This window comes from Glycine soja, chromosome 18, assembly GCF_004193775.1.
Source record: "Glycine soja cultivar W05 chromosome 18, ASM419377v2, whole genome shotgun sequence".
In the NCBI taxonomy this organism is placed as follows: domain Eukaryota; kingdom Viridiplantae; phylum Streptophyta; class Magnoliopsida; order Fabales; family Fabaceae; genus Glycine; species Glycine soja.
In genome coordinates this window covers 45015623-45087711 of record NC_041019.1, presented here as the reverse complement: position 1 = coordinate 45087711, position 72089 = coordinate 45015623, and the positions used below count along the sequence as shown (strand labels likewise).

The window sequence follows — 72089 nt, the reverse complement described above, 5'->3', positions numbered from 1 at the left end:
TCTTCCCAAATACAGTGTTCAGGTGTTGAACCCGCTGATATACCTGTTCACCAGTGAACGGTATCGGTGCAATATCATGCTCTTGACTTCCATTAAAAGCTTTTCTCAGTCGTCTATAAGGATGATTGGGTGTTAGAAAGCGGCGATGCCTACTGTAGACTATTTTTCTCCCATGTTTCAGTTGTGTGTAACTTGTATTTTCTTCACAGATGGGGCATGCATGATGACCCTTAACATTGTAACCGCTGAGATTCCCATATGCTGGGAAGTCATTAATGGTACAAAAAAGCATTGCACACATTTCAAACGTCTCCTTGCGAAACGCATCAAACACTACAACCCCCTCGTCCCACAACTTTCTCAGATCTTCAACCAACGGACTTAGATAAACATCAATGTCATTTCCTGGCTGTCTTGGGCCCGATATCATCATAGACAACATCATGTATTTTCGCTTCATGCACAACCAAGGAGGCAAATTGTAAATTACTAGCAGAACTGGCCATGAACTATGTTGAGTGCTTAAGGTGCCATATGGATTCATTCCATCACTGGCTAGTCCAAGTCTAAGATTTCTTGGCTCATTCCCAAAGTTCGGATACAAACCATCAATCTTCTTCCACTGGGAGCAATCAGTCGGATGACGGACCATTCCATCATAAATCCTTCCATTTGCATGCCATGTAAGGTCTTTTGCGTCGTCCTCATTAGCAAACAGACGCTTAAACCTTGGAATGATTGGAAGATACCACAAAACCTTCGCTGGGGGGCCCTTGTTGGAGTTTTCATCAGAATTGCTTTCCTCTTCATCCTTCACTTTGTACCATGAAGTCCCACAGACAGGGCATTTGGACATTTCTTGGAATTCATGCCTGTAGAGTATGCAATCATTGGGGCAAGCATGAATCTTCTGATACTTCATACCCATGAGACATAATATCTTCTTCGCCTTATAGTAACTTTTAGGCAGCGTGTTGTCCTCTGGAAGCAGATTGTGCACTACCTCAAGCAGTGAGGTGAAACTTTTGTCACTCCACCCATACCTGGCCTTCACATTAACCAGACTTAACACCGCAGACAACAGGGTTAAGGAATTCTTGCACCCTGTATACAAAGGCTTCTTTGAATCACTCTGCAATCCTTCATACACAGGGGCGTGTGCTTGTTGAAAACACTCTTGTCCAAGGTCACGAATCATGTCTTCCAAGCGATCTCCCATTTCTACATCAAACGGTTCAGATTGGGACCCAGTATGCATGTCAGTCACTTCACCATGCCATATCCACGGCGTGTAATTCTTCTTCATCCCATCACACAATAGATGGTCCCGTATGTCGTCAAGTAGTTGTCGTCTTCCATTCAAACAATTGATGCAAGGACAATAATATTTTCCTTCTTCATTCGGTCGACCTCTTTCTAAAGCAAATTGCAAAAACTGCTCGACGCCATCCTCATATTCTGGGCTCATGCGACTTTGATTGATCCAACTTCGATCCATCTAAGCAAATCCATGCATGCAAATCTCACTTTTTTATTTATAGGTGGGGCCCTATCCCATTTAGGAAGACTGTCTTTTATGTTAGCCTCAAACGTCATGGTTAGCATTATTTTGAACAATTTGAGTAAATTTCGGCAGCATTTCACATTGGTCTCCAAGTACACGACATGACATCGGTGAAACGAATTTCACGATAATCAAGTATGCACTCAGAGAACAACTTGAAATGCATTCAACCGAAATTTCATCAAATTAATCAAAATAATAATAACCTGACCGAATGAGTCTAACATAAAAATACAAGTCTCCCCAAACTGTTCAAACGGACAATTCAAGACTAAATACAATGACTAATGCAAACTATCCGCAAGAATCATTGCATTCAGTCTCAAACGGGAATCTACGGTTCACTCAGCATGAACAACAGTTATTTATATAGCAAATTACATTCAGCACGTATAACAACATTCATGGCATACAAGAACATTCATGACGTACAAGAACATACAAGGACATCAACAGTTGTGTGTGTGTGTGTGTGTGTGTTTTGTGTTTGTCTCTTTATGTGTGTGTGTGTGTGTGTGTCTGTCTATATGTGTGAGTGTGTTTGTGTATGTGTGTGTCTGTGACTCAGTGTGTGTGTCTTTGTGTGTGTGTCTGTGGCTCAGTGTGTTTGTGTGTTTGTCTGTCTCTTTATGTGTGTGTGACTGTGTGTGTGTGTGTGTGTTTGTCTCTTTATCTGTGTGTGTGTGGGTGGGTGTGTTTGTGGTTGTCTCTTTATCTCTGTGTGTGTGTGTTTGTCTCTTTATGTGTGTGTGTGTCTATCCATGTGTGTGAGTGTGTTTGTGTATGTGTGTGTTTATGACTCAGTGTGTGTGTCTTTGTGTGTGGGTCTCTGTGTGTGTCTGTGGCTCATTGTGTTTGTGTCTCTGTCTGTGTCTTTATGTGTGCGTGACTCTGTGTGTGTGTGTGTGTGTATCTTTACGTGTGTGTGTGTGTTTGTGTTTGTGTCTGCGTGTTTTTGTCTCTATGTGTGTGTGTTTGTGTATCTGTGTGTGTCTCATTGCAGGGTAGCAAAGGATCATTAAATTGTAAACATCATGAGCCACATGATGAGGGAAGCAGTATCAAATCAATGCTTTACAAGCTTTTGGTCAATCTAAGGAGTGGTGTCTTCATGCTGCAAATTGATGGTTTCTGAGTGGAAAATCCTAATTTGGTTAAGCCTGAAATTCTGCAGCATTTGCAAAGCAGATTCAAATTAATTGAAGTTATGTACGAGCACTGTAGCTTTTACAAAAATAAGCACTGCAGCTTATTTAAGGCACAAATTCTGCAGCATCTGCAGTATGTGGGTGTGTTTCAGTGTGTGTGTGTGTGTTTCAGTGTGTGTGCGTGTGTGTGTGTGTTTCTGTCAGTGTGTGTGTTTCTGTGTGTGTGTGTGTGTGTGTGTGTGTGTTTCTGTGTGTGTGTGTGTGTGTGTTTCTGTCAGTGTGTGTGTGTTTTTGTCAGTGTGTGTGTTTCTGTGTGTGTGTGTGTGTGTGTGTGTGTGTGTGTTTCTGTCTTTTATGTGTGTGTGTGTGTTTCTGTCTTTTATGTGTGTGTGTGTGTGTGTGTGTGTGTGTGTGTGTGTGTGTGTAGGTGTGTGGCTGTGCATGTGTGTGTGTGTGTTGAAGATGCACACAAAGCGATGCAGTGTTAAAAGGGTCCAGAAGTTAGAAGCAAAGCTGAACTATCGGGTCTGAAAATCAATTTTGCTAAGAGTAGATTCGGAGCTTTCGGGATTTCTGATCAATGGAAGCATGATACAGCAAAGTACTTGAACTGCAGCTGCTTAACTCTTCTTTTTGTGTATCTTGGCATACCTATAGGGGCTATTAATGCAACAAAATGGTGAGCTGTGGACCAGAGTTTTGAATTCCAAATATGGTGGATGGAGGAACCTTGAAGAAACAGGAAATTCAGCAAAACAATGTGTTTGGTGGAGGGATGTAAAACAAGCTTTCAATCAATCTCAACAGGGACTAGTTATTCAAAATAACATGAGGTGGAAGGTGGGGGATAGAGAGAAAGTTAGATTCTGGACAGATAAGTGGATTAATCAAGAGGAGTCGCTAGCAGAAAGGTACCCCAGGCTGTTTATTATATCCTCACAGCAGAATCACACCATTAGGCAGATGGGAACTCAAAATGACATGGGCTGGGAATGGAATTTTTCATGGAGAAGACTGCTTTTTGACAATGAAATTGATACTGCCATCAGTTTCCTTAGGGAGGTACAAGGAGAAAGCATATAGCAACAGCAAATTGACATTTGGGCTATATGGAAGCTCAGAAACATAATTTTGTTTGCAAATGCAGAATTTGATACTAATCGGCTTTTTGAAGATGCTATCTTTATAATTTGGACTTGGCTTAGACAATTTGAGAAGGACTTCACAGTCCACTATAATCAGTGGTCAAGTAATATTAGACAAGGCTTTTTGTTTTTGTAGAGGGAGTGCACATAGTTTCAAAAATACTTGAACACTACACAAGTAGACCTATTAGACTACTTATGTACTACATATAATAGTCCATACCTTTGTAATTAGTACCTCTGGTACTTTATTTCAATATAATATATTTATCTTTGCTGATAAAAAAAACATTTGCTTGCCAATTGATCAAAGATAGAATCCCAACTAAAGGGAATTTACGGAGAAGACAGCTGGAGAAAGGCTTTGCCCAGCCCTACAACTATTGGTCTAGTAATTTATCAACAACATTTTTTGATTAGGGTAGCAGTGCAGGGTTATTGTATTCTATTTAGATTGGCACCTGATTCGTAGGACCTATGGTTCTGCTAGTCTGCTGGTTTCTAACTTGTATATTTAGTACCTTTGGTACTCACAGTTATTAATACAAATTATAATTTTGCTGATAAAAAAAACCATAATAGAAGACAGAGAGAACGACAATGGCAGTCACAACATATATATACAGAAGGCATGAACATATCAGTCCAATGAAAGAAAGGTCATGTAGACAGGCATAGCATAAGTTACAAATATACCAGTAATGCATACAACAACAATTTCAAATTAGTTTTCGAATCAAACATATAAATACCTGAGTTCGAGGCTTCAAAGATATAATCAAAGCGCTTCCACAGCAACGCCAATTAGCAGTAGTAAATGATAACCCTAAAAAAACCATACAGAAATTAGCCACAGTGTATTTAAAGCCTTTTATCAACAATATGAGGGCTGTCCAGGATTCAAATAGAGAAGAACCATAATAATGATAATGGGTTTAGCTTTTTCTGTGAGTAATGGAGAAGGAAACTTGTCTACAATAGTACTAGTAGTTGTTTTGTTTGCACACTGCACAATTCATAAATGATAAGGGGATCCACAAAATTCAGAAGAAGCTCAATGAAGTGGAGGATTTAGCATCTAATAGAAGCCTATCTGATGATGAGATAAAGGCTAAGAGAGAATTACAACAAGAATTGTGGGAGGCCTCAATAGCTTATGAATCTTTATTAAGGCAGAAATCTAGAGGGAGACAAGTGGAGACATCAACTCAGATAAAAAACAGGAGACAAATGCAGGCTTTATTCAGACCCAGGAAGCTCTTAAAATGTGGAAAATGATCCAACAATTGGGAGTGACCACTGGAAACAATCAGGATGTCCACCACAGGGAAATTCTACAAAAATTAAGTAGTATGGAAACCAGAGATAGATTGGAAGCTGAGAGGTTGGGAGATAATGATAGGGACCCATGAATATAGCCTCTTACAATGTTAGAGGTTTGGGGAAGGGAGTAAAATGGGCTGCCATAAGGAGATTAATCAACAAAGAAAATATTCAAATGCTATGTCTGCAGGAGACTAAGAAAGATAGCATTGATAGAACATTATGCCAGGCTATATGGGGTAGTGATGAAGTTAAGTGGGAGATGCAACCTGCAATCAATTCAGCTGGTGGCATCTTATGCATTGTGACAATATACTCTCCCTGTGATATAAATAACAAGAGACTATTGTGGGATTCTGTGAAACAGCTGAAACAAGCCTCTCAAGTATGACTATGGTGTGTTTGCAACAGAGAAGACATGAAACAAACTCCTTGGAAGGAGTTTGCAACAGAGAAGACATGAAAATCTGCATTGTGACAGTATACTCTCCCTGTGATATAAATAACAAGAGACTATTGTGGGATTCTGTGAAACAGCTGAAACAAGCCTCTCAAGTATGACTATGGTGTGTTTTTTTTTTGAACGGCCAAAAATATCATATATTATATAAGAATAGTACCAGAGGTACTACAAAGATACAAAAGAAAGCCATAGGCTTAGGCTAAAAAATAAAGCCTACAAAATCCTCCCCAGCAAGAAACATTACAAGATCCAGCCACCCTTCCCTTACTAGGTGAAGGCAAAAGACATGGATGAGGACCATTGTTGAAACGGAACAGCAAAGCCCTTTTCCCATCCCCTCAACCAAGACCAAGTTCTAAAAATAGCATTATCCACCAGCTTTGAAATAGAAAACTGTTGATTATTAAAAATCATGTCGTTCCTATAATACCAAATAGAAACTATTGCTATTATCCACCAAATCTTCCACTTTTTGTTAGTAGCCTTAGAAGCAGCCATAGAGAAATGCTGAGTGAAGTTGTCCACAGGCCTACAGTGCAAGACTCTTGCTTCCTTGACCCAAGAGTTAAATTCCCACCATAGTGGCATAATTTTTATGCATGTGAAGAAGAGATGAGAAGCCGATTCCACTTGGTTTTGACAGAAGGTGCAGAGATCATTATCAAGAGGAACTTGCCTTCTAAGCAGATTTTCCTTAGTCGGTAACCTATCCCAAAGAAGTCTCCAGACCAAGGTCAAGGCCCTCGGAGGAGCTTTTACATCCCATGGCTGATTAAAGTCATGATTTGAGAATGGTGATGGTTGCTCACCTTTAATACAAAGATACGCAGTGGATGTGGTGAAGGTTCCTTTTGGGTCTGTACCCTACACCCAGTAGTCCTTCGTATCTGCAGTAGGGCTTAGAGCTAAAACCTGATCAATAAACTCTGATGCGCTTCCCAATTCATTGTCAAACAAGTTCCTCCTCCAAGAGAATTGACACTGCCAACCTTCTTCTCCAAAGAAGCCCATATTTCCCACTATCTGAGACTTGTTAGAAGTTATTTGGTAAAGGTTTGGATATTTGTCTCGAAGGGTTCTTCCATCACTTAACCAAGAATCTTCCCAAAATAGAATTTGGTCACCCCTGCCCAATCTCCACTGGAATTGGTTTAGGACCCCAGCCATGCTATTGTGAAGCATAACATATTTCAAATCAGACCACCAAAAGGAGTGGTGTTGTTTGTGAGAAGCCTCTTCCAGTCCTCTCCACCCTTTATACTTGGAAAGGAGAATCCTATTCCAGAATTGGTCTGTTTGCTGAAACAATTGCCACTTCCATTTGATGAGGAGTGCTCTGTTAAAGTCCTTGATAGCTTTAATGTCCAATCCTCCTTTATCTCTAGGAACACAAACTTGATCCCATGCCACCCAAGCGATTTTTTTCCCCTCTGCTCCTCTTCCCCACAGGAAGTTTCTTTGAATGGAAGTTAGTCTTTTTATCACTGCTGAAGGGGCCCTGAAAAATGACAAGTAAAACAGAGGCAAGACTGTCAAGACAGAATTTATTAAAGTGATTCTGCCTGCCATAGAGACTATCCTCTGATTCCAAATGTTCAGTTTGGCCTTAAACTTTCTAAAAATAGGCTCCCACATAGAGCTCCTTCTCGGGTTAGCACCTATGGGCATCCCCAAATAGGTGAAAGGAAGCTATAAATATCCACAATTCAGGAGAGTTGCTGCAGACCTGCACCAATTCCGAGATTGGCCAATAGCACCAAAAAGACTTTTAGCAAAGTTAATTCTAAGGCCAGATACCATCTCATAACTTCTGAGCATAGCCTTAATAAGAGTGACGTTGTCCATAGAAGGTTCCCCAAAGAAGATAGTGTCATCCGCAAATTGAAGCATGTTAACTGGAATCTTTTCCTTCCCCACCAAGAAGCTGTGATAGAGGTTTTTGGCTACAGCTTCTCTCATCATACTCGACAACCCTTCAGCTACTAGATTAAAGAGGAAAGGTGCCAAGGGGTCTCCTTGTCTCAAACCTCTTTGAGGTTTAAATTCATCAGTAGGACTTCCATTCACTAAGATGGAAATGGAAGCTGATGATAAACACTCCTTAATCCAACTTATCCACTTTTCTTGAAAACCCATTCTTTACAGCATATAAAAAAGGAAGCCCCAAGACACAGAGTCATATGCTTTTTCGAAATCAGCTTTAAACAACAAGCAAGGTCTCTTGCCTCTCCTAGCCTCCTCCACAACCTCATTGGCAATTAGAACTGAATGAAGTAGCTGTCTGCCCTTAACAAAGGCTGATTGCCTTTCATCTATAAGGTGATTCATAACCTTGCTAAGCCTATTAGCTAGGACTTTAGCAATGATTTTGTAGACACATCCTATTAAGGATATAGGTCTAAAATCTGTAATGAGTTGAGGGTCTTTGGTCTTAGGAATGAGGGCGATGAATGATGAATTGAGGCCCTTGGGAATAGCTGCGTTAACATAGAATTCTGAAAAAAAAAACCTGAGAAAGTCAGGTTTCAGATCCTTCCAGAAATGTTTGATAAAGCAGAAATTTAGCCCATCGAGCCCTGGGCTTTTATCGCTACCACAGGCCCACACTGCTTTAGTAATCTCCTCCTCCTTAAAAGGTTCCACCAGCCTCTCGCTTTGGAGAATAGTCAAAGCCTTGAAAGATACTCCATCTAAATTGGGGCCAGACAAACACGGATCTGCAAATCTGCTTTTAAAATGCTGAAGAATAGCTTCCTTAATAGCTAGAGGGTTGTCAACCCAACCCCCATTAATTTGCATCCCCCTTAAAGTATTCCTTCTTCTACTTGAGTTGATGATTTTATGGAAATAAGCAGAATTACTATCTCCCTCCTTAAGCCATTTACACCTGGATTTTTGACGCAGCATAGATTCTTGAAGAAAAGTTTGCTCCCATAGATCAGATTGGAGCTGCTTAAGTTCTTGGGCTTGCTGTACAGTAGGTTGAGTTGTGATAGAATTCTCCAATTCATTCAGCTTCTGCTGGGTGATCTTCACCTTGTTGGCATGAACCCCACACTTTTCTTTGCTCTAGGATTTTAGCCTTTTTTTAAGTTTCTGCAGCTTACACTTCAAGGCATATCCCCCCAACCCATAGGCTGGTTAGTAGTCCAACAGTCCTTCACCACCTTATATGGTGTGTGCTTGGGGATTTTAATTGCATAAGGAACCCGAATGAAAGAATTGGAAAATCAGACAGATTAGTGGGTGATAATAGTATGCAAGAATTCAATGAATGGATTGAAGATATGGAGTTATTGGAGGTTCCTAATGTGGGCAGACAATACACTTGGTTTAGGCCAAATGGTGAATCTAAAAGCAGATTAGACAGGGCATTAATATCCCCTGAATGGAGGGACACGTGGCCAGAAAGTGTGCAGTTCACTTTAGCAAGAAATTTTTCAGATCATTGCCCTATTCTTATTAAAGCTAATAATGTGGATTGGGGTCCTAAACCTTTTAGGATTCTAAATTGCTGGCTAACAGATAAGTCTTTCAAAGATGTAGTCAATCATTGCTGGAATTCTGTCCAAGTTGTAGGATGGGGAGCTTATGTATTAAAAGAAAAAATCAAAAGGCTGAAGGGCAGATTAAAGATATGGAACAAGGAAGAATATGGGGATACTTTTAAAAAATTTCAGCAACTGGAAGTAGAGCTTAATAAACTAGAGTAGGACACCTTGCATTGACAAATGACTGATCTGGAAATTTCAAGAAGGAAGAAGCTGCAGGAAGATTTGTGGGTGGCTGCCTAAGCCCATGAAACATTACTAAGGCAGAAATCAAGAACAAGATGGCTAAAGGAAGGAGACTGCAACACAAGATTTTTCCATGTCAGGGTGAATGCAAATAGAAATAGAAATAGCATCAAAGGACTTCTCATTGAAGGTGTTTGGACATATGAACCTAATAAGGTGAAGGAAGAAATCAGAACCTTTTTCTCCAATAGATTTCATGAAGCAGATTTTCAGAGACCTCGAATTGATGGCATCAGCTTCAAATCCTTAGACCATCAGCAGAATTCCATGCTTGTGGCACCATTTCAGGAATCTGAAATTCAGAATGCTGTCTGGGATTGTGGCAATGACAAGAGCCCAGGTTCTGATGGTATTAATTTCAGATTCATAAAGTAGTTTTGGGATACTTTGAAGCATGATATATTTCGATATATTCATGAGTTCCATGCTAATGGTGCTATTCCCCGAGGCTGTAATGCTTCTTTTATAGCTCTCATTCCCAAGATTTCAAACCCACAACATTTGGGAGAATATAGACCCATATCCTTAATTGGGTGCATGTACAAGATAGTGGCCAAGGTGCTTGCAAACAGAATTAGAAGAGTGCTGCCAGCAATAATTGAGGAAACTCAATTTGCTTTCATTGAAGGATCCCAAAAACAGTGGAGGAAAGGCTCAAAAGGATACAGCGCAAATTTTTGTGGGGTGGAGGACTAGAGCAAAAAAGAATAGCATGGATTAAATGGGACCAAGTTTGTATGCCAAAGGACAAAGGTGGGCTGGGGATTAAAGATATTGATAGCTTTAATCTTGCTTTGCTAGCCAAATGGAAATGGAATTATATGCAAGAGAAGGGAGAAATCTGGTCTAGGGTGTTGGAGTCAAAGTATGGGGGCTGGAGGAGCTTGTATGAAGAAGGAAGGGAAGGGCATCAATCTATATGGTGGAAAGATTTAAAACAAACTATTAATTCAGCACAGCATGGAGACATAGTTCACAACAACATGAGGTGGAAAATTATAGGAGGTGATAAGGTCAGGCTTTGGGAAGATAAATGGAATCAGCAGCAGCAACCTCTAGCTGAGAGGTATCCTAGATTGTACCAAATATCTACACAGCAAAACCAAATCATCAGACACATGGGACAGCACATGCAGTCAGGCTGGGAATGGCAATTTCTATGGAGAAGATCGCTGTTTGAAAATGAAATTGAGTCAGCAGTCAATTTTTTAAAGGATATTGAAGGTATACACATTCAACAGCAAGCATCGGATGAATGCGAATGGTTAGGTGATCAAACAAGGAAATATTCCACCCGTAGTGCATACAATCTGATTTTGGAAGCTTCTAAAGGGGGTCAGCATCAGGACTGGTGTAAGGAACTATGGAGGATTAAAATTCCTAGCAAAATTTCTGTTTTTGCTTGGAGGCTAATAGAAGACAGACTACCAACAAGGATGAATCTACATAGGAGACAAGTGCAATTGCAGGATCTGCGATGTCCTTTCTGCAGAGAAGCTGTAGAGGAGGCATCTCACTTGTTCTTCCACTGTGTCTTTATCCAACCAATTTGGTGGGAATCGATGTCGTGGCTGAACTTACAAACTGCCTTTCCTCTTGGGCCAAAACAGAATTTTCTACAGCATATATCTATCCAGGAAACAGGATTAAGGAGTAACAGATGGCGATATTGGTGGATGGCGGTAACTTGGGCTATTTGGAAAACCAGAAACAGAGTTCTATTTTCAAATGCAGAATTTGATGCTAACGGATTGTTTGATGAAGCTGTTTTTTGGACTTGGACTTGGCTAAGACATTTTGAGAAACATTTCTCAACTCATCTTAATCAATGGGCAAGCAATATTAGTCAGGGTTTTATCATGTAATGGGTGTTACATTTAGAACAAAAGATATGTTCTCCTAATATCTAGAATACCTTAGTCTTAGTATCTAGATATCAGGATGTATATCCCTATGTACTAGTACCACTGGTACTTTTGATCACTAATATATATATAATATAACACCTTACTAAAAATCATGCAACATTACTTATTACTACCCAGAAAAAATAAAATAGGTCAAATGAAGTATAGAAGTTAGTGTTACCTTGATGAAGAGAACCCAGCAACACACGCACGTTAGCGGAGCCTGTACAATCGCAAACAAAATGTTATCCGATGCACTCCCAATTCGGGTCAAACCACTCACAACGAAACTTAGCATACACGAATTTGACCTACGTACCTCGCGGAGAAAGCTTTGACCTTTGAGCACCGACGACTGTTTCAGCACCCTAGTAGCATCTCTGTATCTAGGGTTTTCTTCGACCCAGGACAATGTGGGTTCTGTGGGGTTCGAGCGACGACAATATGGGTTTTCCGGCAGCGTAGGGGGTTCTGTGGGTTCCAGCGACGACAATGTGGGTTTTCCGGCAGTGTAGGGGGTTCTGTGGGTTCGACCAATGACAATGTGGGTGTCGACGGAGCGGTTTCCGGCAGATTTCGGGCGGGAGGAGAAAGAGAACAGCAATTTCAGGCAGGAGGATGACAAAGAGAATAGGTAGGGCAAGGTTTTCGAACGCGCGTGGCTTCTGAAATCTCTATTTTTTTTTAACTTATAAACACAATAACATTGGTTTTTTATGGATAACCGATGTTAACTAAATATACTTAACATCGGTTTTGTAAAAACCGATGTTAACATCAAATACATTACATCAGTTTTTTAACAAACCGATGTTAAAATCAACTCCTTAACATCGGCTCCCTCAAAACCGATGTTAACTCTATGAAGTTAACATCGGTTTTGCCCAAACCGATGTTACCATATTCATCTTAACATCATGTTAACATCGGTTTTTTAAATAACCGATGTTAACATGAAGTAGTTAACATCGGTTTTGCTAAAACCGATGTTAAGTAATTCCATTTAATTACAAAAATGCCACCGCGCTTTCGTTAACATCGATTTTAGCTATAACCGATGTTAATTGGGCGATGTAGAAAGCTTTTTTTTAGTAGTGCAAGAAAGCAAAATTTCATGATGAGGGAAGCTTTGATGTGGACTATTAATGATTTTCCTACTTATGGGATGTTGTCTGGTTGGAGGACACATGGTAGACTAGCATGTCCGTATTGCATGGAGGACACAAAGGCCTTTCAGTTGGCAAATGGGGGAAAAATATCTTGGTTTGACTGTCATCATAGGTTCTTACCTACTGATCATGCATTTAGGAGGAACAAAAATGCCTTCAGAAAAGGAGAAGTAGAAAGGGATGAGCCACCACGTATGTTGACATCTACACAAGTATGGCGTAGGGTTAGGGATTTGCCAAATGTCACAGAAATTGGTCTGCCACCACCATATATACATGGATATGGGGAGTGGCACCATTGGACAAAAAAGTATCTTTTGGGATCTTTATTGGAAAGATAATTTATTGCGACACAATCTTGATGTTATGCACATAGAGAAAAATTTCTTTGACAACATATTCAACACTGTGATGAATGTCAACGGTAAGAAAAAAGACAACGACAAGGCTAGGATGGACTTAGCTATTTATTGTAGGCGTAAAGACTTGGAGTTGAAGTCGGAGGCTAACGGGAAGTAATTAAAGCCAAAAGCAAATTACACCCTAACTGCAGACCAAACAAAGTTAGTCTGTCAATGGATAAACGAACTACGAATGCCAGATGGTTATTCTTCTAACTTAGCCAAATGTGCCAATGTTGATAAGGGAACCATGCATGGGATGAAAAGACATGATTGTCATGTGTTCATGGAGTGTTTACTTCCTATTGCTTTTAGCTCATTGTCGCCACATGTCTTAAATCCACTTATTGAAATAAGTCATTTCTTTAAAGACTTGTGTTCTACAACTTTGATGGAGGATGACTTGAGTAGAATGGAAAAAAATATTCCATTAATTATGTGCAAGTTGGAGAGAATATTTCCCCCTGCATTTTTTGATTCAATGGAGCATCTACCTATTCACTTGGCATATGAAGCTAGACTTGGTGGACCAGTTCAATACAGATGGATGTATCCATTTGAAAGGTAGTAAAATGATAATTGTATTTTCTTTAAAATTCATTTTTTAATGCTCATGACAATGACTTTGTTTTCTTTAAAATTTGTAGATTCATGGGCGATTCTAAACGAGCAGTGAAAAATAAGGCTTGGGTGGAAGGATCCATTTGCGCGTCTTACATACATCGTGAGACAACTTATTTTTGTTCTCATGATTTCAAAAAATTTATGATGTCACCGTGTAATGTTAGGAATCAAATTCCAATTGAAGCTGAAAGGCGTCCACCGATGTTATCAGTGTTTGACCAGCAAGGTCGTCCTTCTGGGAAAGAGTTAAGCCACTGGTTAACTGATGATGAGAAAGACTCAGCCTATGTTCATGTGTTGATTAACTGTTATGAAGTTAAACCATACCTCAAGTAAGTTTCACAATGTATGCTGTTTGGGATTCAATAATTATGGTTTTATCTTCGCATTATCCCCCGCCCCCTAATTTACTCATACAACTTTATATTTGGACAGTTCATTCTTGCAATCCCAGTCAAATGCCTCTACTCATAATCTACATGCGGATTTTCCTACTTGGTTCCAGCAAAAAGTAAGTATGTTATTGTATATTTTATTTTTCTACTTTATGGTAAAAAAATATAATTGTTCATACTCTTTATATTCGTAGGTTACAAATGTGAGAAACCAACACTTAAAGGATTTATCGTATGGTCCCATGAGTTATGTTAAAGAATGACACACATACTTTGTCAATGGGTACAAATTCCATACTCAAGCATGGAGTGAAGGGAAAAAATGATAAATAGTGGGGTTCACGTAAAGGGCCTTACAGAAGGAGCTGCAGATGATTTTTATGGGGTCATTCAACACATATATGAGCTAAAGTATAATACTACAACCTATCCTAAGCGAGTAGTATTATTTTATTGTCACTGGTTTGATCCAACGAGTAGAGGAACAAGGGTAGATCCTAAATATGCACAGTGGAAATTCGAATGGATAAAAGATATAATTTGTTTGACCCATTCATTAGTGCACATAATGTAAGGCAAGTGTATTAAGTTCCATATCCAGCAACAAGAAGGGACAAACGTGGTTGGTGTGTAGCAATTAAAATGAAGCCAATGTTGGATCAAGTGGCCTCGGAATAATTAAGAAGGGAGGGTTGAATTAATTATTATTGAACCTTTACTAATTAACAATCTACCCTTCTAAGGCTTTTACTATGTTGTTAAGAAAATAAAGAATACAAATAAAAACTTAACCAAAAGTAAAAGCGATAATTAAAGTGCAAAGCGGAAAATAAAGAGTGTAGGGAAGAAAAAAAAAACATAAGAGTTTTATAATGGTTCGGCAACAACCAGTGCCTACATCCAGTCCCCAAGAGACCTGTGGTCCTTGAGATTTCTTTTCAACCTTGTAAAATCCTTTACAAGCAAAGATCCACAAGGGATGTACCCTCCCTTGTTCTCTTTGAACAACCTAGTGGATGTACCCTCCACTAGAACTGATCCACAAGAGATGTATCCTCTCTTGTTCTCAGTCACAACAACCCAAGTAGATGTACCCTCTACTTGTACCACAAAACATGTACCCTCCAATGTGTTAAGACAAAGTTCTTAGGCGGTTAGTCCTTCGAAACTTTGTGAAGGGGGAAACAAAAGAATTCTTAGGCAGTTAGTCCTTTGAAATATTTTGTTTATGGGAAAGGGAAGAATCAAAAGAATTCTCAGACTGTGTCGTTTAGAATTCTTTGACAAGGGAGAAGGGAGACATAAAAGAATTCAGGCGGTTAGTCCTTCGTTCTTTTGGAAAAGGGAGAAGAGAGACACAAAAAGAATTCAGGCGGTTAGTCCTTGGCCAATTCTTTTTGGCAAAGGGAGAAGAGAATGAAAAGATGAATAGCACAAGTTTTTGAACAAAGAACTTTTCTTGGAAGAGAAAGTTTTGAACAAAAACTTTTAGAAAGATGAAGAGAAGATGAAACCAGAAAGTTCTGAAAGAAATGAAATAAGATGTTGAAAGATAGATTGAAAGATAGAATGAATGAAAGAGACGATGGATATATATGCTTCATGCCAAGGTCACATATTTATAGTTTCTTGATGACTCAAGTCAAAACTTGTAACTCTTGGCAATTCCTTTAAAACTAATTACTTAAAAAGTTATGACTTTTGAAAGAATCTTCAGAAACAAGTCACTTGAAGAAATGTGACTTTTGGAAATGAATTTTTCGAAAACAGTCACTGTTAATCAATTACCATAAAGGTGTAATCGATTACACATCAACAGATGTGACTCTTCATTTTGAATTTTGAAAATCTTAACGTTTTAAAACACTGGTAATCGATTACTACAATCTGGTAGTCGATTACCAGAGAGTAAAACTCTTTGGTAATGATTTTGTAAAAAAGTTCTTGTGCTACTCAATGTTTTGAAAAACTTTTTAATACTTATCTTGATTAAGTCTTCTCTTGATTCTTGAATCTTTGAGTCTTGAATCTTGATCTTGATTATTCTTGAATCTTGAATCTTCTTGATGAAACTTTCTCTTGAATCTTGAATTGTTCACTCAATCTTGAAATAATTCTCTTGGGCTTTTTGTCATCATCTTTGTTATCATCAAAACACCTTCAATCAATCTTGATTCATCATCATGAAGCAATAAAGTTTGCTTCTACAATCTCCCCCTTTTTGATGATGACAACTCTGAAATCAAGAAACACATACACACACTTTTTCCTAGTCGATCACTCACTTAAATTTTCCCTCTTTGTTTTTGAGTTTATGCTTTACTTGAAATTAAGTTGATTACTTATGTGAGTTCTTGATTTAATTCCTATTTCTCTCCCCCTTTGGCATCAACAAAAACACAAAGTGCGTAACAAGTATAAGACAAGCATATACTATTAATCATTCACAAGACATACATTGAAGAATATAAACCAATCATGAAGCAGGAAACATGAATAGATCAAATATATAAAAACCACATAGTCATATATCATAATTCATAATTGTTCAATCAAACCATGCAAATAAAGAAATACTAAATTATCCAAATGTCATAATATAGCCAAATACACGGCTAGAAAACAAAGTACTAGTAATATTAAATAATAGAGAACTAAGATGATGGTGGCGGCGGCGGCGGTAGATCAAAGCTTGTACGAATATAAGAAACATCTTCTTTGACCTTGGTGATTCTTGACTCCATTTCATTAAAACGCATGTCTATTTGTAACTCCAAAGTATCAAACCTTTCACCAACAAAGGTTTGAAGACCATCGAACCTATCCAAAATCTTTTGAAGAAGAGAGGAATCTTCTCCACCATGTCCTTCTTCATCAACAGGTCGAGTACCCTTTTTCACCCAAGAGCCATCATGCTCTTTTTGATAACCAAAGGATGCAATGACAGCATCACCTATTAGAAAGGATCTCTTGATTGGAACATAAGGTTTAGAATCAAGAGGGACGTTAAAGTGTTGAAGGAACAGTGTGACTAGAGGTGGATATGGCAATGGAGCATTTAATCGCAATGCCTTATGCATGTGATATCAGACTAAGTGTGCCCAATCAATTTGTCAGCCTTTATGAAAAGCCCACATAACAATAAGATCTTCTTCAGAAACCTGTGCCAAGTTTGAAGATCTTGGAAGCAAGATACGAACAATAAGGTAATGAAGGATGCGAATTTCAAAAGCCAATGAACCAGCAAGAAGCCTTCCGGTCATATCCGCTTGGTTGGTGCAAACCAACCGGCGGGCATCATGTACAAAAAATTCATATTTCCAATCATCAATCAGTGTACCTTCAAATGGTACACCTTCACTGGATAATTGGGTTAACTCATAGAATAGGGATTGGTCAATGACCATTTTAATCCCATAAACTTCAGAAATTAAAGTGCCTTCTTGGATGTCTAGGTTTGAATAAAAGGCTTTAACTAAATCAGAGTAAACATGCAATTTTAAGGACATGAATGGAATAAGATTGGAGTTTTCAAATGCCTGAATGCATTCAAAACTCTCATTTGAAAAGAAATTCATATCAATGAATTTTGGATCAATAATGGAACGGGAAGAAAATATATTTGTGTACTGTATCCGCTGTTCTTTGGATGAAAACAATGAGGCAGAGGGAATAGAGGAAGGAATCGGTGTTTCCTGAGTCTCGGAATGTCATTGACTCCGACTTGAAGAACCCTTTCGCTTCTTTGATGGTTTCACCATTAGAAGAGATTTTTTGAAATTTCAATCTGTTCAAATGAAAGAGAATAAAAAAAGATGAAGTTTGGGCTTTGTGGGGGAGTGATTTGGACAAAGAATGAGTGAGATATGGCAGAAGAGAGAATTGGGAACGAGGGTTTTCAAAAATAAGAGAGGTTGCAGATTTCTGATTTTGAAATTTGTATATATAGGTGTAGGGACGCGTGGTAATCGATTACACTAATATGGTAATCGATTACCAGAGAGCATATTAGCCAAAAATAACTGCCTGTAATCGATTACACTAATATGGTAATCGATTACCAGAGAGCATTTTAGCCAAAAAATAAAAGCTGATTGATTTTTAAGAAAAAAATTGAGTGAGTATCAAAATACTTTCTTAAAGAAAATATATATATTTCAAAAAATACTTTATGAAAGAATCTTAATCAAGTAATACATATTCAAAATCATGCATAATTAAAAAATCATGTAGACATGAAATTATATCAAAAACACTTAACACAAGTATTGAAGAATAATAATCATAGACATTATCAAAATACTTAAAAGTAGACTTCATGCTTTTAAAAAAATAACTCAAACAAGAACATTTAACCATATACTCACAATTTCAATTAATCAAGTCAAACAAATAAAAATTTGTTAGTCATCATAATCAAATTAATTGAAAGAGAAATATCAACCTAAATAAAATTTCAAAAGAGAATGGTTTTGATGTTACCTTTTTCATGATTAAAGGTGTCTAGATCATTGAAGATGAAAGTCATACTTTTGCTTTTTGTTTAAACTTCTTGAGAGAAATTATCATCACTCTCATAATCCTTGGTTAGAAGATTGATCTCCTTTTATGAACCATCAGATGAATCATTGTCGTCCCATGCAATGTATGCTTTCTTGGTTCTTCTTTCATCATACCTTTTCTTATCACTTTTCTCAGGCCATTCTTCATTTGAAGGACAATTAGCTTTGATGTGACCTAGTTGTTTGCATTTGTAACATCTAAGAACTTGAGAGTCTTCTTGTGATCTTCTTCCATTGTTAAAGTTCTGACGCTTCTCTATTCTTCTTCTCTTGACAAATTTTTGGAACTTCTTCACAAAGAGTGAAAAGTCTTCTTCATCATCTGAATCTTCTTCTTCATTTTCTTCTTGTATTGATGATGAAGCTTTAAGTGCTATACTTCTCTTCTTTTTGTCGGTTTCTTCATTTTGATTAAGATGTTGGAGTTCAATTTCATGTTCCTGCAATTTTCCAAACAAAGTAGCAAGAGACATAGAAAAGAAATCTTTACTTTCAGAAATAGCAGTTACCTTGGGCTGCCATTCCCTACTTAAGCATCTTAAAACTTTATTAATTAAATCTTCATTAGGGAAGATTTTTCCTAAAGAGGCAAGATGGTTAACTATATGTGTAAATCTTTTCTGCATGCTATGGATGTTTTCATTAGGGTTCATCCTAAGCAATTCATACTCATGTGTCAAGTGTAGAAGGAGATTGTAGAAGATCTTTGATGTTTTGATGATGATCAAAAAGCTTAGAAATCAAGTGATAAAAGTTAGAGATCAAGTGATCATCAATTCCAAAACATAGGGGGAGTAAACGCAAATTTTATATATATACATTGTTTGCTTGAATCTTGATTTCAGGACTTATATTGTCATCATCAAAAAAGGGGAGATTGTAGAAGCAAATGACTTTGATGTTTTGATGATGATCATGATGATTTGATGCAAATGATGCAAATGCGCTTTTCAAGATTAAATTCAAGACAATGATTCAAGAATACAAGACACAAACATTAAGATGATCACTAGTACATTAGGAAGGAAATTCCTAATTGATATAGCAAAAGGTTTGGCCAAGTAATGCATGTTTAAAAGTGTTTTTCAAGAGATTTACTCTCTGGTAATCGATTACCAGAGGATGTAATCGATTACCAGTGGCCAAAAATGGTTTACAACAGCTACTAAATATTTGAATTCAAATTTTTAGACTGTGTAATCGATTACACCATATTGGTAATCGATTACCAGCAGTTAATAAACGTTTTAATTCAAATATTAAAGCCTGTAATCGATTACACAATTATTGTAATCGATTACCAGAGGAGATTTTCAGAAAATAACTTTCAAGAGTCACATCTATTCAAATGGTTTATGAATGGCCATCAAAGGTCTATTTATATGTGACTTGGAAACACGAATTAAAAACAAAGATTTTTTGATTGCCCAAAATGTTCTATCCTCTCAAAAGATTAAGAGAGTTTTTCTAAATTGAAATGTCTTATCCTCTCAAAGAATTCCTTGGTCAAACACTTGCATATTCAAATAAGGAATTGTGATTGATCTTCATTGTACAATCTGTCTCTTTCAAGAGAGATTTCTTCTTCTTTTCTTTTTACTTCTGAAAAAGAGTTAAGAGACTGAGGGTCTCTTGTTGTAAAGGATTCCTGAACACAAGGGAAGGGTTGTCCCTGTGTGATTCAGACTTTGTAAAAGGATTTTACAAAGAGAGTGGAAAATCTCAAGTGGGTTGCTTGAGGACTGGACGTAGGCACAGGAAGTGACCGAACCAGTATAAATCAAGTTTGCATTTCTCTCTTCCCTTAAACTTCTTTTATTTATTTCTATTTATCTTTTGCCTTTAAAGAAGTTTATTCTGAATTATCTTTTGAGTAATTCATGTTAAGGGTGCATTGTTAATCTAAAAAGAGAGAGCGGAATTTTAAATTGGGGAATAGTTCTTGTTATCTTAATTCAACCCCCCCCCCCTTCTTAAGATAAATGAGGCCATTTGTCTAACATCAGGATATTGACTCTAGATCTTTTTACATCAGTGGTTCCTTCATGTGTAAGTTGGAGAGTATCCCACATCTCCTTGGCATTTGTGCAATTTGACACTCTAAAATATTAATCTATTCCTAGGGCTGAAGTAATAATGTTTTTGGCTTTAAGATCATACTGGATTCTTCTTTTATCTTCTTCTGTCCACTTATCTCTAGGTTTTTGTGTTGTGCTGCTTGTGCTTACATCTACTACAGTAGGTATGTATGGTCCTATTTCTATTGCTTCCCAAATGTTTAAATCTATGGCTTCAATGAAAATCTGCATACGGGTTTTCCAATAATGGTAACCCTCACCATTGAAAATGGGTGGTCTATGAATGGAATTTCCTTCAGGAAACAAAGGATTTGAAGAGGCCATGAATCTTGAAGTGGTTAAACTTTCAACAAGATACCTACTCTGATACCACTTGTTGGATCAAGTGGCCTCGGAATAATTAAGAAGGGGGGGTTCAATTAATTATTAACGAACCTTTACTAATTAAAAATCTATCCTTCTTAATGTTACCAAAAGTAAAAGCAATAATTAAAGAGTGTAGGGAAGAAGAAGACAAACACAAGAGTTTTATACTGGTTCGACAACAACCTATGCCTACATCCAGTCCCCAAGCGACCTGCGGTCCTTAAGATTTCTTTTCAACCTTGTAAAATCCTTTACAAGCAAAGATCCACAAGGGATGTACCCTCCCTTGTTCTCTTTGAACAACCTAATGGATGTACCCTCCACTAGAACTGATCCACAAGAGATGTACCATCTCTTGTTCTCAATCACAACAACCCAAGTAGATGTACCCTCTACTTGTACCACAAAGGATGTACCCTCCAATGTGTTAAGACAAAGTTCTTAGGCGGTTAGTCCTTCGAAACTTTGTGAAGGGGGAAACAAAAGAATTCTCAGGCGGTTAGTCCTTTGAAATCTTTTGTTTATGGGAAAGGGAAGAATCAAAAGAATTCTCAGACTGTGTCATTTAGAATTCTTTGACAAGGGAGAAGGGAGACATAAAAGAATTCAGGCGGTTAGTCCTTCGTTCTTTTGGAAAAGGGAGAAGAGAGACACAAAAAGAATTCAGGCGGTTAGTCCTTGGCCAATTCTTTTTGGCAAAGGGAGAAGAGAATGAAAAGATGAATAGCACAAGTTTTTGAACAAAGAACTTTTCTTGGAAGACAAAGTTTTGAACAAAAACTTATAGAAAGATGAAGAGAAGATGAAACTAGAAAGTTCTGAAAGAAATGAAAGAAAATGTTGAAAGATAGAATGAATGAAAGAGATGATGGATATATATGTTTCATGCCAAGGTCACATATTTATAGTTTCTTGATGACTCAAGTCAAAACTTGTAACTCTTGGCAATTCCTTTAAAACTAATTACTTAAAAAGTTATGACTTTTGAAAGAATCTTCAGAAACAAGTCACTTGAAGAAATGTGACTTTCGGAAATGAATTTTTTGAAAACAGTCACTGGTAATCGATTACCATAAAGGTGTAATCGATTACACATCAACAGATGTGACTCTTCATTTTGAATTTTGAAAATCTTAACGTTTTAAAACACTGGTAATCGATTACTACAATCGGGTAATCGATCACCAGAGAGTAAAACTCTTTGGTAATGACTTTGTAAAAAACTTCTTGTGCTACTCAATGTTTTGAAAAACTTTTTAATACTTATCTTGATTAAGTCTTCTCTTGATTCTTGAATCTTTGAGTCTTGAATCTTGATCTTGATTATTCTTGAATCTTGAATCTTCTTGATGAAACTTTCTCTTGAATCTTGAATTGTTCACTCAATCTTGAAATCATTCTCTTAGGCTTTTTGTCATCATCTTTGTTATCATCAAAACACCTTGAATCAATCTTGATTCATCATCATGAATCATCTTGATTCATCATCATGAAGCAATGAAGTTTGCTTCTACAGCCAAGGGGTTACATAGAATCTGATAATGTACAAGATGATGTGCCTTACCAAGTTGAGGAAATGTCACATGTCAACGAAGTCATTGAAGTTGAAAGTATTTTTGGATTGCAAGATTTGAAAGGTGGTGTTGAAGAAGTAAACCTTGCTAATTTGTTGACAAATAATGAAGAATCAACTAGTTTGAATGGAGAATCAAACAATATTGAACAAGACAATGAAGGGGAATTATAAGATGACTTTGAATTTTACAATTCTGAAGAGGATTTGACGTTGATCTTTGTTAGTCAGTTATAATGTTTGTTATTAGTGACATGTTTGTTTTCTTCTAATACTTCAAAACTTTGTTAGTGTATTTTATTTTTGTTGTCATATGGAAGTTCGTTAGTTATCTAATTTCCATCCACCCCAATATTTTATTAGAGTATTTATGTTATAATATTATTTTTCTATATATAGATATGACATCAGGTGGCGTTGACCCTCCTCGACCCCTGTCACATGACTCAAGTGGGAAAGGGACAATTGCAAAGAAAAGATGATGCATGGTTAGACTATTACCACCTCGAGATAGTCTGACATCATCTATTCCATTCCCATCTTCTATGTCTGTCCCAGTTACGCCTCCCAATGTTGCACCTACACCATCTCCACCTCCTACTAAAGCTAGACCATCTTCATCTCATGTTAATGCACATGGACCATCTCTGGTACCTATATCCACACCATCTCCATCCTCTGGTGATGCACGTGGACCGTCCCCAATACCTACATCCACACCTTCCCCATCTCTTCCTGTGGGCAACATGCCTGTAGATGAAAATGCTGTAAATTTGGCAATGAAAGACCTCCCTCTTAATAATCATCCTATGGTTATGTTAATTAATGGAGCGTAAGTATATCAAAATTCATATAATTATCAGTATATATGATACATGACATGATATTTTACTATTTTGATTAATTATTTTTTATATTTAGGTTTCATCCATCTAAGGTTGCAGCAAAGACTGTCACTTTGTCCATTAGGCAACAATTTGGTCAGCCTAGGCCTACAAGGGGAGTGATTCCAAAAGAACATCAGGAACTTTTTTCCAGTGTTTTAAGGTAAATTATTCTTTTGTTAATGAATTAGTTCAAAGGTTGAAATGGATGGTAATGCTATTTTTTTAATTTTAACTGAAATTGTAAAATTCATATTTTTATAATTGTGTACAATTTCATTACTTTGTTATACTTTAGAGAAAATTGGTCTGGAGACCCGAGGAAGAGAATGAAATAAAAAAAGTTTTTAACTCGAAAGCTTCTCATAGATTTTCTGAGATGTTTAGGGATGCCAAAAATGAAAATAAAAGGCCATATTGGATTGAAGATCATGTTTGGAATGATTTATTATCACATTGGAATGCACCTGAGTATTATTCCAAGTGTGCACAGGCAAAAAACAATTAGGCATCTGAAAAGGGTGGGTGTATGCACACAGGTGGTTTTATCAGCTTGTAGGATCATACCATTCGCTTGGTATGTACATGAAAATTATACTAAATAATTGTTTATACTTGTTTAATTTACCACTTAATGTGTATTTTTAAATGTTTGTTAATAGTCAGAGGAGCTTGGTCGATTTGTATATGTAGATGAGGTCTTTCAACAAACTCATTTACAAAAGGATACCGATCAATTTGTTGATGATAGATCTAGACGGACACATGTGAGAGCATTATCTTGCATATTTTTTTTCTTTAAATTTTTTATTATATTTATGGAATAATAATTGTTTATGAATTATAGGAAGATTTTGAGGCTGGATTATCTCAAGCTAGGTCTGATGCTGCATCAAGTGTTGGTGAATTCTAACTCACTCCCTTAGACCCTGCTGAAGAACAAAGACTTAGGAGTCGGTGTTGGGTTGCAGCTGCAGGACCAAAGTGTAAGGGACACCTTTATAGTACTGGAGACCTTGCTTATACTTACAAATGCGGAAATGACAGTTTCATCCAGCATACTCAAGGATCTTCCCGTCGCACTGAAGATGCTGCAGAGATTAACCGCCTGAGGGAAGAGCTGCGTTAATCAAAAGAGGAGATGCGCATTTTTCAGTCAGTAGTCCTTCAGTTCCTACCTCCAGAGGTGTGGAACATTATTCATCAACAACAACAACCTCACCAACAGCATCAGGACCAACAGCAGGACCAGGCAGATGAGCAGCAGACAGATGACCAATAGAGGCACTCTTTTGATGACTATTTTGACTACTGACTTAGCAGCACAAAATTACTATTGACAGTCGGCATTGACATTTGACATTGTGTTTTTTTTCTTACATTTGTTTTTAATTTAACTTAATGACTTATTTTACTCAATGTTTTGGATGTATCAATTTCATTATTTCCTAATTTATAAGTATGCCTTAATTCAAATATTCATGGTAAATAATATAAAATGCATAAAATAATTGCTAAATTATTAATGATAAAAAAACTGCAAATAATAAATTATTTATAAAAAAAATTTTCCGACGGAAATTTGTGATGAAATAATCCGTTGGAAATGGTTCATGAGAAATTTGCGACCAACAAGTCCGTCGGAAATGATCCATGGGAGATTTTCGACGGAAATGCCATCGGAAATGATCCGCCAGAACTTTGCGATGCAAATATCCGTCTATAACAAGCCATTGGAAATTTCCAACAGAATTTCCAACGGAAAGGATCCTTGGGAAATTTCGGACGGAAAATATCAGTCTAAAATTTTCGACGGACGGTGGCCATCGGAAATTTTCCAAGGATCCTTTCTGACGGAAATTGTGTTGGAAATTTCCAATGGACTACAAAAATCCGTCAGTTAATATTTCTGATGACCATTTTTCCGACGGATTTGTGTCCATCGGAAACTTCCAATTAGCGACTGAATTTTAGTGTTACCGACGGATTATTGCAGTCGAAAAAATGCTTTTTTTTGTAGTGACTTATTTACTATATAAGTTTTATAGTTAAATAAAAAATATTAGCGTGTAAGTTTTCTAAAAAATTGAATATTAAAATTTTATTAATTTATATAATTAGAATAAAAGTAATCTACATATTAAAACAAATCAGTGTAATTTGTATATTTTACATATTAATTGATGAAATTATATCGATTTATATAATTAAATTAAAAATAATTTGTATATCAAAATCAATTTAAAAATAATTTATGGAATTATTTATATATTAATGTATGATATTTAATTATAATTTGATAAAATAAAAATAAAAATATGTAAACTATTAAAAATAAAAAGTATATAAAATAAAATTAAAAATATTTCTGTATTAAAAAGTTTTAATTTATAATTTTTTATAACAAGAAAAAAAATCAACAACCTTGTATTAATGATACTTACACTATAGTGTTTATAAAGTTAACCAAACAAAGCAAATGTCTTGGTGCTTTATTACCTTATCTTTGAATAAAAAGGTTTGAATTCAATTCATGTAAACACTATTTTTATTTTCACTTTATTTAACTCTTTACTATATAAATGTCATGTCAGTAGTCTACATAAACGTCACGTCAATACCAATATGTCACATCAACATCAATATGTTATATCAAAGTTAATATTTGACTTTGGATGGTTAACTGATGGTAGGATAAAAAATTTCTTATTTTGAAAAATAAGAGGACTTAATGTCTTGATTTAGAAATCAAAGAACCGAAATTGTAGATTTAAAATTATAGAGAAACCAAAATTCTAATTTAGCAAAAAAATAAAAGAATGAAGAAGAAAAATCAGTTAGGGGTGCCCCGATTTTAACATCAACAATATTTTAGGTAAATAATTTGAAGGATGAGTTTATTGGGTATTTGTTTTTTGTTTTTGTAATATTGAGGTAAAAGAAAGTCGAGTTTAATATTGTATGCTTTTGGTGTTTTGCTTATAGTTTGTATAGTGGGAGGATGTCATGTGGAGACGTGACAAGAATGCAAGAAGAACATCTCTAATAAGGGTTCCTTAGGGGTTTCTTGGCACGAGTTTTAATAAATTTTGTGGTCCTCCCAATATCATATCATTATTAATAAATTCATACACAATTTTGCTCTAATAGTAAGAAACTTCAAGAAATTTCAAGAAACTCATTTTATATTTTTTATTTTCACGTAATTATGGTTCAAATAAAATAATTAATTTATTTTTTTAATTCTTGCATATAAAAATATTAATTATTGATGAAAATTTGCTCTATTCAATTTTTATAATAAGTTAAAAATAACGAAATATAAACAATACAACATAATTTTCAATTAAAAAACAATGAGAATGACAACTTTGAAAAGAAATACTTAAGATAAAAATACATTATACATAATAGTAGATAAGTAAACACAATGACCTTAAAAAAATTATATATGTATATATATATATATATATATATATATATATATATATATATATATATATATATATATATACACACACACACACACACACACTACTAAAAAAAGGCTTTCTACATCGCTCCATTAACATTGATTATTGCAAAAACCGATGTTAACGAAAGCGCGGTGGCATTTTGTAATTAAATGAAGTTACTTAACATCGATTTTAGCAAAACTGATGTTAACTACTTCATGTTAACATCGGTTATTTAAAAAATTGATGTTAACATGATGTTAAGATGAATATGGTAACATCGGTTTTGGCAAAACCGATGTTAACTTGATAGAGTTAACATCGGTTATGAGAAAACCGATGTTAAAGAGTTGATCTTAACATCGGTTTTTTAAAAAACCGATGTAACCTATTTGATGTTAACATCGGTTTTTCCAAAACCGATGTTAACTATATTCAGTTAACATCGGTTATCCTTAAAAAACTGATGTTGTTATGTTTATAAGTTCAAACATTGACATTTCACAACCTGCGCGCTCGAAAACCTTGCACTCGCTCTTCTCTTTCTCCTCCCGCCTGAAATCTGTCGGAAACCGCTCCCTTGACACCCACATTGTCCCACATTGTTTTCAATACTGCTGGAAACCTGTCGCTCGAACCCACAAAACCCCCTACACTGCTCTTGGAACTGTGGCTCGAAGAAAACCCTACATACACTCCTCCGCTAGGTACTAGGGTGCTGAAACACTCGTGGGTGCTTAAAGCTTTCTCCGCGAGGTACGTAGGTTAACTTCGTGTATGCTAAGTTTGAGTGGGTGTTCATGTTTTATTGATGATTATAATAATAATACGTCTTCAGTTGCAGTATTGCTGATTGAGGTACGAGGAAAGCTTCAAGTTTCGTGCCATTTTGTTAGATCTCACTGCCATTGTCACTGTTTGGGTTCGAGGTAAGCTTGGTCTCTTTTTCATTTGTAGTTTAGTTAGGAAAGATGTTGAAGTTTGTCTGCGTTGCTTGATCTCACTGTATGATGTGACTGATTGGGTTAGTGAAAATTGATTGGGCAAGGTCTGAGCAGAAAGTTGGTACATATATTATCTGCGTTGCTTTTTCTAGTTTGTTGGGCAATTTTCAGGTATCCCATTTCTTCAATTTTTTAATCTTTGATACTAGTTTACGTGTGTGAACTGCAATACATTGATTGCTGGTGTTGCTGCAATGTTTGAATGTTTTGATGTAATTGCTAGGATAACAATAACTCCTGTAAGGCTACCTACTTTGCTGCTTTTGTTCCTCTGGTCAATTGCTCGAGTCTTTTGGTCAATTATGTATATTAGAGTTGTAGTCAATTGATGAATACTAAAGAAATGCAGAGAAAAAGCTTGACTCTTTCTCATCATGCTGACTAACTAGTTTGTAGGCTTGGTTGTTGTTGTTTTATCAGTCACTGAATAGAGTTGGTTTTACTAATTAGGGTCCTGAAGAAATTGATCTAAGAGGAAATGAATAAAAAATAATGAATACTAAGATTGATGGGTTAGTGAAAATCTTACACTAACACTTGTCATAACAAAGAGAAAAAATAATGAATAAAAAAATGGAATGTTTGTTTAATTACATGAAAGCATAAGGATTGTTGCTTTAATTTGCTCTTATAAAAAGAATGCATGGTTAAATGTTACTCACAGTCTCCAAATAATATTATTACTCAAATAGATGATGACAAGCTGCCAAAGAACTTTGACTTGAGAGTTGAGAGTGAATCGTAGATTCATATGAGGTACTTCATTCATTTTCTGCTTCTATAAATCATTAAAACTCGATTTAAGGAAGATGACAAACTGACAGAGGACTTCGATTCAAGCAGGGAATTGTATGTTGATGTCTAATTTACTTTACTCATTTTCTATTTTATAACTCACTAAAACTCAAGATTGAAAAGTGATTGACATCATTTGAATTCATGAACAAGATTTTCATGGTAGACAAACAAAATTAGATAATCCAATAATGGTACCCATTGTATATAGAAATCACACCTTAAAAGAAAAAAGGAGGGAACAATTAATGTTGTTTTAAGATGGGCAAGAATGAAAAACTCATGTGATAGGACTAGAGTGCAAACACAATGTCCGTCATGTACCCTATTATTTAGTAAGAAACTGGGTCTACATCTAATGCAATTTGTATATTGCTGGTAGTTTGTATAAGACAGGGCAGTTTATAAAAGATACCACAAACATTTCTAGACCCCCTTCGCCTGCTGGCAGATACTGTGGATTCTGTTGGCCATCACAAGCATTTGAGAGAATATATGCTTGCTATTCCTTGCCTGCCAAGTTTGGACAAAAAAAATTCAAGTTATCAGCGTCACATCACTTTGGCATGATTTGCTCTATGATGATATCTGCACCTTAATCTGTGTCCCTGTATTTGTCCGGGAAGATACATAAGTAATGGTTCATCTTACGACCACTAGCTAACAAAAGTGGAATGTGGTTTAGGGTTTAGTTTTCAATCAGTAATTTAGGGCTCAAAGTGTGGTTTCGATCAAAGCTTTAGAGTTCAATATGTAGTTTCAATCTGTAGTTTCAATTGGAATCCAACTTTCTTCCAAGATTTTATAGACTCAATTTGTTGAATAGTATGAAATTAACCCATGGGCTGTTTAATAATGTCTTAACCTTTAAAGAAACAACTTAAGCAAAACCACATAAAGCCATGCCAAATAATGAGGTGGCTAAGGTACAAATGTCAAATTACTATTGAACCACATAAGAAGGATATTGAAACCCTTAGGGTAAAGAGAATTTACTATATTGAAGTTAAAAAATATATATTTGATGATAGCTATGCTGCACCGGATAATTCAAGCAAAGAAAAAAAAAAGAAGCCATAGGAGTACACTTTGTGTTATTTGAAACCAAAAAGAAAATGATGTGAAGGGATGCTATAGAGCATTAGGCAACTAAGGGAAATCAATTCTTATGTTGCATCCTCCCACTCTCTGAACCAGCATAGGGATCGATCACAATATTTACTACAGCTGGTTTCCTAGCAGAGAAGGATTCTGAAAAGGCGAACTTGAGTTCATCACGCGTCCCAACAAGATAGCCCTTTCCACCAAAAGCTTGTATCAAAGCATGATACCCTGCATTTGGGACAAAATCTGTGGGGCCAGGATCATCTTTATGAAGTCCATCTATCTCCTCTGGGTGTCTACGGACACCACCATTGTTGAAAACAATGACGACCATAGGCAGCTGGTACCGAACTAATGTCTGGATAAAAGATGAAGTGTCACAAACATGCTTGAAACCAAAAAATTAATTGCAGCAGTAGCAACAAATGAAAGCAAAAACATATGGAACCATATGGTCATATTAATGGAGAGAGAATTTACATACACATATAGTAATAAAAGTATTTTATAAACTAAAAAAAATGGTTCTAACAAAATTGAATTTCTCAAAGTTATTTAAACAAGAAATCCATTTAGATCAACTAAAATCCACAAGCACTGCCATTTCAAACTCAAAGAAACATATTTTCCCAGTTCAAGCTAGAACAAGAGATATAAAAAAAATTTCAAGTCTTTGGGAAAAGATAAGACCGAAAACAGCAAAACTCAGCGGCTATGTGCCCCACAGTGCCTCTCACTGATGTTGTCACATGTGAATCCTTGTGGTCTAATAGCTTTGCCAACCCAAAATCTCCCACCACAGCCTCACAATAATCATCAAGCAAGATATTTGCTGCCCTCACATCCCTATGAATAATCTTTGGATCATACTGTTTGTGCAAATATAGCAAGCCTCTTGCAGCTCCTAAAGCTATTCTTTTCCTTGTTGGCCAGTCCAAAGCTAGCTTGGCTGTATCATCAAAAGATAAATGAATGCCACTTCTTCATAAACTAAAGGCTTTATTGGGAAACTCAAAACATTTCTTTTACTTAGGTTTTATGGAAATTCGAAGTGCATCCAAGTTTGGGATATGTATTAAAAAGTTTCATGTGTATGACAACAGACCCAAGATGGATACATATACAAGCTAACATGCAATTTGTGTAGAAGCAAAGCTTCATGGTGAATCAAGAATAATTCAAAGATGTTTTGATGATAACAATGATGATAACAAAAGATGATGAAAAAGGTGATGATGAAAAGCTCAAAGGTCAATCAAAGAATGAGTTCAAAATGTTCAAGATGGAATCAAGAACAATTCAAGACTCAAGAGGAAAAGTTGAAGAACACTTCAAGATTCAAGAGGAAAGTTGAATTCAAGAATCAAGAATCAAGATTCAAGAGATCAAGATTCAAGACTCAAGATTCAAGAATCAAGAGAAGGCTTAATCAAGATAAGTATGAAAAGGTTTCCTCAAAAATTGGGTAGCACATGGTTTTTCTCGAAACATGTTTACCAAAGATTTTTTACTCTCTGGTAATCGATTACCAGATTGTTGTAATTGATTACCAGTAGCAAAATGGATTTGAAAAAGTTTTCAAACTGAATTTACAACGTTCCAATTAATTTCAAAAAGCTATAATTGATTACAATGTTTTGGTAATCGATTACCAGTGCCTTTGAACGTTGAAATTCAAATTCAAATATGAAGAGTCACATCCTTTCACATAAAAGCCTTGTGTAATCGATTACACTGATTTGGTAATCGATTACCAGTGATTGTTTCTGAATAAATCAAAAGATGTAACTCTTCAAAAGGTTTTTGACTTTTTCAAATCGGTTTTAAGTTTTTCTAAAAGTTATAACTCTTCTAAATGGTCCTCTTGGCCAGACATGAAGAGTCTATAAAAGCAAGGCTTTGATTTGCTTTTTAATACACTTATTCAATCAATCTTTTACAAGCCCTGAATCTCTTTGAACTTCTTCTTCTTCTTTGTGCCAAAGGCTTTCCAAATTTTTCTGGTTTTCTAAGCCTTGAAAACTTGTGCTATTCATCTTTTCATTCTCTTCTCCCTTTGCCAAAAAGAATTCGCCAAGGACTAACCACCTGAATTCTTTTTGTGTCTCTCTTCTCCCTTTTCCAAAAGAACAAAGGACTAACTGCCTGAATTCTTTTGTGTCTCCCTTCTCCCTTGTCAAAGAATTCAAAATGACACACTCTAAGAATTCTTTTGATTCTTCCCTTTCCCATATACAAAAGTGTTCAAAGGACTAACCGCCTGAGAATTCTTTTGTATCCCCATTCACAAAGTATCAAAGATTTAACCGCCTGAGATCTTTGTCTTAACACATTGGAGGGTACATCCTTTGTGGTACAAGTAGAGGGTACATCTACTTGGGTTGTTGACTGAGAACAAGAGAGGGTACATCTCTTGTGGATCAGTTCTAGTGGAGGGTACATCCACTAGGTTCAAAGAGAACAAGGGAGGGTACATCCCTTGTGGATCTTTGCTTGTAAAAGGATTTTTACAAGGTTGAAAGAAATCTCAAGGACCGCAGGTCGCTTGGGGACTGGATGTAGGCACGGGTTGTTGCCGAACCAGTATAAAAACTCTTGTGTGTTTGTCTCCTTCTTCCCTACTCTTTTACTTTCCGCTGTGCATTTTAATTTCCGCTTTTACTTTCTGTTAAGTTTCTCTTCTACTCCTTATTCTCTTAACAACTTAGTAAAAGCCTTAGAAGAGTAAATTTTTAATTAGTAAAGGTTTAGGAATAATTAATTCAACCCCACCTTCTTAATTATTCTGAGGCCACTTGATCCAACAATTTGGTCCTAGAAAGTGACTGTTTTTGGTCCCTAAAAGATTTTGTTTAGATAAATTAGCCCTCTGAGAGATAAAATTGTTTTGTTCACACAGACACACACATACACACACACACACACACACACACACACACAATTTACTTTCAAGGTTTTTGTACAACTCTCCTTGTTTGAATTTTTAAAACAAAATTTTAGGTTGAAATATGTTGATAAGATGTTTACTTTTCTGAAACTTGGTCAGGTGTGACAGTATTTTGTTACTTGTCACAAGATCCAACAAGTTCTTCTGACAGTATTTTGTTAGTTTTCCTGTGAAGTTTCAGAAGATCCAGCAAGTTCTTGCCTCCCATTAAAATCTTCAATAGGTATGTCTCTTTGTTCAAAATTAACTTGCTTCATGTTATCCATATTTAGTCCACTGTTTATATCTTCAAGAGGAAGCTGGATTCATAGAACTTTGTTGCCTAGCTGCATGTTATGCATGCTCAAAAATTCATCATATACTTCAAATGGAAACAAGTTGCATGGAATGAGCACAACTAAACAATTCCCAAGCATGCTATAGTTGGTATCAAACAAAATAAACTACAATTATACTGATCCTCAAAGTACAGGCTCTTTAACAGGTCACAAGATTAACACCTTTGTGGATGTGCTGTATTTAAGCTGCTTGAACATCTCACAATAACATAAAACATATCCAAGAAGTAAAGCTTATTCTATGTTTTCCCATATCTAAGAAGCTTTAGGATATGTAATTTATATTTTAGGATATCTAAGTTATTTGTTTTTTTCTCTTTTATTGCCTTAGTACCATCCTTTTGCATTATCTCATATTGTTTTTTTTTTTGTTTCTTCATTCTGTATCAGATTTGACAGTGACTGGAAAAAGGTTGAAACATTTGTTGTATCAAAGACAGTCATCCAGGTAATTTCAAATGCAAGTTGTGACTGGATATTTACATTAGCTTTTGTTTCTGGGTTGTTATCCATATATGTTGTGGATTGAATTAGGCATGTTATAGTTTTTGAAGTGTGTATGATTATGTTACATTAAGTATTTTGGCACTTTCCAAATAAAGAATTGGTTATTGGCATGAAATGCCAAAAAAAAAGAACATTTCAGGACATGAAGTGCTTCCATTTGTCAATTCACCTATTTTGGTGTCCCTAGGTGGCTTGGTGAATTCAATTCTATAATATAGAGCAGTTTTCACCCCCTTTAATATATTTCTACAAAGAAAAATGAGCATGAGCAGAAAGACTGTCACCTAGAGCAACAATAAGCACATTTACTAGAACTATAGAAATAAATGATTGTAGATAAAAAGATTTACACTTCTAATCCAAAAGTTAATTTTAAAACTCAAAATTGTCCTATAGACTGTATATTAGAAACAAAATAATAGACTCAAGTAAAATAGCTAAAACAAGTTAAAAAAGTAGAGTTACTTTGAAATAGTTGAAACGTTCTAGGAATCAAGTTATTTAATAAACATTAGTAATATAAAGAATCAATATAAAGATAGAATGAAATAGAGCATAAGCTAACCTTATGGCACAAGGGCTCACGTATGATGGCAGCTAGAGGTATGAGTGAATCCAAAACCTTGCTTCCACTCCTGCAGGGACAGAATCTAAGCAAGTGATAAAAATTAGAAGGATCATAGCCATCATATATTCACATTTCAGGTTGCCTTTTTCTTTTCTGTTTACACTTGAGGAGGGGCAAAGTAGGGTGAATGAGTCAGAGGTTAGTAATTCGTACTTGTTTATGGCAGACATCTTTTCCTCTTGTTGCTCCAGCAAAGAAAGACCCTCTTCAAATTTTCCTAGGTGAATGTATGCTTTAAGCATCATTGAGCATCGCCATATTTTGAAGTAGAAACCTTTTGAGAGTTGTGAATTATCCAGATCCGTGACTTGCAACCAGCATCCAAAGGACAGGCATTCTTCTCAGTAGAATCAAGGGTCTTGCCACACAACTGAATCACCTCCTCATACCTACAAAGCTGATATGTGGAGCAAAAGTTATCCAACACAGACATAATTGGTATAAATTATTGCACAAATAGACTAATGCTTAATTTTGAGATAGCCATAATTCATAATTTAAGCTTTAGTAAAATTCCAACATATTATAAGAAAGAGGCACTAACCATTAGGAGAGCCTTTGTTTTCATTTCAAGCAATGTTTCAAAGTATGAACTTATTATTAACGCCTTATTAATATGTTGTAATGCTCTCTCTGCATTAGAGGTTGTTCTTCTTTGCAAAAGCTGAACAGAATGATTGACGAGATCTGATACTTTCTGTCATATCCATTAAAAAAACTAATCAATTCAGAAAGTGGGGCGGAAGACCTTCACATCAACCCACTTATAAAATTCAAAAAATTTTGAAAAAACTAATCAGTTCAGAAAGTGCGGGGGGGGGGGGGGGAGAGCTTTATTATTATGCTCAGCACTTAGGTTTCAACCAATTCTTCCCTTTAAGCAAACTTTGCTCCAAGCAATTTGCAAAACTCTTCCTTCCTTTTCCAAATTCTTCCCTTCAAAACTTAAACAAACTTCAATTACTCTCCTTTTGTTGTTGCCACAAGATCTGCACTAGAATTTATAGGACATGCACAGGATCTAACAATTCCCCTAGTGTTTATTAAATGCCTAAATAGAAACTCAAGCCTTTCTTCAAGATCTTGAGTAAGAGACTCCACTTTCTCCAATTGGTTTTGCAGCTTATTCATGCTTTCAAATTTACCTGTCTCCGCAAATACACACCCTCATGACACACCGTCATGACGAAAAAAAGCATACCTCTCTTCAATCCTAAGTATCTTTGTTTTCCAAATGTCCTTATATTTCACAACATTCTTATTAAGCTGAAGATACATAAACAATATAAGAATTCACAAAAACATTTCCACTCCTTATGATATAGTAATGAGACAATAGAGAAGCCTTTGGCATGGTTATAACTTATATGGCATATTGCTAAGAATTCTGCAGAAGAGAATTCCCATGAGTGGATTACAACTTACATCATCCAGAAATTTCTTGTCTTTCTTACATCTGTCAATCTAAGACTGAATCTTCTGGTGTTTAAGACTGATAGCCTTCTGAACAGCTTTATGCATATAATGTGTGAAAAATATAATATGTGAAAAATTAAAACTCCTCATAAACATAGATAAATCTAACAATTGAGCAAACTACTAAATTAATCTTGCAACATTACAACTTCAAGTTTACTATTAAGTATAGCCTCATTCATGGCATTATCTTCACTATTGCAACTTCCACATCCATTGTCTGCATGTGCACACTGAGTGTTCAGCTCAACCAACTTCCCATTAGTTTTGGACTGAATAAGTCTATGAACATAGTTGTCTCCCACATAATCCCAAACTCGTTTGGTTTCCACTTCTAGGGAATAGCAATGCTGCATTTCTTTCCAGTGTATTATAGCATGTCCTCCCTTGTATCTAAATCAAGATTTTCCATATGGTTGTAATCAAATACATAAAGGAAAGAAAGAAAGAGAAACAAAATAAAACATGAGAAAACAAGGGTTGGTGGACAAAAATGTGAGTCTCACCTTCCACAGCCAACATACCCACATATAACACATATCCACAGGTTGTCAGTGGTTTGACAAACAAAACAAAGAGATTTTTGAGTTTGCTGCTGGCAATAGCAAAATACTTCAAATAAAAGTAAACGTTAAGAAATCCAAGGTGAAATGAAGTATAAATTACAAAGCATAGAGTTGGGTTGATTCACAACTACAGGACAAGAAGAATCTGCCCATTTAGAAATATAGGACGTCTAATGTGAAAAGAACACGGACGAAAATCAACCTCGAGAGAAGACAAGCGACGGCCATTTAGAAATACAGGACTCCATATTCCTTCCGCCTAAATCAATATTTATCTTTCAAACCAAAAACTTAACATTAACACTTTTCAGTTTCTTCATACCAAAAACTTAACACACACACCCTCATGACACACACACACACACACCCTAATCTGACACACACACACACACATAAAGAGACAGACATACACACACACACACACAGAGACACACACACAGATAACTGTTGATGTCCTTGTATGTTCTTGTATGTCATGAATGTTATATGCTATACAAACAACTGTTGATGTCGATATTTGTCTGTAATTGAAATTTAGATTTTGTATATTCATGTACGTCATGCATGTAATTTGCTATATAAACAACTGTTGTTCATGCTGAGTGAACCTTAGATTCTCGTTTGAGACTGAATGCAATGATTCTTGCGGACAGTTTACATTAGTCATTGTATTTAGTCTTGAATTGTCCGTTTGGACAGTTTGGGGAGACTAGTATTTTTATGTTAGATTCATTTGTTAAGGTTATTATTATTTTGATTAATTTAATTAAATTTTGGTTCAATGCATTTCAAGTTGTTCTTTGAGTGCATACATGATTATCGGGAAATTCATTTCACCGATGTCATGTCGTGTACTTGGAGACCAATGCAAAATGTTGCTGAAATTTAGTCAAAATTTTCAAAATAATGCTAACCCTGACATTTGAAGTTAACATAAAAGAGAATCTTCCTAAATGGGATAGGGCCACACCTATAAATAAAAAGTGAGATTTTCATGCATGTAATTGCTTAGATGGATCGAAGTTGGATGAATGAAAGTTGCATGAGCCCAGAATATGAGGATGGCGTCGAGCAGTTCTTGCAATTTGCTTCAGAAAGAGGTTGACCGAATGAAGAAGGAAAATATTATTGTCTTTGCATCAACTATTTGAATGGAAGACGACAACTACAAGACGACATATGAGACCATCTATTGTGTGATGGGATTAAGAAGAATTACATGACGTGGATATGGCATGGTGAAGTGACAGACATGCAGAGTGGGTCCCAATCTAAACCGTTTGATGTAGAAATGGGAGATCGCTTGGAGGACATGATTCATAACCTTGGAAAAGAGTCTTTCCAGCAAGCACACGCCCCTGTGTATGAAGGATTGCAGAGCGATTCAAAGAAGCCTTTGTATACGGGGTGCAAGAATTCCTTAACCCTGTTGTCTGTGGTGTTAAGTTTGGTTAATGTGAAGGCCATGTATGGGTGGAGTGACAAAAGTTTCACCTCACTGCTTGAGGTAGTGCACAATTTGCTTCCAGAGGACAACACGTTGCCTAAAAGTTACTATGCAGCGAAAAAGATATTGTGTCTGATGGGTATGGAGTATCAAAAGATTCATGCTTGCCCCAATGATTGCATACTGTACAGGCATGAATTCCAAGAAATGTTGAAATGCCCTATCTGTGGGACTTCGCGGTATAAAGTGCAGGATGAAGGGGAAAGTAGTTATGATGAAAACTCAAAGAAGGGCCCTCCAGTGAAGGTTGTGTGGTATCTTCCAATCATTCCAAGGTTTAAGCGTCTTTTTGCTAACGAGGATGACGCAAAAGACCTTACATGACATGCAAATGGAAGGATTTATGATGGAATGGTCCGTCATCCGGCTGATTGCTCGCAGTGGAAGAAGATTGATGGTTTGTATCCAAATTTCAGGAAAGAGCCATGAAATCTTAGACTTGGACTAGCCAGTGATGGAATGAATCCATATGGCACCTTAAGCACTCTACACAGTTCATGGTCAGTTCTGCTAGTAATTTACAATTTGCCTCCTTGGTTGTGCATGAAGCGAAAATACATGATGTTGTCTATGATGATATTAGGCCCAAGACAGCCAGGAAATGAAATTGATGTTTATCTAAGTCCGTTGGTTGAAGACTTGAGAAAGTTGTGGGACGAGGGGGTTGTATTGTTTGATGCGTTTCGCAAGGAGACGTTTGAAATGCATGCAATGCTTTTTTGTACCATTAATGACTTTCCAGCATATGGGAATCTCAGCGGTTATAGTGTTAAGGGTCATCATGCATGCCACATCTGTGAAGAAAACACAAGCTACATACAACTAAAAAATGGAAGAAAAATAGTCTACAGTAGGCATCACCGTTTTCTAACACCCAATCATCCTTACAAACGACTGAAAAAAGCTTTTAATGGAAGTCAAGAGCACGATATTGCGCCGATACCGTTGACTGGTGAGCAGGTATATCAGCGGGTTCAACACCTGAATACTATATTTGGAAAGACCCAAAAGAAGGATAAAAGTAATAGTTGCATATGGAAGAAGAGTTCCATTTTCTTTGATCTTTTGTACTGGTCTGATCTAGACGTTAGACATTGTATTGATGTTATGAATGTGGAGAAATTTTTTTGTGACAGTGTGATTGGAACGCTCCTTAACATTCAAGGCAAGACGAAGGATGACTTGAATACCCATCAAGATCTAGCTGATATGGGGATATGATCATAGTTGCATCCAAGGTCTGATGGGAAGAAAATTTACTTGCCCCTGCTTGCCATACCTTGTCCAAAAAGAAGAAGATAAGTTTTTGTCAGTGTCTTCGTCGGGTGAATGTTCCACAAGGATACTTTTCAAATATTAAGATCCTTGTGCAGTTGAAGGAGCTTAAGCTTGTAGGGTTAAAGTCTCACGATTTTCACGTGCTCATGCAACAATTGTTAGTCGTGGCTATACAAGACATTATGCCAAACAAAGTCAGGTTAGCCATAACTCGCCTGTGCTTTTTCTTCCATGCTATGTGTAGCAAAGTCATTGATCCTGTCAAGTTTGATGAGTTGGAAAATGAGGCCGCAATTATACTGTGCCAGTTGGAGATGTTTTTCCCCCTGCTTTCTTTGACATCATGATTCACTTGATTGTGCATTTGGTCAGAGAAATCAAATGTTGTGATCCTGTTTATCTACGGTGGATGTACCCGGTTGAGCGATACATAAAGATCTTAAAAGGGTATACAAAGAATCTATATCGTCCAGAAGCATCTATTGTTGAGAGGTACATTACAGAAGAAGCCATTGATTTTTGTTCAGAATACATTGAGAAGGCTAAACCTGTTGGCCTTCCTGAGTCTCAGCATGATGACAGAGTGGGTGGTAAGGGTTCAAGAGGACTGCATGTGATCACTCCAAGTGTAGAAGATTTGTTACAAGCTCACTTGTATGTCTTGAACAACAATACTGAAGTTTTGCCATACATACTTAAGCATGAAGCTTTAGTCAAACAGAATAATCCAAAAATGTCAAAGAATTGGGTGTTGAAAAAGCATAACAGGACTTTCTGTGATTGGTTTAAAGATACAATCTTTGCAGATGAGAATGCTTTAGAAATATTAAGAAAGCTAGCAGATGGGCCTAAAAGAAATGTTATAACTTGGCAAGGATACGACATAAACAAGTATTCATTTTACACAAAAGCGCAAGATGACAAAAGTACAATGCAGAACAGCGGGGTGACCCTAAGGGCTGAATCTCAATACTTCACAAGTGTGAGTGATGCCAATCCTTGTGTAGCTTTCATCCATTACTTTGGGTTCATTGATGAAATTTGGGAGCTTAACTATCTGAAATTTACTGTATGTGTTTTCAAATGTAAATGGGTTGACAACAACACCGGTGTGCGCACCGATGATATAGGATTTACGTTGGTAAACCTAAAGAAACTTAGTTACCACAATGATCCTTTCATCATGGCAGAATAAGCTAGACAAGTATTTTATGTGCAAGATCCTTGTGATGAAAGGTGGTTCATGGTTGTACAGGGCAAAAAAATTAGTGTTAATGTAGAAGATGGTGATGCATACATGGACACCTATGTTAGTCCTTTGTCCACACAAATGACTCCTAACATTGTCGGAGAAGAAGAAGCTGACGACGTTCATGCTAACCGTAATGATCACAATGAAGGAGAATTAATTAACATCGTCTAATGTAATTTTCTATTTATATATTTGTTTTTGCTACATTCATTTACATAAGTCATACAATTGTTTTTTCTAATGTTTAATAAATTGAGTATACTCAAACCAATCATATATGATTAGTTATTATATGATTGGTTTACTAATTGCATTAATGAAAACATGCATATATTTGATGAAAGCTTTGAAAAAGGAACTTATGCCATTTCATGTTTTTGTATTCAATGGATCTCATCAATTGTTTTCTAGAGAGAGAGAGCTCACGAAAGCAAGTAAGTGACAACTACACTTTTTTCTGATTGTTTAAAATTATATCTTGACCTGTTGCAAAAGTTATTTATAACTTTTTCTTGTTATTTATGGGTGGTTTACTCAAGAGGGAGTGAAATTAGGCATAATTCATCAGTCTTATAATAAAATATGAAAATTTTAGTCATATCTGTATGTTGGAAGTTTCCCAATTTGCCTTTAATCTATATTCTAGTGGGCAGGGATAATCAAATTATTTAGTGTATTTAACATGCATTGGATTTGGTGTCTAGTAGAGTTTGAAAACAATGTTTATAATATCCCTTCAGCCCTCATTGGATTTCAATTATTGTATGTTAAGATTAAAGGATATTAACAAGGAAAACTTAATAAATTTGGCACCCATTCGCACCCAATGATGTAGGACACCTCTTGATTCATGATAAATTTGCCATACCTTAAAATTCATTTAGCAATTTGCTAACACAATTATAACAATTCTAACTTTTAATTATAAGAATTCTAACTTTGTAACTAATTATCAACTAATTAAAAAACACTCTAAATATATTTTTGACCTAATTATCATAAAAGTTAATTTTTAATTATAACAATTCTTGCTTTTTTGTTTTAGTACAATAGTTCAATTCGTTTCATTGATAATAAATTGTGCCGCCTTTGCTAAAGGATGAACAATATAATTAGGTTTCCTCCTAACGAAACTTATTTCAATGTTTGGACAAAAATATCACCTGTGTTTGCACGACCTGTTAATGGCCCCTAATTCAATGTTTGCTATACAATTTTCTAGGATTCCTTCTATCATATCTTGACAATCAGCCTCTAAAATAGCTTTGTCATACCCCATTTCAGTCAGCCAATTAATAGCTTCAAGAAAAGTCATTGCTTCTGCCTCTACTGGTTTTAGAGAACTTAGGAAAAGTGTTGACTTTGCACTAATAAAACAACTAGAATCAGAACCTCAAGTAAAGGCCTGCTACAAACTTACCTCAGCAAACGAAAGGCCACAAACACCATTCTATGTTATGACCGAGCCTGCAATTTACACTTTCTGCTCTATGTAGCATCCAAGCCCAACAATCTACACTAATGTTTGATAGAGCATCCTAACACATGATTACAATCAAGGATGCTTGGACCTGGACAAACTATTAAGAAGTGAAAAATTATTAGATAGCATATGGTGGTTATTCACATGAACAGTACCTGCATTAGTTGGACAGAAAATAGAAACTTGATTTCATCCATTAAATGTAATCAATATATTCTTTATTCCCACAAACATTTTTTTTTTAGAAAGAACTTCATGTGCAATGGCTTTATGCAAATATTTGCGAAGCACTATTTCACATGTCAAGGACCAAGAAATGAGAATTTTGATGATTTACTGCTCATAAGTTCCATGTCATTTCAAGGAACATTTTCAGATTAAGATACCATGCTTGTTAACAATCACCATGTGCAACTCCTTCAAAGACTTCCCAATCCTGCCTAAAATAGTGATACTGACTCTACAAAACTATAGCTTCTAGGAGTTCATCATAATTAAAGTCTTTTGTCGATGCATTGTTCGGACGCCTACTTTTGCATATAGAGCATGCATAGGACTTTGAATTCTCCAAAATGATTTCACCTTGACGCCCATCCAGTAAATCATTATGGCATCTTCGTTGTGTTTGTGTTTTATCCTGGACCAGCTGATCTTCTTTTGTTTGATCTATCATTCCACTAATAGGTTCTAGTATTAAGCCTATTTTCACATATCATGTGGTTGACACTAATTTTTTGTGTTGTGATGCCTTCACTATGGAAGGTGCTTGGCATCTATTCTTCAAACTCACTCAGCTGATTAACTACTATCTGATCCATCATGCAGTCATTGATTATCAACTTTCCTGAGCTCTTCTCCTCCCCTTGGGGCCTTCTCTGCATCTGTTCTTCAATCTGGCCAAGTTTCTCAAAGTAAAAGTGATTATTTTCAATTATTAGTCTTAACTTCTTTTCCTCCCCATGGAATCTGTTCTTGATTTTCTCCTCTTCCTGACTTTGCTCATCAGCTTTTGTTGTTGTTGGACCTACATTTGATTATTGTTAAACCCTCTTATCAAAAAGAAATATCATTATGTGAATTGAGTCAAACATAGTGTGGAATCAAAATTGTGTGGATATTAAATTATTTCCAGTAGTGGTTTTGATTATTATATATACAAGGGATTTGGTTTAGACTCTAGATTTAAGTCTCTGCATTCGTAGGTCCTCAAGTATAAGGCGAGTCTCACTACGTGACTCACTAGAACATTGCCTATAAGCAGCTACCATTTGCTTGGTCTCTACACTGCAGAAACCTTGATCTCTGCTACAGAACCATCAAATCCAAGTTCTATCAGGAATCAAATTGCATCAAGATTCAAACTTTTATGTGTAAATTAAAACCAAAACGTACAATCCAAGATGTTAATTTTAATGTTAAAATAAAGCTAATCAAGAAAATAAAAAATGACCCCAGATGCCCGTTTTCTTTAATTAGACCATAAGTGATCCAAGATATGTTAAATTTTAGCATAAGATAATGATATTAATGTTTAATTAAGAAATGATGTGTAGGTAGAGAGTCTTGGGAGTTTGGTTATACCTGTACAAGTAAATATCTTTGTCTGGACATAGTTGCTTATTGCATAGATTGTAAGTTTTAAGGAAGCATAAGTCTTGAGGGATGGATTGTTGGTTTGCCTTTCTCACTGCAGATTTCAAGAGGACATTTGATGTGCTATTTGAGCTTGTAATTTGAGGGAGAAGTCTCAAACCAACATCCATGTTGGTACTCTTAAATGATCTCACATGCTTTCTTCTCTTGTTCACATGCTTCCCTTCTTGGGATTCCACCCTGAAGGGGCTAATGATGAACTTTGGAAGCATGGTGATGAGAGGGGAAACACAGAGAGAAATTGAAATTGAATAGAGTAGAAAAAAAATAGAATTAGGAATGGGATGAATTCTGTGAAAGGAAGAAATGGTAGATATTTAAAGGAAGCATGCCCCCACAAAAAAGGGCATCACATCATCACTCATGTTTTACTCTTTGTAATTGTTATGCACCTAATAGCACATGTTAGATTACAAATATTTTTTTTATCTGGATTGTTGTAGCCTTTTAGAGCATTTGCATCATGCTTTTCCATGGGTCAAAAAAATAAGAGGGAGAAAAAAAAATAACAGAGTAGGTGGTGAAATTATGACTTTGTGTGTCTACTTGTGATGTTTGAATTATTATTGCTTTATTTGGCCCACTCAGACACGGTGGAGTAACGCGGACAGAGATTTATTTTTATAATAGTTTTCAAAATACACACATGAAAGCTGTGGTACCGAAGGAGACATGACATAAAGTATAATTAAGCAAAGATTCCACACGTGGCACTTTGGTTCTTCTAGTGAACATCCTACATCAGCTTTAACGAATCCAAAAAGAAATATCAAAATCTAAAACAAAATTTTTAGAAGGGGTATGTTCACTATGTTGCAAAACAAAAATATATAACTGTTAAGAGCCTTTATTCACCACAAGCTTTGAAGATACAAACTCCCTCCATACACCCAAGATGGTTAGAGTTAAGCCATTTTTAGCAGGGAGTTAGAATTTCTAATCCAACTAATTACTAAGTGCTTGTTTAGCGTGTGTTTGTTTTTCCGATAAACTTGCAGCAACATGAAGTCCGAGACTACTTCAGTATAGAAAGATAGGTGTTGTTGCTTCTCCAACTTTCCCAAGGGAGAATTAGGAATTTTTTAAAAGGGAATCAAAATGATATTCAGATAGTTTTACCGGTGATCCAAACACACTTAGTTAGCATTCAAAATTAAGTTTAGAGCATCTGGAACTAATTTTACAACAACATTTATCTTAACAGGAGACTTGTGACTAAAGTTAATTTAATATCCACACAATTTAATATCCACACAAAATTGTGTGGATATCATTATGTGAATTGAGTCAAACAATATAATTATGTGGCACTTGGACCTACATTTGATTGTTGTTGCAACATAGTGAACATCCTTGAATCTTTTCAATATTAGTTGTTTGGATATTAAATTGTGCATCTTTTCAAAAAATGGAGTTATTCTATCAACCTAATTGGCTAAAATAACATCATGTGAATTGAGTCAAACATACTGGATTTTGGGAAAATTCAATGTGAAAAATGATAGAGGAAGTACTTGTGTATATGTGTGTGTGTGTGTGTGTGTAGTTTTTGGTTAGTTGAAGCCCATATTTGGAAATAAAAGCACATAGAGAATCATTTTCAGAATCCATGAAAAACAATTAAACCTTGAGCTTGAGTACATAACACAACATCAAACCATCTTCTTAAAATGAGTGGAAATTGAACCTATGATTTATTATATATGAGATTTTATTTGTGTATCTAGAATAGTCATACAAAATTAGTTTATGAAATTATAAACATTGATCACATTTTATTTAAAGAACTGTTGATGTCGATATTTGTCTGTAATCGAAATTTACATTTTCATGATGTATACAGGATCATGGCTTCTCTACCTGCCTTGCCTTCTCCTCCTCCTCCTCCTCCTGCCCGACGCATCGGCTTCGCTGTCTGCCATGAAGCGGACACGCAAAGCCTCACGTCTATGATCGTTGTCTACTAGACCACCTGGTGTTGAGATACCAGTGGTCCATGTTGATCCTGCTACCGATAAGGTCGACGGTCCTCACTGGAAGAAATTAAGAACATATTTGGGGATTGTGGCACGTGATAAGGTGGACGTCACCTACGAGAACTGGAAGGAGGTCCCTACTGCTCAGAAGGACTTGATTTGGGAGGATATTCAGGTATTTTTCTTTTCTTATTTGATGTTGTTTAATTGATAGCCAAAAAATACATTATTGTAACAAATAAATCTTATTTGATGTTGTCAGGCAAAATTTGAAATCCCAGAGGCTTCTGACAGTAGGATGAAAAGGAAGTTACTTCAGACTGTGGGCGAGAGATAGAGGCAGTTTAAATCAAACCTCACGAGGAAATGGGCCCTTCCAGCCGATCAGGATGGTGTGGGCAACATTGTCTATGAGAAATACGGCATAAGCAAGGAAAAATGGGCCCAGTTTTGCCAGACTCGCAAAGACCCTTCTTGGGAGGTATGTTCCTTGCCATTTAAGTTGTTTTTCAAAAAACATTAACTTGTTATACTTCATTCTAGCAATTTGAAAGATTATTGTTTTATTTTTGCGGGATGTGCGCAAAAAGGCACAGGCCATCCAGAAACAGAACACTAGCCCCCACGTTTTGTCTCGTGCGGGTTATGAATATTTAGAGCAGAAGCTCCTGGCTGAGAAGACGAAGAAGAAGCTGGAGGAAACTGCACAGTCCGGAAGCAGCGTTGATGGCATCATCGACCCTCCATCCCTGGTCAGACGCCACGTAAAGTGGAAGATAGCTTGCACGAAGAAAACAGGGGAGATGACGACTAAGGCCGCAAAGGAAATCATTGAGAAGATCGTAATCATTTTCAACTAACCATTAGAATTATATTTCAATATTTTGTGAATGCCATGTACAACTGTGTGTTTTCTGTGCAGGATTCCTTTGAGGAGCAGGCGACACAGGGATCCTTCGTCTTCCATGGACGTCAGGATGTTCTCACCGCTACTATTGGATGTCCAGAGCACCCTGAACGTGTCACCATCAAGCAATACTTTGGATCGGTTCCACGGACGTCTCGCAGCTCTTCCTCCCTGCCTCCTGAAGAATTGCAACAGCTGACCCAACAAATTAGGGACCAGCTAGAGGAGTCCATCTCAAAAAAAGTGACGCGACAGCTCATGGCATCGTTCAGCCAGATGCAGTCCCAGATGCAATCTCAGGGACTTGCACTTCCTCCCAAGCCCCTGGTTGGTTCCTCAGGTCCTCGAGTAAGCACAAAAGGGAGTTGTGTTGATCCCTCAGGAAACGATCCTGAGACGGGTGACTCAAATAGGTTCGGCCTGTACATCGAAGCAGATCCTACCCGCCTGGTTGCCCTGGGGAGAGTTTATGAGGGATCCACTATTGTTCATAACACTCCTTTGTTGCTTGGCCAAGTAAAGGTGGGTGTGGAGGAGGTTACAGATGCAGATGCTCCAGTTCCTGTACCCACTGATGAGGTTTCCTTAGTGCGGCAAACAATTCACACCTTCCTTGCTTGGCCGACACATCTAGTCAAGTCTTTATCATATCAGGTACTTTACTCTTACTATATGTTTCTTCTTTTTGAATTAATTCATTTAGTGTGCCTCAATTTAGACCATTTAACTTTGTTTCATGAATAGACAGCTGTGTCTCCGGCAAAACCACCTCCAAAGCTCGATCTAGAGGTCGATGATCCGCTTTATTGATGACATTGGCCATCCCAGAGCTTTTCTTGAGGCCTTATCAGGTTACATGGGATGCCACCGTGTTCGGGGTCTTTAATCCAGATTTCCCGCTCTACATAAAGCACGAAGACCTCTCCAAAATCGCACATGATGGTCAATGTCTCAGCATATGAGTGTTACAGTTGTGGATTCTATAAGTCATTTTAGATTACTTTTAATTACCTAAGTTATTGCTTTCAATTCATAAATATTTAACTTTGACTTAACATAAACAGGCATCACACTGAAACAAGTATGCGAGCGGGGAATTCTGATATCTATGGATTCCTCGAGCCACGATCCATTCAGAGGTCTGGGCAATCGCAGTTTGCGTCTGAAAGTTACATAAAGACTTGGATGCAGAGTTCAAAACGCGATGTGTATCTTGGAGCCTACCTTAATGGGTAAGTCACACAAAATAACTAAATTTAATTAATGTTTACTAATATACTAACCCATATTCGCCTCCATTGCAGCGGACACTGGCAGATAGTGGTCATCCTGCCCAAGGAACACCTAGTTGTCTGGTTTTGTTCATTGCATAACAGGCCAGACAACTACCTTAAGGGGATTATTAACATGTTAGTATTCTTTTCAATACATTTGCATTGAAATACCTCAACAACACCAATTTTTAATTGTTACTCATCTGGAACAGTGCTTTAAAAGGTCTTGATGATGCTCCACAGCCTAAATCAAAGGCTCCTGCTAGGTGGATTGTCGTCAAGGTACGTCATTTACATAAAACTTCCACTTATATATATTTCTTATGTGTCTGTACACTAATTGTTTAATTAATAGCCAAATTTCATTATGTATTTAGTGTAATAGACAAAAAGGAAGTACTAAGTGCGGCTACTATGTCATGCACTCGATGTCCACCATCATTTTAGGAAGTTTTAGGAATAACTGGGAAGCGATACGTTTATTTCAAACAAATTCTATTTTTTTATAATTTGTATTACATTATTAACTTATTATCATTTATTTCATCATGCAGTATTTTAACGATCCTAAACCATTGGAGCCAAAGAGATTAAAGGCGTTGCGGATCCAGTGGGCACAGTATTATCTTCGAGTTAGAGATCAGACCTAGGATTTAGGGACATTAAGTTTAGCTTAGTTTACTTTGGTTTAACATTTTTGACATTTCCTATGTAATTTGAACATTGAATTCATTTGTTGATCGTTGTTTATGATAAATCAATTATTCAATGTTTATTATGATTAAAATTACTTCAAAGCAGAATAAAATATTTATTTGCTGTGAATTGGGTCTGAAATTGCATTTTACAGGTACAATTATGGGTTTATTCTAAAAACAGAAAGTTTATATAAAAAAAACTTCAAAACAACATCAGTTATTAACAAAAACTGATGTTAATATAGTAAACAACATTGGTTATTTACAAAAACTGATGTCAACATGAACCTTAACATCAGTTATGTAAATAACCGATGTTAATATACGAACGTTAACATCGGTTATTTACAAATAACAGATGTTAACGTTTGTATATTAACATCGATTATTTACAAATAACCAATGTTAAAGTACAAAGTTTAACATCGGATTTTTATAAATAACCGATGTTATATACAAAGAACTACAACAAAATAAGTGTATGCATATGAACGTTGACATCGGTTTTCTAGTGAAACCGATGTTAATGTAATATATTAACATCAGTTTTGCTAGAAAACCGATGTCAAGGTTCATCATGCATACACTTATTTTGTTGTAGTTCTGTGTGTATAACATCGGTTATTTAGAAAACCGATGTTATCGTTTTTATGTTAACATCGGCTTTGGATAACCGATGTTAACAATAATTCATTCAACATCGGTACTTTCAACATCGGTTTTAAAACCGATGTAGAATGTCGTAAATAACCGATGTTGAAAGTGTATTTTCTAATAGTGATATATATATATATATATATATATATATATATATATATATATATATATATATATATAACAATGGAAAATATGTAACATTATATAAAATTATTTTTCATTATTTTGTTTTCAGAAACGATGCCTTTACATTTGAAAACTTCTTTAGAACTGAGTCTTTGTGTATACAGGATTTTTAGAGAAATAGTCATTCAACTATTGATCATGTCTTTCCTGGTGATTCCGCATACCACCTTTCTTCTCATTTTGTGCTTACGAGTGTTACCGACTTGTTGTTGGCTCTCAAGTATCAACCTAATGACTTCTTGTTCGGTGTTGTCTTCAAGTTCCTCATCTACCATTTGATCCAAAAGTGCATCTAAATCAATTTTTGGATCCATTATGTGGATGATTGAAGTGTTGGAAATTAGAGAAGAATAGTGCATGATTTTTTTTTGAAAAGATGTGAGAATGAGAAAAGATTGCATAATTTATATAGCATGATTCATAACAGTTAGTTTTGCAACAACTAGTTTTGTAATGACTTGTATTTCAACGACTAGTTTTGCAACATGTAGTTTTTCTTAATGAGACTAATAAGGTCAATGAAAAATGCTACATGATAGTTAAATTTAAAATAAAAATACAACAATGGCCTACACAACTAAAATTAAATAACATACACAACATTATCCTAGACAACTAAATTAAATGACAAACATGACATTGACCTATTCATTTAAAATCCTCATTTCTACCTAATATAGCCACTTTCGTGGTCTTGGAGTTGTTTCTCAAACATGTCAAATGTGTCCTTCATGAAAATTTCATACTCCAAATGCTTCTCCTATTCTTGCAAACCCCTTTCCTACAACTCCTTTAACTTAATAAGTTTTGCGATGTTGGGATTTTTATCCTTCACTACACTTTTTGTGCCTGACAAATCGAGACTATTAGAAGCACTTACATGTCCTTTTCCTTTGCTCTTCCTTTTCTTCGCTTTTTGTCTTATTGGGCAAGACATTGGTGATGTCGTGTCATATTCTTCAACTTCAATAGGTGTCCCTGGGTTAGAAGACAATGAGTAACCAACTAAAGCATAAACTTTAGTTCTTTTAGGAAGATTTTTCCATAAATTCTACATTGAATTTTTGTTCATCTTTCAACAACAACTAGGCAAGCTTAACTTCAGATTTTTTACCTGTATCCTGTGAGTAAATCATATGTGCATCAGCCGTGACGCCTTTCTCTGAACTCGCACTTCTCTTATGAGTAACTTCGTATTTGTAGCAATTGTTAAAATTTTGAACTGGAGGGTGAATTTGGTTCCATCGATATTTCAATTGAGTGACTTCCCTTCCTGTAAACTCCCCACACTCTTTATCATTGTTGTATGCTTCCTTGATTCTTTCCCAGTATTGAATTAATGATTGATCGACTCCTATAATTGAATCCTTTGACACATTGAGCCACAACTAGATGAGAATCACGTCTTCTTTCAATGAGAATGCTTTATGGTTTTTTTTCTTACTAGAAATTTCTTCTCCTTCAAAATAATTCTCCACTCCCAACACATATCCCTCCTTATATGCCTATATTCTCTCTGAGCACATGCACCCCCTCTAACTTTCTGCCAGCTTGGCATTTAGTTTCACTTTTTCCCCCACTAATTTGACTTAGGTTACATGCATCACACCTCATTTTGTTTCCTTACACCTGTACTCTGCTTTCCAATTTCATAATCTTTGGTGGTCTTCGGCCTTGGGTTTGTATCAAATTTTTAATCAATGGTTGTTGTGTGGACTTTTGGAGTCCATCAATTGTTTGCTCATGACTGACCTTATTTTGTTCTACTTGCTAATTACAACTTCCCCCCATGCAATGTTTGTTAACTTTACTACTCAAGCTGTAGTCTTCCTAGAATTCACCCCCTTTTCCTTGATAATGTTTCATCCCTCTTCCAAACTTCTTGACATAATGATTTTAAGATCATCTCCGACAGCCCATCCAATTGCATTTGCAGGCATGTTTTTTGTTTTCAACATATTAGTTTAGAGGATATCTCCCACCTTGGCCCTTGATATGTCCTTGATTGTTTGATCTGAACCAAATTTGTCTCTACCTCCACCTCGCTTTCATCTTCCTTTTGAATCTCTTCCTCCCTACTATTGTTGTTGCCATTGCAGTTGTATCCCCTATCGTTCTCAATTTCCATTGCTTATGTGTCCACTGCCTCAATTTTTTTGATTTCTAGTTTCCGCACTATTGGGTCAATGTTTGACTATGCTTTGAATCTTTTCCGTCTCCATTGTTTCAGTTTCTGTACCTTTGTCTTGGCTTCTATTTTATAGCCACCTAGGTTTTAGTTCCTCATCCTGGACTAAAATTGGTTGATTCAGATCACCCTCTGGCTGGAATAATTTGATTACTTCCTTAAGAGTGTTCACAAAGTAGTATTTGGATTGTTGAGCAAATCACTATTGATATACTTGATCATTAGAGCTACTTTTTCCCATACTAATTTCCTTAGCCAACAACTTTTGTTGAACAAAGTGGTAGTCAAATTCTATGTGTTTGGTTCTATCATGGAATATTGGATTAAGAGCAATATGAAGTTCTGCCTGATTATCACAATGTAGTTGCATATGCTGAATTTCATAAAATTTAAGTTCTTTGAGGAGTTTTTTGACCCACATCAGTTCCCAAGTGGCTAAAGCCATGACCCTATATTGAGCTTCTGCACTACATTTTGTTTCTCTTCAAAGAGATCAGATTTCCTCCTATGAATACATAGTATCTAGTAGTAGAGCGCCAGTTTGTAGGATAGCTTACCTAGTCAGCATCACAATAAATATGTCTTTCATTTCTTGCTTCTATGATTTCAATTGAAACATTGTCCTCAAGTTGAATGGTTACTAAAACTGTAGCATATAATGAACAAGATATATGTAGGGCAATTTGCACTGAGCTGAAATCTATTGTACCCTCTTGAGGTGCCTCTTGACAGTAATGGGATAATAGGTCCCTCCCTTAACCTGTTTATATATAGCAGTGGCTCATAAGTTGATGATAGCATGGGTCATTGACAACAACATAAGCCTTGGCAATTAGGCAAATTGCGCTTTCAGCATAAATTATACAGTCAAGGGCAAACTTAATTCAATAGCCAAGGGCAACATAAATTATACAATTATGCCCTGCCTAAGTAGTCATTTCTACACATAGACCATTGGTGCTTGAAAACATTGCAAAATCTGATGATAAGGGTATTCCTCATCGAACTTTTCCTGTGATGCATATGAAATACTCTTCCTTTGAGCCTCAGCTGCTGCTAGTTTTGCTCCAAAACACTAATTTTCTTTTGTTATTAATAACATATTTTATAGATCAGATAAATGATTAAAGATGTAATTTTGATATCAAGTTGGTTAAAAAATAAACTCGTAACTTAAGTCGCATAGCATCTCAAATTAAAGAAAAAGATAATGAAAATGGAAAACACACACATACACACACACACACACACACACACACACACACACACACACACACACACACACACACACACACACACACTGTTCTTCAACAAGCCTCAGTTCACCCTCAACTTCAACCTTTGTAGAATCTGCCATCTTTGCATTCCTTAGAGCCATATCAGTTATAGCTTTTATTTCCTCAATTGCTTTAAGGTTTGCCTCCACCTTTCTGTCCACTTCATTCCTTCTTTTGTTGATTGGTTGAACCTGAACCATTGTCGTTGTTTCTGTTCTGTCAATCATGTCTTCATCTTCATCTCCTTAATGGCTCTTTGTTCTGATGCTTTTGCACCATCATCTTGCTTTAGGTAAAGCTCTAGTTTCTTCTTTCTTCTCTAGTTCTTCTGCCACTGCTTTGGATTTTTCAGCTTCTTGCTTCAGCTCTTGTGTTTTGGATCTCATTTCTTCCTCTTCCCTTCTTGCAGTTTCTGTCTCAAATGAAAGTTGCTTGATCTTCAATTCTATATCAATAATTTTATCATATTCTTTTACTGAAGTGTTTTTGTGGCTTTTTTTATCTCCAAAGTTATTCGTCTCATTGAATCCATCTCAGAAGCATGTGCTTCTTTCATTTGCTCTTGGAGAACCTGAATATCTTCACTTGCTGCTTTCCCAAACTCAAGAGCTCTTAGGCCAGATATCAGTTCAAGAAGATGAATTCCAAACCCAAACACATCTATTTTCTTAGAAGATTGGCCCGTAGAGAGATACTCAGGGGCTATGTGCCCCACAATGTCTCTCACTGTTGTTGTCACATGTGAATCCCTATGGTCTAATAGCTTTGCCAACCCAAAATCTCCCACCACGGCCTCACAATAATCATCAAGCAAGATATTTGCTGCCTTCACATCCCTATGAATAATCTTTGGATCTCACTGTTCGTGCAAATATAGCAAGCCTCTTCCAGCTCCTAAAGCTATTCTTTTCCTTGTTGGCCAGTCCAAAGCTGGCTTGGCTGTATCATCAAAAGATAAATGAATACCCTTTCTTCATAAACTAAAGGCTTTATTGGGAAACTCAAAATATTTCTTTTACTTAGGTTTTATGGAAATTGGAAGTGCATCCAAGTTTGGAATGTGTATTAAAAAGTTTCATGTGTATGACAACAGACCCAAGATGGATACATATATAAGCTAACATGCAATTTGGTCCTAGAAAGTGACTGTTTTTGGTCCCTGAAAGATTTTTTCTAGATAAATTAGCCCTCTGAGAGATAAAATTGTTTAGTTCACAAACACACACACACACACACACACACACACACACACACACACACACACACGCACACACACACACACACACACACACACACACACACACACACAGAACTTTACTTTAAGTTTAACTTAGTTTACTTTGGTTTAACATTTTTGACATTTCCTATGTAATTTGAACATTGAATTCATTTGTTGATAGTTGTTAATAATAAATCAATTATTCAATGTTTATTGTGATTAAAATTGCTTGAAAGCATAATAAAATGTTTATTTGTTGTGAATTGGGTCTAAAATTGCATTTTACAGGTACAATTTTGGGTTTATTGTAAAAACAGAAAGTTTATATAAAAAAAACTTGAAAATAACATCGGTTATTAACAAAAATCAATGTTAATATAGTAAACAATATCAATTATTTAGAAAAACCGATGTCAACATGCACCTTAACATCGATTTTTCAAAAAACTGATGTTGGTTATTTCTAATAACATCGGTTATTTATACATAACCGATGTTAATAACATCGGTTATTTATACATGACCGATGTTAATAACATTGATTATTTATAAATAATCGATGTTAATATACAAACTTTAACATCGATTATTTTTAAATAACTGATGTTATATATAACTAACTACAACAAAATAAGTGTATAGATAATGGACCTTCACATCGGTTATACATGAAAAACCGATGTTAATATATTAGTTAACATTGGTTTTCTATAGAAAACCGATGTTAATATATTACATTAACATCGGTTTTTCTAGAAACCGATGTTAATATATTACATTAACATCGATTTTTATAGAAAACCGATGTCAACGTTCATCATGCATACACTTATTTTGTTGTAGTTCTTTTTATATAACATCGGTTTTTCAAAACCGATGTTAACAATAATACATTCAACATCAGTTTTAAAACCGATATAGAATACCGTAAATAACCGATGTTGAAAGTGTATTTTCTAATAGTGTAAGACTGAAAAAATATATATTTACAGGGACTAAAATAAATATATGTATATATAAATATATATATATATATATATATATATATATATATATATATATATATATATATATATGTCGCAACATGCCCTTTTGCGGGCGTGCGAGGCGAGGCTCACGGGTGAGTTTTCCAAAGGAGGAAAGATGCACGGAGTTGCCACCAACGTTTATTTGTGAAAAACGTCGGAAAAACTGAAGGAAACCGGTCAAAACCAAAATTCTAAGTTCGGGAGTTGTATTTACGTTTGAGGAAGGTATTAACACCTTTCACGTTTGTCTCAAAGGACAACAACCTATTTTTTAGAATTGTGAAATTGTGTTATTTTACCTTTTGATTTCTTTTTATTTTTGAGATCGACAAAAGCGGGGCTCTTGCCCCTACGTACCCTCCATCGAAGAGGAAATCAGACCTACGTAGTTCTTTTTTAAGAGTGAATTTTTTACTTGAAGAGTGATCATTTTAAGGCGTTGGACCTTAAAAATGATTCATTTACTTGATAAGGAAAACTGAGATGATAAACTTTCAAACCCTTTTTAGTGACTTTTTTGTGGACGAGCTTGACTAGGCTGGTTGATTTTAGCCTTAGTTTCACTTTAGTTTTTAGTCAATTCAATTAAGAATGAGAAATCCCAAAGAGAAAACGTCCGATTGATTTTTCGCTTCATTTTACTAAAAGGTATTTTTTGATTATTATATTATTTATTTTACCTCTTTTTTGATTTCCAACGTGGTTACGGCACGATCGAATAGTCGGAATTCATTTTAACAGAAATTAACGGATATTACAAATCAAATGATCGGTGGAAATTTATTTTATTTTTTGATTAGGCGAGAAATGACTTAAATAAATGACTGAAGCACGTCAAAAGGGGGTACGGAAAGTAAATAAAAACGAGAATAAAAGTACATGAAACAAATGGGGACCACCACGGGTACATAGAATGAATTGAAAAGCTCAGTTTGGGGTACTTACCAGTTGAAGATCGAAGAAAACGAAGAACGAACGATGAATGTTGAAGAACGGTTGAAAATCTTCGCATAATTACCCACAGAAACATTACGGAAGCGCCTCGGCTTGGATTTTCTTCACGGAAATAATTTTCCTCAGCAACTTTAAGAGAATACGAAGTGCCAAGAAGGCTGAACCCCTTTCCTCCTCACTCCTCCCCCTATTTATAGCAAAATAGGGGAGGAGCTTACCACCCAGCTCGCCTAGGCGACCAAGGTTGCTTCCTTCAGAAGCAACCGCCTTCTGGAGGAAGAATCTGGAAGGCCCAAGTGGGCCTGATTGCTATTTGTACCCTTTTTTTTACTAAATGCACCCCCATTTATTTTTTTGGTGATTCTTTTTCCGTAACGTTACAAAACTTTACGAATTTCGTAACGATACTTATTTTCTTTCTGTAAGGTTACGAATCCTTACGGATCATGTATTTACTCTTTTTTAGCTTTCAAAGAAGTTACGGAAACTCACGGATTGCGCAAAAACACCTCCTTTTGGTTTTCACCACATTACGAAATTTCACAGATCGCGTAACCCTGCTTCCTTTTGATTTCCGGCGCGTCTCGGGACTTACATATTGTGCAACAAAGGGTGCCAAGTATCTTGAAGCGGCCAATCAAAGGTTGCATGTTATCATGTAATAATCCCCGGACGAAATTAGGGTATGACAGTTGCCCCTCTTTACTTACCTTTTATTGGAGATAAGAGGAAAGCAAAGATAAGACACTGATTTCGTCCGTCTTGCCCTTTCCGTGATTAATCTATGACGACTCTCGTCTCTACTCCTTCTTTTTTCTGCACAACACAAAACAAAATACAAACAACAACAAAAACAACAATGATATAATATACATATATACATGTTTGGTGAAGGAATCAATCGGGAAAATAACAAAGACCACATTTCCCAGTCAAGAGGATCCGCACTTGACAGTGGAGGACACATGAACAGCGCTAGGCAATCAATTCATGGGGCTCCGAATAAAAGGCGAGAATGGAGAATTGCACTAGGCAATCACTACGCATGGCTCCAAACTCGTTGGTGGAGGAATCAATCGGGAAAATAACAAAGACAACATTTCCCAGTCAAGAGGGTCCGCACTTGACGGTAAAAACCACATTGGAGAATGGAGGATTGCACTAGGCAATCACTACGCATGGCTCCAAACTCGTTGGTGGAGGATGCATGAACGACAAATCAATTCATGGGGCTTCGAATAAAAGGAGAGGATGGAGAATTGCACTAGGCAATCACTACGCATGGCTCCAAACTCGTTGGTGGAGGAATCAAACGGGAAAATAACAAAGACCACATATCCCAGTCAAGAGGATCCGCACTTGACGGTGGAGGACACATGAACAGTGCTAGGGAATCAATTCATTGGGCTCCAAATAAAAGGCGAGAATGGAGAATTGCACTAGGCAATCACTATGCATGGCTCCAAACTCGTTGGTGGAGGAATAAAATGGGAAAATAACAAAGACCACATTTCCCAGTCAAGAGGGTCCGCACTTGACGGTGGAGGACACATTAACAGCACTAGGCAATCAATTCATGGGGCTCCGAAAAAGGTAGTTGGCAGGACCGAATGGTCCACCGATTTTTTTCCACCTAAAAAGGCAAACATGCTTTTTGCAAAGAAAAATAAATCATTCGCGAGAGCACCATATCTTAGAGAAACAACATACTCATGCCAAGGATAATCTTCCTTGTACCCGAAAATGAAGGGCAGGATGTCAACATTTAGCTTTTAAATGAACATTCAGGGGAAACATCGGGTTAAGCTGGAACTAGGAATGACTCACTCATAGTGTATAAGAACTCACACAGGCAAGTGTTTCACCTTATTCCCAAACCATAACTGCACCATGACTTTATTTTGCACACAATTTTCTATCGAGGGTAGTGTTTTTGGAGAGGAAGCTAAGTGTTTCGGTCTTTTCCTTTTATGTGGGGCGGGATATCGCCAATCGAGAATGACCTTGAATGGCAATTTGAAAGGAAGAGACACCAAAAAAAGGGTTTTCCTTCGCCGGTAGTCACTTACCTTGCCGAAAATTTATTTGGTCCGAAGATTTTCCGTTCCCTTTCTTTCATTGATCGAGAATTACTCTGTTTTCCTCTGATCTTTTTCCTTTTTACTTCCTTTCGATCTTCGATCGAGAATCCTTCTTTTTCTTTCTTTTTTATTGTTCTTTTCTTTGTTTTCATCTTTTTCTTTTTCTTTCTTCTCCATTCCTTTCTTTGGGAAATCGGGTTTTAGCATTCTATTCACTCTCCCTTGAGGGGATTCTGCTGTCCTTTGCTTCGAGGGAGAGGATGAGGGTTCTTTTGATAGGCCAAGGTCCAAAATAGTCTAAGGTTGTGTCTCAATGGGGGCTTTTATCGTGGGAGCCCGATCTTGATATCCGGGGCAAAACAAATTTGGGTGTCAAGGTGTTGGTCTTGGGCCGAACTTCCATATTATTCCACAAGGCACGCGCGACAATGATGATTTGGAAACAACGTGCAAAATTAGTCACGGCCACAGCCAGGTGGGTACTCAAGCATCCCGTTTATGGCATTGTGATACTACGGTTGGGAATTTACACAAACAGACCCAATGTTTCCAAATTATGTTCTTTCATTAGTTCAATGGATTCACCCGCTCTTATCTCGGTTATTCAGGAAAATAAACTCTTAGCGTCAGTCCCTTGTTTCCAGAAGATATGTTTGCTCTCTACGAATGATTTATGCTTCCTAACTATAACATGTCGACCTTCGATGTCTTCCTTTCTTTTTTTTTTGTTTCATTTTTATATTCACAAAACTATACACCCATGGCCCTCTATGAGGAAAACTTTTCTTTGTACATCTACATTCTTATACATGACAAAACTTTTTCTGTACACGCATTGGAACTCTTTCTCTTTACGTCACACGGTCTATATACAAACCCTATTTACGTTCAAAGATTTTTTCGTTTTTCCCAACACACACTTATGGTTCATACAAAAGTTTCTTTATATACACTCGTTGCTCACAAACACAAGGATTTCTTTTCACACATTATTTACACACGCAAAAATCCTTCTATACATATTTTCCTTCTACATTCATATATGAGAAACATTTTTCTTTTTCTTTATATACGTAGGCATTTATTCACAACGCTTCTTTCTTTTTATCATGATTTTGGTTCATATTTTTTTATTTTGGACGACGTTCCTAAATGAAAAATTCTACGCGATTTCGGAACTTCAACAAACACTATTGACAACAACGAAGTAAATACTAACGTAACAGTTCAAACGACATGTATGCACAAAACAAAAGTCAATCAAAACGAAACAAACGTTAGTCCCTTAGTTAAACAAAAATAAAATGATACGTAATAGGAAAAAGAGGAAACATAAACATAACATAAAAAAGAAATACGGATCTAGGGATCTCCCAATCATGTGGCTCCGCTCCCTCCCAAGAAATCAAGCAAATCGGTCATCTCCTCGTCCTCGTGGGCCTCATCTGCCTCGCTGGGAGCCTCTCCGGGTGCCTCCCCTGCCTGGGCCTCAGGCCAATCTCCGGGCCATGCGACCTCTGCCCTGAACTGATCCGGAGTAGGGCATGGAAAAGAAGTAAAACCCTGGCTCTACAAGCTGAGGCTCAGCTGGTAAAGACAGTCATGGGTCTGCACGTGCGCCCGGTGGTTGGCCGCCTTCTGGCGAACCACATGCCATAAATATTGCTCCGAATCAAATGACCCAGCTGGACCAGCCTGATGAGGTGGCGGCGCGTCTGCGGCCTGTGGTGCATCACCCTGGGCCGGTCTCTGCGTGCAATACTTCTCAATAAAAGCCCAGGTGATGGGTGGCCGAATCACCTTGCTAGGTGCGATGGGGACTCCGAACGACTGCCAAAGTCCTGTGATCAATGCGGGAAATCCCAGGGCCCTGTTGGACTTATCCGGGTCCAAAGGGTGCATGGTCAGCACCATACCTGCAAATAGATAAATGGCATCAGCGATCAACTGAGCCACGTGAATGCTCATCCGTGTCAGGATGGCGTACACCAGCTGACACTTCGGCAGGGGGAGGTCGGAATTATGATCGCTTGGCTGGATGTTGCTGAGCAGCAATGTCATCCATATCTGGGTCAGGGTGGTCATGTTGGTGCACATGATCCGCACCCGTCTCCCAGCAGCAGTCCAGGCAAAATCCTGCCCCGGTATACACAGCAACTGAGCGATGGCCTCCTCATCAAACCCATCGGCCAGGTTCCTCCTCTGGCCATACTCGCACTCCTGGCCCTCCTCCAGCACTAAAGGGTATCCCAGGAACTGGCTGAAGGCATCCGCATCGAAAGGGATCCACTGACCCCTCACCCAAGATCGCATATCTCGCACACCCTCCTCTGTAGGCCAAGCATTGGCATAAAACTCGAGAACTATGTCTGGGTCGAACTTGGCCATGGGGGTAACCAGCGATGCCCACCGCCGGTGAGCTATCTCTTCCTGGAAGTCGGTATACTCGTCGTCCCTGAGCTGGACGTGTCTCTCCTGGAGGAATGACCATCCTTGGATGGCCTCGAAGCGCTGCTGGTGCTCAGCGCTCCTAAAACGATGGCTGTCATATTCGGGAGTGGAACTGGTTCCTTCAGCCACTTTGTCTTTCCTGGATCTCTTTGAGGCAAGCTTCCTTGGGGCCATTTCCTAAAAAGACAAACATTTTGGGAAGTTAGTTTCACAAGATAAGCTTATCTTAACACAAAAATGACATGCTAATCCCTCCGATTTAGAACAAACTCATGCACACGTTTAATGTAACACATTTATGCACAGGGGTATGTGTAAAATATCCTACTATTTATGTCAATGTACAAGGACATCCAACACATTCTAGTTACCATACATATATATGTATTTTTTTAAAAGAACACACATTCTCATGCTCAAGGCACTGCGTCAAAATTCACACCTAATCACATCCTAAATATTTTGCTTTCACAAACTACCTACACATATTTGAAGCACATATCATAAGACTTTCATTGTTTCACTCACATTTATTTATATGCATATTGGAAAGCTAATTACGTCATGCACATACTTGCATTTAAAAAGGGAATTCCATGCCATCATACATTCATTTAGGAAGCGACCTCAATATTCATTTAGGAAGATACTCATTCACACTTTGCAAGGAATTTCATGCCATATGTTCACATATATACACACCATTGAAAGGTGTTTTCCATGCCACCTATATTTACACACATATTTACATACCATTGAAAAGTATTTTCCACGCTACCTAGGTGCAAAGTACCCCTCATGGGGCAGCCCAAATTCGAGTAAAAACTCTCACAAGAAAGTCCTAATTTTCATGCCTTCCTACTTCCAAAACCAAAATTTAGGTTCTTAGCCATAAGCATGTTTCCTTGCATTGAAGCTAAGAGCTTGGGTTCCTAAGCTTGGAATTGCATTTGAGCACCCATTTCGAATCCTCTATGCTGTCCCTATATATATAAAACAGTCCCACAATCCCAATTTTCCAAAATCACATTCCTATGTCATTGGGGCATTTCACCGAGCACTTGGTGGGCGCATGTTTAGACATAAATTGCAAGAGAACGGGGGCAATGTGGCATGCCCCATTGCTTCAAAATGCAACATAGGCCTAGGGCCATCTCACACAAACCCTTAACTCAACAAAACAAGCATGGATTCAGATGTGAATTGCTTCATGAATTTTGCAAAAAATGAGCAACTAACGCACCAAAACACATCAATGGAGAGCCAAATAACCAAGGGAAATTGCACTTACTTGTGGGGAGTGAATTAAAGCGTAAAAGGGGAAGCAAAAACTCAACAATGGAAACTTGGGGGCTGCTGTTCTTGTAGTTCCCGTGAGCTTTGGGGTTTTTGAAGTGAGGGGGAAGAGTTTCGGGTGAAGAAAACGTTCCCCCTCCACCCCTTTATATTTTCGTATAGGGGTTGCTCTCCTAGGCGAGCTAACCTGTACTTTTGTTTTTTTAGGGGAAACACTAACCATGCCTCCCCCTCCCCTTATGGGTTAGCGTTTGCCTACTCGAACCTACTTAAGTTAGAATCAGGCGTCGATTACTTATTTAAAATAAACAATAGTAATAAATACTGTGAATTCAAAGGATACTGGGCTGCCATGCAGCGACGTTCTCTGCTTGTCTAGCGCTGGGAAGGGACAACGATTGGTCGGTTGTGACCCTATCCCTCATTTGCATCCATCCGTAAGTACCTGCAAGTAGGAACAAACAATGTGCGGCCAATCGCGATCGGGTCATCGTCTTACCTTGGTTGATATCCAGCCGTTAACTTGTCTCGACTTCTGATCGTGGCCTAAGACGATTCTGCCCCGGTTACCACAAGATATGCATGTGTATGTGCATGCATGAATGTTTCTAATGCGATGATTTTCTTAGTGAAGGCTGGTTAGAATCAATTTTAATTAAGCGTTTGGGGCACCCCATGAACCGAGCGAAGAGGGCTCAGGTTAATACAAACTAACACAAGGTTTAAAACTAAAGTGAGGACTGAAGCCTCACCCATCTTCTCTTTCTTTAAAGAAACGAGACAATTACAGTGAATGGGAATCCCTGGAGGAAACCAAGAAGAACAAAAAACTCTGAAATAAAAGAACATACAACGGTCCTCTCAATTGCCCCAGACTTCAAGCGTAATATCGCTTAATGACATCGAAGTTCACGGGCGAGGGTAGCTCCTCGCCATCCATGTTGGTGAGTATCAGAGCAACCCCAGAAAAAGCTCTTTTCACAACGAAAGGTCCTTCATAATTCAGGGCCCACTTGCCTCGATTATCCTTAACAACGTGGGACATCTTCTTCAGTACAAGGTCCCCCTCGTTGAACTTGCGTGGGCATACCTTTTTGTCGAACACGTTCTTTATCCTTTGTTGATACAGATGCCCATGGCTCATGGCCGTCAAACGCTTACCTTCAATAAGGTTGAGTTGGTCGTAGCGTGCTTGAGCCCATTCTGACTCTTCTAGGCCTGATTCTGCTATTATCCTCTAAGAAGGAACCTCTACCTCAAATGGGAGTACTGCTTCCATCCCATAAACTAAGGAATACGGAGTTGCCCCAGTAGAAGTTCGTACCGAGGTTCTATATCCGTGCAGGGCGAAAGGCAACATCTCATGCCAATCTTTGTATGACATCATCATCTTCTGAACAATCTTCTTAATATTCTTATTCGCGGCCTCTACAGCCCCATTCATCTTTGGCAGATAAGCGGTGAAATTATGATGCTGGATCTTGAAATCCTCACACATTTCTTGCATCATTTTGTTGTTCAGATTGGTGCCATTGTCAGTAATGATCTTCCTAGGGAGTCTGTATCGACAAATCAGCTCCCTCTTTATGAATTTGACCACCACACTTCTCGTGACATTAGTATAAGAAGCCGCTTAGACCCATTTGGTGAAGTAATCTATCGCCACAAGAATGAAGCGGTGACCATTTGACGCTTTGGGTTCGATGGCCCCAATGACATCTATTTCCCACATGGAAAAGGGCCAAGGGGCGGACATAACATTCAAAGGATGTGGCGGAACATTGACATTGTCCGCATATGCCTGACATTTATGACACTTCCTTACATGGGTGCAACAATCGCTCTCCATGGTGAGCCAGTAATAACCGGCCCTAAGGATCTTCCTGGCCATAGCATGCCCATTGGCATGTGTCCCAAATGAACCCTCGTGGATCTCCTCAATCATGAAGTTCGCCTCTTTGGCATCTACGCATCGTAGGAGGGTCATGTCGTGGTTGCGTTTGTACAAGACGGTACCACTTACAAAGAAACCAGTAGCCAATCTCCTCAACATTCTTTTGTCATTGTCAGAAATCCCTGGTTGATATTCTTTGTTCTCAACATATTGCTTGATATCGAAGTACCAATGTTTCCCATCCCGCTCTTCCACTATCGCACAACAATACGCTGGCCTACCCTGAGATCTAAATTCGATGTACGGCAGATCCCCATGTGGGGCAAGTTGAAACATGGATGCCAGGGTGGCTAATGCATCAGCCATTTGATTCTCTTCCCGAGGTATGTGGTGGAAAGAAATGTCGTCAAAGAACTCGGCTAACTTCAAGATGTGAGTTTGATAGGGTATCAGCTTCGGATCCCTAGTTTCCCATTCTCCTTTCAACTGGCATATCACCAAAGCCGAGTCTCCATACACTTTGAGCAGCTTTACATCAAAATCAATAGTCGCTTGAACCCCAAGAGCGCATGCTTCATATTTGGCCATATTGTTGGTACAATCGAAACCTAGCCTGGCTGTGAAAGGAATACACTGATCATCGGGGGATACAAGGACTGCCCCTACCCAATGACCCAAAGCATTAGATGCCCCATCAAAGCAAACAATCCATTTGTCTATGTCCTTGTGCGTCCGCTTCTCTTCGAACAGGGCCATGATATCTTCATCTGGAAACTCAGGGTGCATCGGCCGATAATCCTGGAGGGGTTGCTGGGCCAAATAATCTGCCAAGGCACTTCCCTTTACCGCCTTTTGGGTGACGTACACGATATCAAATTCAGATAGTAGTACCTGCCACCTAGCAATTCGTCCCATGAGGGTCGGTTTCTCAAAGATGTATTTCACGGGATCCATTTTGGAAATAAACCATATGGTATGGCTGAGCATGTACTGCCTAAGCCGATGTGATGCCCATACCAGAGCACAACACGTCCTTTCCTCGATTGAGTAATTCATCTCACATGCGGTAAACTTCTTGCTTAGATAGTAAATGGCTTATTCTTTTTTCCCAGAATCATCGTGCTGACCCAACACGCACCCGATAGACTCGTCCAACACGGTCATGTACAGGAAAAGAGGTCTTCCTGTTACAGGTGGCATCAGCACCGGGGGGTTTGCGAGACTCTGTTTGATCTTCTCGAAGGCCTCTTGGCAGTCGCTGTTCCACAGGACCGCCTGGTTCTTACGTAAAAGCTTGAAAATGGGATCACATGTAGGGGTGAGTTGCGAGATAAATCTCGCGATATAATTCAACCTGCCCAAGAAACCTCGAACCTGCTTCTCCGTGCATGGTTCCGGCATTTCAAGAATGGCCTTCACTTTCTCGGGATCTATCTCTATCCCTTTTTGACTTACGATAAACCCCAGCAACTTCCCCGACTTGACCCCGAAGGTGCATTTGGTTGGGTTTAGCTTTAGTTGGTATTTCCGCAACCTTCCAAACAGCTTATGCAGATTGACGAGGAGTTCGTCCTCAATCCGAGACTTGGCAATCATGTCATCTACGTAGACCTCTATCTCCTTATGCATCATGTCATGGAACAATGCCACCATGGCACGCTGATAGGTTGCCCCAACATTTTTGAGCCCAAAGGCCATCACTTTATAGCACAATGTTCCCCATAGGGTGACGAAAGTGGTCTTCTCTACATCTTCGGGTGCCATCTTTATTTGATTATACCCCGAGAAACCGTACATAAACGAGAAAAGGGAAAACTTAGTTGTATTATCTACCAATATATCAATGTGTGGCAGAGGAAAATTGTCTTTAGGACTGGCTCGGTTTAAGTCCTGATAGTCTACACACATTCGCACCTTGCCGTCCTTTTTCGGGACCGGGACAATGTTGGCCACCCACTCTGGGTATCGCGCCACAACTAAGAAACCCACATCGAACTGCTTTCTTACTTCTTCTTTGATCTTCAAAGACATCTCGGGTCTCATCCTTCGTAGCTTTTGTTTAACTGGAGAAGACCCAAGATTCAACGGCAACTTATGTTGCACAATGTCGGAGTCCAGACCAGGCATGTCTTGGTATGACCACGCAAAGACGTCTTGATATTCTTCAAGAAGGGTTATCAAGCCTTGGCGGATAGGTGCGGTCATACTGGTTCCCACTTTTACTTCTTTCTTTTCCTCTCCGGTCCCTAAGTTCACCAGTTCGGTTTCTTCTTGGTGAGGCTTCATTTCGCGTTCTTCCTGAGCGATCAACCTCTCCAACTCTGGTGAAAGGACGTCCTCTTCCTCTTCTTCATTCATCATTTGGCTTACATCTCGGTTGAAATCGATCGTCAAACCCTCGTCGTTAGGATCCTCAAAGAATCGATCCTCATATCTATACCAATCAAGACAAAAGAAACAAAAACATGCAAAATGATATGAGAAAAGGTGGGACTGCAAGAACATATGAAACAAGATCTCTTTGTTTATTTAATAGGGTAGGTTTCACAAAAACAAGAGAGAAAGGAAACTATAGCCTCTAATTACATTGAATCAGCGGTATAGACCTCTGATTGGCTTATCACGCGCCAGTTCCCTACTTGGGAATCGGGATGGCATGGCCGCACGAAACTTGGCGGGTCTTGAGGGCACTCCTCTCCGATTGCTGCCACCTCTTCGTCGAATATGATTCCGGCACTGGTGAAACATTGGCTAACACGGCCGGGCCATGTCCTATCCGCCCGGAATCTCGACGGCGCATTCCTCCTTCCCGGCATGCTGGGTTCATACCCCAATCCATACTTGTATGGATTTCCCCTAATATCGACTACGTCGGCATTCCCGAGGCCATCTTTGCCTAGACCCATTCCGGGCTCATATCCGTGCTTGAGCATTACCCGTGCCACCATTATGGCCGCGTTGGAGAGAGAAGGTAGCAACGGACTTGGTTCCACAGAGGCGCAGCTCACCACCTCGAAGGATTGGAAAGCTGTTTCCAATGATTCTTCCGCCGCTTCTACGTATGGTGCGGAGGAGGGGCAGCTCACCAACATGTCCTCTTCACCCGATACTATCACTAAAAGTCCACCAACTGCGAACTTTAATTTCTGGTGAAGCGTTGAAGGGAGCACTCCCAACGCATGAATCCAAGGTCTTCCCAAGAGGCAGCTATAGGCGGGATTTATGTCCATCACTTGAAACACCACATTGCAAGTGTGGGGGCCTATCTGAATGGGAATGTCGATTTCCCCCATCACTTCTTGCCGAGTACCATCAAAGGCTCGTACCACCATCGAGCTTGGTTTTAAACATGACACACTAAAAGGCAGGTTTTCCAAGGTGGTCTTCAGCATCACATTTAAACTCGATCCATTGTCGATGAGTACCTTTGCGACGACATGGTCCATACATCTTATCGACACATGTAAAGCCTTGTTGTGTCCTCTCCCCTCAACGGGAATCTCTTCTTCCGCAAACGCGATATAATTATTGGTGGTTATATGATTAACGATGCCTTCAAAACCCTCTACTGAGATATCGTGTGCTACATGGGCATCGTTGAGGACTTTTATCAATAGCGCACGATAAGGCTCGGAGTTTATGAGCAATTCAAGCAAAGAGATCCTTGCTGGAGTTTTATTCAGTTGCTCGACTACCTTAAACTCGCTTTGTTGGATGAGGCGAAGGAACTCATGAGCCTCTTCCAAAGTCACCGTCTTCCCTTGAAGACCCTCTTTCTTTTCAGCCCCTTTTACCACCGGAGGATCCACTTCTTTTGAGGGGGTGGCTACGTCTGTGGGCTCTTGGACCATGGGCGCTTTCCCCTTGGAGGGAAACTTTGCCGAGTAAGGGGAAGCGAACACCCAGTCACTGCGGGTTATGCCACTGAGGCCGGTGATGTTGGTCACCTTGGCTGACAGGGAGTCAACTTCGGTTACAACTCTTTCTCCAAATGCGGGAGGGGTATACTTCCACGGAACGACCTTATTGCTTTGATATGCAAACGACGTCGGCTTGGGCGCTGTCCGGGGGTATATGGGCGTGGAGCCGGTCCATTTCCTAGTAAAACATATTACTAGGGCTTTGGGGAACCTTCTTTTCTTCCGACTGCATGCAAATTTGTGGTTCTTCCTTCCCTCCTTTGGACACTTCAAGCTGCCCCCAGTCCATGAGCCGCTGAAGCAATTCTTCCACCACGGGACAGGTTTCCATGTCGTGTGACTCCCCGAGGTGAAACAAACATTCGTCCCTTTCGTCTCCGCCACGGGAGACCATGCACGCCGCTAACAGCGATTGGTAGATGAAGCGTCTAGAAGTAGCCACCTCTCCTAATCTCTTTGCCCGCGATGGCCCATCCTCTTTGATGGCGTTCACGCTAGCCCCTCCATGACTAGCTAGTGGGTTGGTTTTAACATTTGGGCCCTCCTCTTGAAACGATAGCCAGCCGGCATTAATTAGGTGCTGCACCTTATACTTGAACGGGATGCAGGAGTCAATGTTGTGTCCGGGAGCTCCACTATGGTACACACACTTGGCACCCGGGTCATACCACTTGGGGTATGGTGGCTGGATGACCCTCTCGGGTATGACCACCACCAAATGATTCTCCAATAATGAAGGCCCGGAGTATGCCATGGGAACAGGAGAGAAGTTATCTTTCGGGGGTGGGCGCTGTGCATTATTATAGCTCGCGCCGGGGGCTGTATTATTGACTGGCCGGGGAGTGGCTGGAGCTGTGCGTTGGGCCGGCGTTCTTTCTGCTGCAGGTGGTCCTTTTACTTTAGTCGGGAGGGAACTCCCAGCTCGAATTGAAAAGTTCGGGGGGGTTAGGCTGGTATGAGCTTTGGATATTTTGGGGTGCTTTCAGCCATGTTGGGGCGGAGGTGACCGCGTGGGTATCTCCTTCCTTTTTCCTCGCGCCCACCACTGGGGCTCTTCTGTTGTTGTTGGGGGCCGTGTTGGAGGCATATTCGAACTTGCCTTTTCTTAGTCCAGATTCAATTCTTTCTCCGGCGAAGACGAGATCTACAAAGTTAGCTGGCATATAGCCTATCAGCTTTTCATAGTAGAACGTGGGCAACGTATCTACCATAATTGTGATCATCTCCCTTTCCGTCATGGGCGGGACGACTTGGGTTGCGAGATCTCTCCACCTTTGGGCATATTCTTTAATGGACTCATGTTCTTGCTTGGTCATACTCTGAAGCTGATTCTGATCGGGAGCCATATCCGTATTGTATTGGTACTGCCTAATGAAGGCAGTTGCCAAGTGCTTCCATGATCGGATCTAGGAAGCTTCCAGATTGGTATACCATGCCACAGCCGCTCCGGCCAAGCTATCTTGAAAGAAATGCACCAATAGCTTTTCGTCCACAGAATACGCCCCCATCTTTCAGCAATACATCCGAAGATGCCCTTTCGGACATGTCGTCCCTTTGTACTTATCAAAATCCGGTGCTTTGAACTTGGGAGGGATGACGATGTCAGGCACCAAACATAGGTCCGCTAAATCCGAGAACGGGTAATTGCCAAGGCCTTCTACCGCTCTTAGCCTCTCTTCAAGTGAATCAATCTTTCCCTTATCTTTTGCAAAGGGAACAAACTCTTTTACTGGTGCGGGTGAAGACGGGACATGGCAGACTATGCTTGGTTGGGGTAATTCATGGGGGGCCAGATCCTTGAGGGGAAGCAGAGGGCCTAGATGGGCATCTCCTTCATCATCTTCTTGCAGGGGGTAGTCGGCATAAGGGGGAAGTTGCCCCTCGAAGGTAGGGGCTTGGCTCAACTCTTTCGGAGCGGCACGGGGAGTGAAGTCCGGAGGCAAACCATAAGTGTAAGCTTGTGGACTATACCTCCGACCGAACACTGTTCTGTTTCTATCTCGACCCAAGTTTATTGCGGGCTGTAGCACCAGTTCCACTTCCCTAACTGCATTGGAGGCAGTCGCCGTGGCATTATCCTCTATAGTTTTCTGGAGTTTTAGCATGACCTCCGTGATAGAAGCCATTTGAACTTTTAAGGCCGATAGGTCAGCCTTCATCTGTTCTTGCATGCCCTCTTCATTGTCCATTTTTCTGGATTGAGTGTTATAGGGGTGCCTTTGTGCTTTCTTAGTTATGATGAATTCCCTAAAGAAACAAACAACGGTGAGTACGCCACCAAAACATGAATATGCCAATGAATGATCGGAGCACTTGGATCCACCTTAAGGTTTTTTAGATAATGTGATGAGTTCAAAACTTCTCGTTTTATAAAAAGAACAAAGCTTTCATCTAGCCAAGATTATACAAAAGTGTTACAACAGAACCTAACGGTTTCTAATTATATGGGCCATCAAATCTATCATGTGTTGATAGTAATTGATTAGCCCATGAATTTCCTCGGGGGCTGTACACACTTCGGCGATGACTTTTGCTTTGGCTAGTAGTCGCGGGAGGTCTTGACTTCCATTCAAGGTCAAGGCGAACCTATCCATCCACATAGTCGCTTCTTGATGCAATGCGTCAATCACCCTCCCTCTTGCTTCCTTTTCGGCGTACACTTGTGCGAAATCCTCTACTAGCTTTTGTTCATGGGTCACAGACTGGTTTAACTCTTCCTTGTACTGCCCTATGATAGCTAGCATGCTTTGCTCCGTGGCTTCCAAGTGTTGAGCCAAACTCCTCTTGGATCTTGCGCAAGCAGCTAACTCTTCTTTTAAGATCATGCCATGCACCCGTGACTGGTCTCTTTCCTCTCTCCGGAGCTTGAACTCATTGTTGCTACCCCACAAAGATCCTCGGAATTTATCTCGGCCATGTTCCTCCTTGCGGGCCCTTTTGGTTTCTTGTTCAAGGGCTCTTGCAGTGGCCGCGTTTTCCTCTCGTAACTCGGTGCACTCTTTCCGGATGTTGGTAGCGGCTGACTTGAACTTTTCTTTGGTGAGTCTTGCCTTCCATAGCTCTAATTTTAGAGCTTGGACTTCTTCATCTTCCTCCGGAGCTTCGAAGTTCTCCTCATTGATAACTTTCAACTTGGGGAGCCAATCTAACCCTCGCGTATGAACTCTTAGCCATCCATGATAACCACCGATGACGCCATTACGGATGCCCCTAGGCTCTTTGTCTTTCCTCAACGGACTTCTCCATGCCTGGTGGACTCTTTGTATCACCTTGAGACCTTGCACGCCGAAATCTCTCACAAGGAAAGGTGAGAGGCTCTCTTCCATTGGCGCTCCTCTCATGGGGTACCCTAGCTGTCTTATGGCAAGTGCGGGATTATAGTTAATACAACCCCTCGTCCCTATCAACGGAACATTAGGGTAGTCCCCACATGAGAAAAGAACTCCCTCCTTTCCTTTCTTCCATGGAGGAAACCAATTGATCATGCTGCCTCCTACCCCAGCCAAGTGTTGGTCCCAATCGACTCTTCTTTTTTCGACGCACGAGCGATAACTTTGAAGCGGACACGGATGTCTTATGTCTTGTTGGAATAGGTGCGAAACCAACCACACACAGAGAGCGGGTAAGCAACAGACAATCCGTGCGTTGTTCTTCTCGCACCTTCGGTCAAAGGCATCGAATAAGTCCGTCAAGATAGCCACCACTGGGCTCTCCTTGCTATGGTGATATGTAAGGAAAGCATCAATCGCGGCTAAGTCCACCAAGTCGTCCACGTTCGGAAAGAGGACAACCCCAAAAATCAACAAAGCTAGTATATCCGCAAATGGGACCCACTTCTCTTGGCTTGCCATATCCCTTGCCTTGCCTTCCAAGTATTTCCGTGGCAGGACCACTACGCCGTTCCGAGTTTGCTTCATGCGGTCCAACTCTTTTGTCGAATCTTTGACCACAGCTGCAATCTTACTCAAGGAGGGAAGAAATCCGGAGAAAAGGTACGGTTTTCTTCCCCCAAGAGGGCATCCTAATATTTCCTCAAACTCTTCAACAGTCGATACCATTTGGAAGTCCCCAAACATGAACCACCTCAACGACTAATCATAGTATTGGGTGAGGGATACGACAGCTTCCGTAAATACCTCCGTTGCGGTCAAATCTAGAATCTTTCCGTACACTTTGCAGAAGGCTTGCCTTTGGAGAGGTCCCATCAATCGTCCCAATTCCTTGAGGCTGGTGACATCTAGACCTTTGACCTTGACTTGACAAAATCTTTTGCCGTTTTGATTTGTCCCCATCATTTACCTAAAAAAGGGGTGGATCAAGACTCCGACATGAATGATGCAATGTGTATGCATGAAACAGAAAGAAAACAAAACAAAGAGGTAATTCACATGTACGAGACCGCAAAGATCCATCTTTTTTAATGCTACGTTTTAGGCATCATGACACCTCAACGTAGTATTAAAAAGTTACGTATTACTCTAAAGAAACAAAATATCACTAGCAAAACTATAAACTAGTGCTATTTACCAAAAAAACGCATGAGAACAAAATGGCACGGAGCGTGTTTGCTCTTTGCCCCTATTTGGGAACCTATAGGACAATATTTAGGGGTCTCTAATAACTACTCCCAACAATTCATAACTCACATGGCTGTTTTCTAGAGGTATCATCACTCAAAATAATAATATTGT

At 38.2% G+C, this 72089-nt stretch overlaps 2 protein-coding genes across 2 annotated transcripts; both read right to left on the bottom strand.

Moving 5' to 3' along the window:
• Positions 1-29812: 29812 nt before the first annotated feature.
• Positions 29813-33389, bottom strand: LOC114397299 (2-hydroxyacyl-CoA lyase-like). Its single transcript, XM_028359374.1, has 3 exons — positions 33377-33389; positions 30495-30706; positions 29813-30115 (listed from the first exon to the last, which is right to left on the bottom strand). Exons 1-3 carry the CDS (start codon positions 33387-33389, stop codon positions 29813-29815), a joined length of 528 nt encoding a protein of 175 aa, XP_028215175.1.
• Positions 33390-42861: 9472 nt separating this feature from the next.
• LOC114394828 (FCS-Like Zinc finger 17-like) lies at positions 42862-43664 on the bottom strand. Its single transcript, XM_028356502.1, has 2 exons — positions 43321-43664; positions 42862-43044 (listed from the first exon to the last, which is right to left on the bottom strand). The coding sequence occupies exons 1-2, from the start codon at positions 43602-43604 to the stop codon at positions 42909-42911; spliced, it is 420 nt and encodes a 139-aa protein (XP_028212303.1). The 5' UTR covers positions 43605-43664; the 3' UTR covers positions 42862-42908.
• Positions 43665-72089: the final 28425 nt, after the last annotated feature.

Bases quoted from the DNA above. Each gene is read 5' to 3' on its own strand.
- LOC114397299 (XM_028359374.1), bottom strand. The intron at 30,116-30,494 runs GTGAGAGGCACT...TCTTTTATCCAG, and splicing joins ATTCACATGTGACAACATCA to ACATTAGTTCGGTACCAGCT.
- LOC114394828 (XM_028356502.1), bottom strand. From the start codon at position 43,604: ATGCTTCCAAAGTTCATCATTAGCCCCTTCAGGGTGGAATCCCAAGAA. The intron at 43,045-43,320 runs GTATAACCAAAC...ATGGTTCTGTAG, and splicing joins AAAGATATTTACTTGTACAG to CAGAGATCAAGGTTTCTGCA.